This window comes from Amia ocellicauda, chromosome 15 (genome assembly GCF_036373705.1).
Source record: "Amia ocellicauda isolate fAmiCal2 chromosome 15, fAmiCal2.hap1, whole genome shotgun sequence".
Taxonomy (NCBI): Eukaryota; Metazoa; Chordata; class Actinopteri; order Amiiformes; family Amiidae; genus Amia; species Amia ocellicauda.
Window position 1 is genome coordinate 3074246 of NC_089864.1, and position 60948 is coordinate 3135193.

Sequence of the window (60948 nt, forward strand, 5' to 3'; positions counted from 1 at the left end):
ACAAAAGTCTGTTTTTAAACAATTAATTTGGCTCTGAATGTGTGAAAATATTCAAATACATGCTTATTGTAGGGATTTAAAACCATGTACTTGTGTTACAAAAGGTTAATAAAAGAAAAAGTGTTACTGTTTGACAGAAAGTGAAATATTTCCAATTGGGGAAATCATTCAAAGTCAAAAGTGCAGGAGACCCGCTTTCACTCTGTGTCAATCATTAGAGATGGATCTGAAAAAAACAAAAGGTATTGTGCAAAATTAGAGAGACCAAAAAAGGGCTGTTGAGGAGGATGCTCATAAATTTGGGCTACCAAATTAACTGACTTATTTTCAAAAAGTTCTGCTTCTACAGTTGAGGACAAGGTAGGGAGGGAGACAAATGGCGCACACACTGGCACTAATCTAACATTAAGGTCACAGCGGACACAACACAGGCAGGCAGTGGGTGGGTTTAAATGAAAGCTGTATGACTTTCGAGTGCAAAGCAATAAACATGAAATTACATCAGGAAGGGAGGAGAGTGTAGGATAGATTATTTAAATAGATGTATTTATTACACAAAATAAATGTATAGCCCTACATAAATATTTATAAACCCCTCCTCCAATACTACTATCATAATCCCCTATACAATATTCTCAAATTACTCAATGTATCCCCACTATTGTGTGTTTATTTATTATAATGTTATGTTCATATGTTTTAAATATATATACAGTTAGGTCCATAAATATTTGGACAGTGACACAATTGTCATCGTTTTGTCTCTGTATGCCACCACAATGGATTTGAAAGGAAACAATCAGAATGTGCTTTAAGTGTCGACTTTCATCTTTAATGTGATAGTAGATACATCCAAATTGGGTGAACTGTGTAGGAATTACACCCATTTTTATATGTGGTCCCCCAATTTTAAGGGCTCATAAGTAATTGGACAAACTAACATAATCATGAATTAAATTGTGAGTTTCAATTCCTGGTTGCAAATTCTTTGCAGTCAATGAAAGTCTGGAACCCACAGACATCAGCAGATGCTGGGTTTCTTCCCTGGTGATGCTCTGCCAGGCCTGCACTGCAGTGTCTTTAGTTCCTGCTTGTTCTTGGGGTGTTTTGCCTTCAGTTTTGCCTTCAGCAAGTGAAATGCTGCTCAATTGGATTCAGGTCAGGAGATTGACTTGGCCATTGCAGAACATTCCACTTCTTTGCGTCATTGTCCATCTGCACTGTGAAGCACCGTCCAATGAGTTTTGAAGCATTTGGCTGAATCTGAGCAGATAATATAGCCCTAAAGTCTTCAGAATTCATCCTGCTGCTTTTGTCAGCAGTCACATCATCAATAAATACAAGGGAACCAGTTCCCTTCACAGCCATACATGCCCATGCCATAACATGCTTCACAGATGAGGTGGTATGCTTCGGATCATGAGCAGTTCCTTCTCTTCTCCATACTCTTCTCTTCCCATCATTCTGGTACAAGTTGATCTTTGTCTCATCTGTCCATAGGATGTTGTTCCAGAACTGTACAGGGTTCTTTAGATGTTTTTTTGGCAAACTCTAATCTGGTCTTCCTGTTTCCTGTTCACATCTTGTGGTAAACCCTCTGTATTTATTCTGGTGACGTCTGCTCTTGATTGTTGACTTTGACACAGATACGCCTACCTCCTGGAGGGTGTTCTTGATCTGGCCAACTGTTGTGAAGGAGTTTTTCTTCACCAGGGAAATAATTCTTCTGTCATCCACCACAGTTGTTTCCCATGGTCTTCTGGGCCTTTTGGTGTTCCTGAGCTCACCAGTGCATTCTTTCTTTTTAAGAATGTACCAAATAGTTGATTTGGCCACACCTAATATATTTGTGCTCTCTCTCGGATTGGTTTGTTTTGATTTCTAAGGCAAAACTGAAGGCAAAACACCCCAATAACAAGCAGGAACTAGCATCACAAGTGAAGAACAATTTATGGAGATTAGAGGAGTGGTGATCGCGATTGGGAATTAGAGAGAGAGTAAACAATGAGCAACAGTTTGCAAAATTTGTTCCTGTCTTTTCAGCTTCTTCAACATGAAAATGAGCTAAATGGAGGAAAACAACTGCATACTGGCCCACTGCAACACCTCCTGAGATAAATTCTTAAAATTACAGAAAAAAAGTTAAAGCAGAAAGGCTCTGTATTTAAACCCCCCAGTTAGTTATATTTAATGCTAAGTCTTGTCATTTTACCTGTAGTTCTAAGTGTTCCTCTTGTGTACAGATCACATGTGTGCCTGACTTTTGTTTACTCCCTGTGTTTTGACTCCTGGATTGCCCTCTGACTGAATGCCTGATTGTTTAATCTACCGCCTGTGATCCCAACTACTCCCTTTGCCTTGCCTCCATTGCTTTGTTTGCTGGCTCTTTGACCTGAGGGTTGTACTACAAAGGGAGTTTAACCCACTCAGATTTAACTTGGGGTTATCAGGGAAAGTCAGGGTTGACACACTCTGATTGTTAAACTGTGTTAATCGCACTGCGACGGTGGTTAAGATGGCGGTTAGTTGACTTGGTGTGACTGAACTGGAGTTTGTGCGCGTTGGCGTGAAAGGGGCGCGTCTGGCAGCGCATGCGCAGTGTCTGTGCGCCGGACTGTGCCGGAATAATGCAGCTGATAATGTCAGATATGGGGTTTAAAGAAAGTCTAGCGGATAAATGTAACACCGTGGCGCCAACAAAGAAAGGGAGGCCTGTTGGCAGCGCATTGCGGATTAGTTAGTTGGTGAGTTGATTGCTCGCAGAGTCCCTGTTCTATGGCAAGCTGTTGTGACATCCATAATTGCTGATATCAAGAATACAATTGTTCAATTTCTGATATAAAGAATACAACTTCTGATATCAAGAATAATCTGGTATTTTTTATATCAGAAATTGTATTTTGGATATCAGAAATTGAGTTCTTGATAACATGCATACTAATTAGCTTCCGGTTCTCATTTTTATATCAAAAATGCATACTAATTAACATCCGTTGACGTGTAACAACCCTTTACACTCCGCCCCATTATTTTCAGATTATAAATGCATGTATCAAAATATAAATAATAAAATACAGAAACTAGAGACCAGGAACTTTCAAACGATGTCTGACTCGCCTATGTAGGGTCTTCCTAGCTTGAGCTACAGGCTGGCGAAGTCGGCCATTTCTCATAGTGTACAGGACTAATGTGCATCTGCGCGAGTTTTTGTTTGTACTGTCTGCCGATTAGCCCTTAAGGCCACGAATTGTTTCATTTGATATACGATAAATGCATATGGTACAAACTATCAAGGAAAATAATTAACCCGAAAACGTACTTATAACTCCAAAAAATCATAAATATTTATTTAGCCCAAGCATTTTCTAAATAAATACTTTTTATGATTTTTTTTTAGATATAAGTAAGTGTGCGGGTATTTTCTTTTTATTTGATATGATCTTTTTCGATACCCAGCACCTTCTAAGGTATTCATATGTGCGTGTGTAATCTTTTTTTTCTACAAACTATCAAGGAGAAACACACAAATAGACCGGACAATGCCAGTAGAGAATGACAAAACCGCTGAGGGTGTTCAGCAGTGTCAGACATTAACAATGAGAGGATGCCAGTCTGAGAGCTGCGTTCACCTCTACTGGGGGCCCTTCCGGAGAAGGGAGTGACTATAACACTGAAAGCAGCCGAAACAGGATGCTAATTAGTATGCATTTTTAATATCAAAAATAGAGCCAGATGTTAGTATGCATTTTTGATATCAATAATTCAGTTTCTGATTTCCAAAATACAATTTCTGATATAAAAAATGCAATTGTTGATATCAACAATTGGCAGTTAATTCTTGAGATCAGCAATTCTATTTTTGATATCAAGAATTGTATTCTTTATCAAAAATGCATACTAATTAACATCCGGTTAAGGATTAAATGTCACAACGGCTTGCCATGAATTGCTGATATCAGCAAATGTATTCTTGATATCAGCAATTATGGATTAAATGTCACAACGGCCTGCCATACTGTTCGGGCGTCTCTGCACACACTCTGGACTGGGGCAAGAACCTCAGTTTGTACTTTGTACACAAAACAAAAACGAGTATTGGGTTTTCCTGATTTCTATAAATAAGCAGCTAAAATGTGCATCGTTTGTCGTGCGGACAGATGTCAACCTCGCCTCTAAAATATAAAAGTGCGCACACACGACGGGAGGGTCACGGTGCCACAGCTACGTCAGTGGTGGAGAAATGATTTCCAATGGAGACGCGTTTCTAGCAGCGACACACAGAGAGCTGCTCCTCACCCGTTTCAATCAGACCCACTGACACAGATCTGTGATTGACCAGCACCAGAACCGCGTCCAGTTTGCATATATAATGTTGGTTGATTTGGGATTTTTCGCTGGTGATGTTTCGTTGTGAAGCAAAGATATGTTTGATTCCAAAACTGCCTGATTTCATGGAGACTTTGAGCTGTTTCTTGACTTCGAAATGACATCCGAAACGCGCATTTCAGGTCTCCAGTTGTCAGACTCTTCTGGGGGACCCCCAGACCCCCCATCCTGAATTACTCAATCGTCTTTGCCATAATTTTTCAACACTAATTTTGTGCAGTGCACAGTGGGACAAAGGGAAATGCTAAAGACTTGAATCTAATAAGACTTGATGCTTGAAAGTTTCTATTATGTTCATCTATATGACTACAATAATCTTTAACACATTAAAATGTAAGTGGTCTGAAACCGTTTTAATACAAATATATACATTTATATTTAAACATTTTATTTTTGTACTTTGACAAATTAATGTACTATATATAAACAATGGGGTATATTACTAATTCACAGAATTGTGTGTGTGTGTGTGTGTGTGTGGAAAGGGTCATTTGAAGGTGCCACAAAATGCTTTAATCCAGTTCAATTAAAGTGAAAGTGTTGAAAATAGGGTTTAGCAAGATTCCAGTTTGATATTCACACTAATATTATCACAATGAATGGGTAGATTGCACCACTAACCTTATATTTTGACACAAACACACACAGATAGACAGATACCCCTGCAGTACCTGATGCTTATTGTTCCTGCTGAGATTCCTGTAACTAAATTTAATCTATACCTCAATTCTCTATCCTAGTATTAACAATGGACTTGTTTAAAAAGGCCCAATTAATCAATTACAGTTAGTTTTCAGATACATCATTTAGAGGTCAGCTGGAGCACAGGGGATACTGCAGGACTTGGTTAGAGAAGCCCTGTTCCTTCAGTATCAGCAGTGATGCCTGGCTGCTCCTTCACACCCATTCAGAGCAACACAGCCCCTTGACAGTGCAGCCCTGTCCACATGGGACTGAGACCAGCAGGGCCTCGCGTGGCTGCAAACTGTCTCAGCTAGAGATTAAGCATTTCAGCTCCTGCAGGGCATTATTACCTGTCTACGTATTGGACTGGAGGACAGAGAGAGTCCAGTAATCCTCCCTAGTGTTACACCTCTACTCCCTTGAGCACAATAGCAACAGTGGAAGAGCAAGAGAGAAACAATTAAAAATAATGTGAATGACTTTGCAAGGTACTGAGTTATATACACAATATACACTCAGGATTATTAGGAACACCATACTAATACTGTGTTTGACCCCCTTTCGCCTTCAGAACTGCCTTAATTCTACGTGGCATTGATTCAACAAGGTGCTGAAAGCATTCTTTAGAAATGTTGGCCCATATTGATAGGATAGCATCTTGCAGTTGATGGAGATTTGTGGGATGCACATCCAGGGCACGAAGCTCCCGTTCCACCACATCCCAAAGATGCTCTATTGGGTTGAGATCTGGTGACTGTGGGGGCCAGTTTAGTACAGTGAACTCATTGTCATGTTCAAGAAACCAATTTGAAATGATTCGACCTTTGTGACATGGTGCATTATCCTGCTGGAAGTAGCCATCAGAGGATGGGTACATGGTGGTCATAAAGGGATGGACATGGTCAGAAACAATGCTCAGGTAGGCCGTGGCATTTAAACGATGCCCAATTGGCACTAAGGGGCCTAAAGTGTGCCAAGAAAACATCCCCCACACCATTACACCACCACCAGCAGCCTGCACAGTGGTAACAAGGCATGATGGATCCATGTTCTCATTCTGTTTACGCCAAATTCTGACTCTACCATCTGAATGTCTCAACAGAAATCGAGACTCATCAGACCAGGCAACATTTTTCCAGTCTTCAACTGTCCAATTTTGGTGAGCTTGTGCAAATTGTAGCCTCTTTTTCCTATTTGTAGTGGAGATGAGTGGTACCCGGTGGGGTCTTCTGCTGTTGTAGCCCACCGCCTCAAGGTTGTACGTGTTGTGGCTTCACAAATGCTTTGCTGCATACCTCGGTTGTAACGAGTGCTTATTTCAGTCAAAGTTGCTCTTCTATCAGCTTGAATCAGTCGGCCCATTCTCCTCTGACCTCTAGCATCAACAAGGCATTTTCGCCCACAGGACTGCTGCATACTGGATGTTTTTCCCTTTTTTTACACCATTCTTTGTAAACCCTAGAAATGGTTGTGCGTGAAAATCCCAGTAACTGAGCAGATTGTGAAATACTCAGACCGGCCCGTCTGGCACCAACAACCATGCCACGCTCAAAATTGCTTAAATCACCTTTCTTTCCCATTCAGACATTCAGTTTGGAGTTCAGGAGATTGTCTTGACCAGGACCACACCCCTAAATGCATTGAAGCAACTGCCATGTGATTGGTTGGTTAGATAATTGCATTAATGAGAAATTGAACAGGTGTTCCTAATAATCCTTTAGGTGAGTGTATATACAAATGTAGAACCCAAATTCTCTAACTCCTCCGATAAACACTGTATAAATAGGAATATTCCACTCTAACAAGTAAAACTGAACTAAAGTAAAATGCAATTTATAACAAATGCACTATAAATGACAAGTGCTTTTATTTAAATTGCACACTGCTCAATATCATATTTATTTACCTTCCTCTATTATCATTCCTCTTAGCAAAGATTACAGAAAAGGAAAAACTGTACAATATTGACACTGATCAATACAATACAAATAGATACAACAGGCAAGGAAAAGTGAGGGTTGTGGGCTGAGTGTGAAAGATGGAGGGCAGCTGGGCACACTTCTCTAATGAGTCACGGCTCTGTCACTTTGTTTTCAAAGTTTGAAAGTCCAGTTTGAAAAGAAGCGTCTCTGAAGGCTTGACTCCAGTGAGTGCTCCAGCCCTATTGTATCAGGAAAGACAGTTCATCTTGGGTTGCTATGGTTTACACACATCAGTCTATCAGTTTTCCACTCCACACAGGCTCCGAAGTAAAATAAACCAAATAAAAACTTTTATACCACATGTTCCACAGGTGAGTGTTCACAGCAATTGTACAGGTGTTTGATATTAATAACAAGAAAGTTACATAAAAGGTTGATTTCCAAAATTAATGAAGGCATTTCAACCAGGTCAGAAAACTGAGGCCCCATAGCTAAACTGATGACTAAATTAGAAGCAACATATATTCAAACTTTATATAAAGAAGCGCACAAGTGATAGAATAAACATAAAGCTCACTTTCTTAATTACTGTAAATGTGTAATAGCCAGATACAAAGTATAAAATATATCTAAATAATAACCAATAAACTAATTGGGTCCTACAAGCTCCTCTCTGATGTATTCAACAATATTTAATAGTGTAGATTTCTTAAATACTTTAATATATCAGGTATTGATGTTGATTTTATGATTTTATGAGATTTCTCTTTCAGGCACTGCATGATCCCTAAACACTTAAACACACAGGAACAGACATGAAGACAAACACACACTGACACTCACACACACACACACACAGCTCTATCCATGTTGCAGTCCTCTGTCAGTGTGAAGTGGTTGATTCAGACACAGAGCTGATTGAAGACCTGCTGCTCTTTCCGTCTGATCCTGTAAGACAGACACTCAGTAGTCAGTGGCCCCTGCACAGGTGACTGACACTGGTACTCACTGTGGCCCTGGAGCCAGTCATAGACACTGTGTATAGTACACTGGTACTCACTGTGGGCAGCGCTGTACTTCACAGCAGCACCAGTCCTGCAGTCCAGTCCGGCCCCTGCAGGAGAGAGGGACACAGTGGGGTCACAGTGGGGTCAGTGTGGCTGTGCAGCAGCAGTAGACAGTGTCAGTGTTGCTCGTCAATTACACTCCGCTGTGTGTCTCCTGCTGGGGTCTCTATGACTGGGGTCTGCAGCCCTGCTTCTGGAAACACTCAGGATCCTCAAACTGTTATTGTACTTGAGCTCTGAATTATTTAATTGGACAATCGTACAGCTTAATTAGTCCAATTAGAGCTGTAACTCTCCAGTTCCAGGGCTGGAGACCCCTGCTCTTAACAGTTTTCAGTGATTCAGTGTCTCCTTCTCCCTCACCTGCTGGTTTCCTCTTCCTCCTCCAGATGAAGATGCCGATGATGATGATGATGATGATCAGTAAGGCCAGCAGAGCCCCTATCACTGCACCAGCGAGGAGCCCAGCGTCCGGCTCAGGCTGCAACTCTGAGGGCAAACAGGAGAGTGAGGGGCTGCTCACACACACACACACACAGACACATAGACACACACACATATACACACACACAGCTACAGTCACAGTCTTCCCCCTCTCCCCTGTCTCACCCCAGTCCATGTGCAGCTTGTTGTCCATGCTGCTGTGAGTGACCGTGCAGGAGTACTGGTGCTCTCTCTGCTCCTGTTTGCTGACAGTCAGGCTCCTCCTCAGCTGGTAGGTCCCATCTCCGTTGGGCAGCACCTCCCCCCCGCTCAGCTGCTGCTCTGGGACGGGCTGGCCGTCTCTCAGCAGGGTCACCTCCACAGCCCGGGGGTAGAAGCCGGTCGCCAGGCAGACCACCTCCGCCCCCCTGGAGAACACCCTGACTCTGGGCTTCTCTGTAGAGGAGAAGCAAAGAGTCTTTCAGTTATGGATCGCCAAATGTAAAGCAGCACACACTTATTTCTAGTGTCTTTGTCACAGATTTAACTTAAATCTTGTGCTTTTTTCCAGATTTAGTAAATACTTAAGCCATTTTTCCAACATTTATAAATATTTAATATTTTTAAATTAATACTTAAATGAATGATAATTCTTATCGTTTGATTACATATATAGCTAAATCCTAAATATGGGCTTTGCAAACTAAACATTTAACTTTGAAATAAATATTTAACTTAAATCTGAGTCACAATATAAATATATAGCTTTTAAATAAATGTTTAGTTTAAATCTACATCTTAAGTTTAAATTTAAAATCAAAATAGACATTCAATGTAAATGTTAAATGCGAAGTTTGCTAAATAAATATATAGCTAACATGCAAATACAGTCCCTGCCCCTCTGGTCAGGTCAGCCTCTTACAGCAGTGGACGGGGTATGATCTCTGTAAATGATGGTGGCCGAAGTATATCAAATCGTTTTTTAACTGTTATTAAATTAACTTTCATAAATTAATATCTTAGATCATTCAGTTTAAATCAGAATGATTCATACCGTAATTGTGAGTGTTTCATACTCACTCCATTCTGCAAGTTTCCCACAATGCATCTGGTTATAGGTATGAACCATGCCACACACCCAGTGTAGTACAGTCATGACCAGTACTATATGTTGTTTTATTAAAAAAAACATAAAGCAAGTGGGGTTGTGGGCCAGTGTACCAAAGGAGAAAATGGTTTTCTGTGAGTTTAATACTTCATACCCAGTGCTTACTGGTCTGCTAGCTGTTCACTGCATATAAAGCCCTGATCAATCCACAACTTGGTGAGGTTTTAAGCTTGTTTTTACTGGGATGCTTTTGCTTTTTGCTTAGGAGCCAGTCTGCACTAGGTCCACTGACCACATCAAGAAAACACAATCTGATGCCCCAACGATGCACAAAAACACAGCTCAGATTACGCAGTTTACTCCAATACCACACCCCCACTGGTGTGAGAGGCTGACATGTCCAGAGGGTCTGGACTTTATTTGAATGTTAGTTATATATTTATTTTGCAAACTCCAGATTTAACATTTAGATTTAAACTAAAAAATTAGATATAACTTTAGATTTAGAATTAACATTTACATTTAGCATTTACCATTTACCATTTAGCTTTAGATTTAATTTAGATTTTACATTTACATTTAAGATTTTACATTTATGTTTAAGATTTTACATTTATGTTTAATATTTAGGTTTAAGATTTAGATTTAAACTAAACATTTAATTAAAAGCTTATATATTTATTCTGTGACTCAGATATTTACGATTTCATTTAAATATTTATTTCAAAGCTAAACGATCATTTTGCAAAGCCCATGTTTAAGATTTAGCTAAATATCTCAAAGGATAAATACATATTTTTCAGAATGGAGATTTAGCATTTAATTATTTATTTAAAAACATGAAATATTTATACATGTGGGACAAATTGCTTAAGTATTTACTAAATCTGGAAAAAATCACAAGATTTAAGTTAAATCTGTGAAAAAAGACAGTAGGAAAAAAGTCTGTTTTAAATTTGGTGTCCCATACACAGTAGTACTGGAGACACATTTTAGCTGGATTTTACTGTACAGCACAAAGATCTATGGAGTTCAGCTCTGCCCCATACCTTTCCTGTTGACTATATGTGTATCCTGCTGAAGGTGGCTCTTCAGTATTCTCACACACATGGGCTGATAGACATTTTGATCTATTACTCTATTAACTTTGAGCATCAATGGGTCAATCAGTCTGTCGGGCAGAAGGGCGTTCCAGCTGTAGGCCTGTGGGTTGTAGCTCAGCACCTCCTGCCCATCGTAGGCGTCCACTGCCTTAAAGCGCACTGTGCCATCATCGTCCAGCTCACAGCCAGCTATTCTCTGGTAGGTGTGAAGACCTGAAATATGCAAACCCACACACATGAATAATAATAATATTCCTACTGTGATTGGAAAGTTGGATGAAAATGTTCCTTGTTTGTTTTATATGGTCTCACACACTTTAATAGTTTAAATGTTGTGTCTCTCTACTCACCCTCACTGTGGTTGAAGCACACTGTGAGCCGCTGCAGTTTGTCTTTCATGCTGTAGTAAGTACCCATGCATCTGTCCAGTTTAATTTCGGCAAACTCCACAATATCGGGGTTGGGGGCCCAGTGCCGGCGAGAAAGCACCTTTTTCACTGTGCTGTCATAGTACTCCATCTGCACATCATCCACCATCCCCACAATGACCAGCTCTGGGAAATCAGTCTGTCCTGTAGTCAGAGTGAGGAAGTACCAGAGCGAGTGTGAGCCTGGACAGAAACAAACACAAAGACCCTTAATTGTAATTAAAACGTTTCTCTGATATCATCCTTGTATCTTTCAGTTGATTACATCTAACTAAACAGGCTGTGTGACCCATCATGGGGTACAGAAATACTCTCTGTGTAACACCTCCTGCTCAACTAGCACTGCCAGGAGCGGTTAATATGGAGGGCCTGGGTGGGTGCCGTCCAACGACCTCAGACTCCAAGTCCTTTGCAGACTGCTCCACAGCCTTGCTTGGAGGCATCTGTCGTCATGAACACTCGGTGATAGATCAAATCCAAGGGGCACACAGAGAGCAAGATATTGAGGGAACTGGAATGCTCCACCAAGCAGGCTCGGTCGCGGTGTGGGTGCATTTTCAGTGAACAAAACAGTTGCAGAGGCATCATCCTGAGAAGGCCGAGTGGGAGGGTTTGTGACGCACTAGGAGGCCCAGAAGTCTCTGACAAAGGGACAATCAGAAGCAACATCTCAACTGGAAGAGGGAGAGAAATGCGCTTGTGGAAGCTTTGTAGGGTTAGAGACAGGCCAAAGAGGAGTAACTTCCTGTTCATTGGCATGATGGGGATGTGAAAGTAGGCATCTTTCAGATGTTCCAGAAGTTCCTATGTGCACATCACCATATATACAAACAGGAAACAAGAAGGGACTGTTTGAGTGAACAATGCAGTTGCCTTTGGCAGCTCTGATAGAAAAAGTGTTTAGATTAAATTAAATAATTTACATATTTTATGTAACATGGTTTACTCATGCAATTAGTTACAAACTTTCCAAACCATCTGTCACAATTTATTACAACATTACATTTTAAACAAACACCACATGCAGAGTATACACACACATATATACATATATACACACATATATATATATATATATATATACACACACCGCAACAAACTGCGATGCACTGTGTGTTCTGACACCTTTCTATCAGAACTTTTTCAGCAATTTGAGCTACAGTAGCTCGTCTGTTGGATCGGACCACACGGGCCAGCCTTCGCTCCCCACGTGCATCAGTGAGTCTTGGCCGCCCATAACCCTGTCGCCGGTTCACCACTTTTCCTTCCTTGGACCACTTTTGATAGGTACTGACCACTGCAGACTGGGAACACCCCACAAGAGCTGCAGTTTTGGAGATGCTCTGACCCAGTCGTCTAGCCATCACAATGTGGCCCTTGTCAAAGTCGCTCAGATCCTTACACTTGCCCATTTTTCCTGCTTGTAACACATCAATAATATATCCCACCCACTGACAGGTGCCATGATAACGAGATGATCAGTGTTATTCACTTCACCTGTCAGTGCTCATAATGTTATGGCTGATCGGTGTGTATATATATATATATATATATATATATATAATTTATTTATTTATTACTATTTTATTATTATTATTATTATTATTATTATTATTATTATTATTATTATTTCTTGGCAGACGCCCTTATCCAGGGCGACTTACAACATAAGTGCAATACAAAGTGCATACATACAAAAATATTTAAACAAATAAATGATCTCTGTAATGACTGTAAAAACTGTATGACAAAGAGGCATCATCGATAGTTTCCCATGATCACTCGTCCTTCAGGTTTAAGAATGTCTTTATTTTGCCCCCTTTTCAAAGAAATTCATTAAACATCTACTTTTATTAGACTGCAGTACTGTACTGTAACCCCTGACAAATTAAGTTTCACTTTCCATTTACTGTGCCTTCCGGACTAAATTTTTTTTTACTGTCTCCCTAATACTGCGAATTTATATAAAATAAAACTTGCAACTGATCAGGGAAAAGCACTTACAGCAGCTGCTAATCAAAATCACAGTGAAATCAACTGAAAAGTAACATAGAGCAGCGATCTTACTCACAGACATGGCGTCAAAAAGGCAGAGAGTCACTAACACTGCAGCAAGACCCTTCATATCCAGAAAAAACCAGTCGGGACAGACTGAGCAGCACTGTCTGGTCTAGAAGACTGTACTGGAGTTACAGCAATTTAAAACGCGTTAACTCTCTAAGCATTTTTGACAGTCTCTCTGTGTGGCTGTGGTTTTACCACTAAATGCTGCGTCAACACAAAACATAAATCCAGGAAAATAAATATCACATGATTTCAACACTTAAATCCAAGTCTTGAAAATAACAATTTGTAATTAAGAATGTCTCAGGTTAATATGTAACAGAAACTCTGCCATGAGTCTGTCCTTAGAAAATGGCAGAAGAGATAAATGGGGAAGCAATGGTCTGTAAACCCAGAAACAGCTTCCTTATTAACTTTATTAATAATCACTGGTGCCTGGAGAACCAATCTCCTTCTGGATCTGCAGCAGCCTTCTATCAACAGCTTAAGATAATTTGCAGCTTAATTAAATATGCCAAATATTAATTATCATTATTATTTTATTGTTATCATTATTTCATTTCTTAACAGTCCAGGGTGACTTACAATTGTTGCATTGTTTTTTACATACAATTACTCATTTATACTGCTAGGTTTTTAATGGACCAGTCTAGGTAAAGTACAGTTTGTCAATCACCTGAGGAGGCCTCAGCCAAGCACATGCTGTCAATTAAACAGACGCATACATCATTGGTCAGCACAGCACCAAGCACAGACAGAAAGACTGTTTGAAAGAATGTTTCTGATTTTATTATCATTGGAAAATTAAAAATATACAGTATATGTGTAAAGTGTTCATTACTGGCTTGCAAAACATGCATGCAAGATTTAATTTTAGGCATATTGGCTTGCAAAATTTGCTCATAACAGCTTGAATGTAGTTACCTTCAAACAGGTAACATAACATTTATAAATAACTTAGCTTTTAGTTACCTAACTGGCTAGTTAAGCATGATATTGTGCATTAGCCTAACAATGGTCTGATTTGTGGTAGAATGAGATTATATTCCTTCTCTGTTAATCTCTGACATAAGTGTAGATGTAATGGATAAACTTTTTGATTATGTGTGATAGAACTGTACCACAATGTTTTAGGCAGGACTACAGAGAGCAGCTGGGTCCACAATTAGTCAAACCGAGGCACAGTATGTAGTGAGAAACCGCAACACTAAGGTCAAATAACCAAATAAGTAACTGTACTGTGGTCTCAGGCACGATCCCACAAACCCCTCCTTCTTTCCACATCTGTGTTTCCCCTGTTGGACCCAAGCCCTAGAACTGTGGCCGATGACTCATGGCCTGATGACTTCTTGTTGTGCTGCTGATCCCTGGTCCTCTGACTTCACTATTCTAGTGGCCTCCCCTTGAAATGAGTGATCTGTCACAATACACTTGGTTTGAATCAAGGAGATGAAAGGGAGAGAAATATCGATGCAATATATTAATTTATTAAATATATTAATTGTATAAAATGATAAATATCTAAAGAATTTAACATATGTAATGTGTTAACTAAAAACTAGTTTATTTAGAATGTTTCCTTAAGTTATCTGTTTGAAGAATCCAAGCTGTGTTGAGCAAGTTTTGCAAGCCAGTGATGAACACATATTCTGTATGTTTTTACTTTTCAAATAATAACAAAAGCTAAAACATTTCGTAAATAACTTGGTACTTAACTAAAATTTTCTCGTCTTCTTGTGCATGCACTCAGTGCTGTGTTGACAAGTTTCAGCTGAATCTCTCCGAATCCAATCAAATACAATTGAAAGATCAATTGGGAAACAGCTAAATAAATTACCGAATCGACAAATTAATTCAATGCATAATTTATTAATTGATTAATTAAATTATACATTGTGACTTGACAAATTAATTAAAAAATCTAAATTTAATTTTAAATGCTTCATAGTAAACCTCTAAAATAACATGGTCCTCGGGAGCTGAAACATCTACGTGTTATACTGGAATTGCTTTGGCCTCAATCATTTCCGGTAATGTTATTCAGGAAATAACATTAAATAACAACAAATCTTTTTGTTACAGTTAACAAGGTGTATGCAGGAAATAAATATGTTCTGCAATGGTTAAATTGTGTATTTTTTATTTAATTACAACACTTATTTTATAATCTTACTTAAAACAGAAGAGCACATGTAAAATATACAGTAGTATGAGGAATAAATCTTTCAGGTACATACACGTATGAAACATTCACACAAGTATTGAATTCAATATATATATAAAAACAACACACAACCTGCTTTACATGTAAAACCTGTTTTAAGTAGCCTGTTGCCGCAGCCAACTGTCCTGATTACATGAACATAACTTAATTATTAAAGTTAGTCTCAAATAAATGTATAAATTAAGAAATGAAATAATTTGGTCAAAAATAAGATAATGCACACCTGGTAACAAATGCTAATGAGGATACTGTAGAATGGGGGCGAATTATCATAGGTGCAAATTGTCGGGAACCAATTGTCTGTGGGGCGAATTGACAGGGACAAATTGTCATGGACCTGTGAAGTGCCTTCCTGTACTGAAATTACCTCCTGATAAGAGCTGATGCCAAAACCATGATACACACTGATTTTCTGACTAGTACGTAGTCCAGTCTGCAGTATGAAAATAAATTATTCAGAGTGCTATATATGTCATGTGACCTCATGGTACATCTGCCGAACATGAAGCATGATAGGATGCAGTTGTAGCTGTCTGAGGTCAGAGCTCCCCGTCCGGGATCCGGACCCCCCCACACCGCAGCCACTCCAGCGCAGTACAGTGTTAAGCCCTTTACACCAAAAGGCCGGGTCTCCTACCATGGGAGCCTCAACACTGCACTACATTTACTGAGGGGTTACATCACCTTGTAATATGCTCATTATAAACCGAATGAGCCCCGTTACACTGTAATGTTCACTGTTCATTGTAATGAGCTCTGGCTGTATACTGCATATTTTGGCGAATGTGGCAATCCATATGGGTACTTTTACCATACTACAAATTATATGGCAAGCCAAATTGTCATTTAGAGATATCTCAAAATACAATTCAAAATATCTTAAATTGAATTGCAAATATCTCAAATGAACTCTATTTGAAGATATCTCAAATTGAATGAGATGCTGAATGCTGTATGTTTTGTATCTGCACCTTTCTGTCTATTTTAAGATATCTGAAATAGGACAGGAAGTCAATTTGAAATATTTAATTTAAAGCTCCAATTTGAGATATCCTGAAATGTAGTTAGTTTGAGATATCTGCAATTCAATTTGAGATATCTTGAATTGTATTTTGAGATATCTCTAAATCACAATTTGGGTTGCCATACAAATGAATATACTACATCCGATATGCATACTGCACACTACTGAAATGTTGGTATGTAGAAAGTGTATTATGGTAGTGTGCAGTTTTGAATACAGCCATATTGAAATGACTTCCGGATATACTGAAATTGTCCCACGCAATTGAAATCTCTTGCACAAACATATGAAAAACATCTCACTTATTTGTATGAGAATTTCTTGCATGCACTTAAAAAGTTCCCAAGGAAACATTTCATAAGTATGTACACCGATGACTGCACTGTTGTACACTGATCGGCCTTAACATTATGACCACTGACAGGTGAAGTGAATAACACTGATAATCTCATTATCATGGCACCTGTCAGTGGATGGGATATATTAGGCAGCAAGTGAACATTTTGTCCTCAAAGTTGATATGTTACAAGCAGGAAAAATGGGCAAGCATTAGGATCTGAGCGACTTTGACAAGGGCCAAATTGTGATGGCTAGACGACTGGGTGAGAGCATCTCCAAAACTGCAGCTCTTGTGGGGTGTTCCCAGTCTGCAGTGGTCAGTACCTATCAAAAGTGGTCCAAGGAAGGAAAAGCGGTGAACCGGCGACAGAGTCATGGGCGCAAGTGGGAGCGAAGGCTGGCCCGTGTGGTCCGATCCAACAGACGAGCTACTGTAGCTCAAATTGTTGAAAAAGTGAATGCTGGTTCTGATAGAAAGGTGTCAGAACACACAGTGCATCGCAGTTTGTTGCGTATGGGGCTGCGTAGCCGCAGACCAGTCAGGGTGCCCATGCTGACCCCTGTCCACTGCCGAAAGCGCCTACAATGGGCACGTGAGCATCAGAACTGGACCACAGAGCAATGGAAGAAGGTGGCCTGGTCTGATGAATCACAAATTCAAGGTGTTGACCTGGCCTCCAAATTCCCCAGATCTCAATCCAATCAAGCATCTGTGGGATGTGCTGGACAAACAAGTCCGATCCATGGAGGCCCCACCTCGCAACTTACAGGACTTAAAGGATCTGCTGCTAACGTCCTGGTGCCAGATACCACAGCACACCTTCAGGGGTCTAGTGGAGTCCATGCCTCGACGGGTCAGGGCTGCTTTGGCAGCAAAAGGGGGACCTACACAATATTAGGCAGGTGGTCATAATGTTATGGTTGATCTGTGTATGTATGTATGTGTGTGAGCATTTCATATGCGTGTGTGTGTTTCACATGTGTATCTGTGAGTATTTAATATGTGTGTGCACAAAAGGTTTGAAATATTAAAATATAAATATATGTTTGAAGCAAAAGGTATGAGCTAAAGGAAGAAGACAAAGGGGAAGTCACAGATAAACAACAATACAATGTATGATTAAGCAGCATGATGAATCATAGTTATACAAATCTCAAAATCAGGCATGCTGAACACCTCAGGGAAAAAAATGTGATTTTGGCTTTTTGTCGGTTTTTGTACTTTGTTAATTGTTAATTTTGAATTTTGTTACATAAGATTGTTTTAAATCTAAATTATTTAACAACCAATAAACAAATTATAACATTTTCTTTTATAAATCGCATGAAATTGTGATTTCCCTCAATACACGCCCATAATCTACCATTGACAGTACATTTTAATATAACTATTGTATCAAATAAATGTGTAATATATATATATATATATATATATATATATATATATATATATATATATATATATATATATATATATATATCTCAGAACATATGGCTGTATTTTGCATCTACAAAATATGTATTATTATTATTATTATTATTATTATTATTATTATTACGTATTATTGCCAATCCTGAATTATTTATTTGGGAGTGATATTACCTCGGATCGTGTGATCTGAGTTTAGTTTATAGAGTCTGTCTACACCAGATAGGGGGTGAAGGAGGTATAAGTGGTAACACTGGAAATATATATATTATTAAAATACACAAAGGAAGTGATTAAAACAAGCAAACAAATAAACTACTTACCTCCATGAGCTGCCCCGTTCAGGGAGATAAATGTCAATATTGCAGCGACCAGCACCATCACACTGAGATAAACTAGAACGGCGTGTCTCTGAAATAAGCAACTACTGGAACATTAGAAAGAAAACCCGTTTCCAATATCGCTGCTGTCGTTAGTGCGTCGCAGTGTTTTTATGAGGAACTAAATGGAAAGTTTCACTTTCACTTTGTTACGCAGCTGGTCTGCTGTCGAGCAGGTCCAGACAGGTAGACAAATGATGTAACTGGTGTTGAAGAAAATCTACAATAATGCCTTCCCTGCTAACACAATGTGAGTTGTGTGTTACCTGTCTTACACCCTTAACCCTGATATAACACTGCTCGCTATTTAACAATATTTAATATTCAATCACTTTTTGGTTGTTTTGTTTTTTTGCTATAACGATATTAAAACTATATCACACTTTACAGGATAATGTATTTCTTTGTCTATAATAAGTGCTAGATTAGTAGCACAAATCCAGACACGTCAGTCTTTTATTTGTAATTAGTATTAATTAGGCTATTATTAATATTAATTCATATAAAATTATATTATTATCATCATCATCATCATCATCATCATATTTGAAGTACTAGTAGTAGTAGTGTAGGACAATAACAAAGAAAAAAATGTTAAAAAATCAATCGATAGATTCATATTTTGAGAGAACCTTAGCGTTAAATTGTCCCCACCAATAATTTATGGGCGGCCCAAAAAAAAAAGTCGCATGTATGTAACAAGTCCCAGTCACAACTGTGATTAGATTTTTGGTTGTTTTTTCTTTTTTCTTTCGTCCTTAAGTTGTAGTTCATGTTTAATTATGTTTTTCCTAGTTTTACCAAAGTGGTCATGTAGGCGAACGTGTCAATCAAAATTAGAATAGAGTCTTAATTTGGCTCCTGATGGCAGGAGATCAAATATTAAGTATAAATGTTGTTTTATTTAATTTTATTATTAGCACCTGGCAGATGAAAAAAGGAGGGGGGGGGGAATTAGATAGAGGGGCAAATGTTGCCGTCTGCCACTATAATTACTTAGGGAAAACTTATGCTGCGTATCAATATGTTATTAATTATTTATAAATGTTTCATATGTGAGTAATATATACTTTATAAAGCATTAATAATACATTATAAATTAGTTATAACTCGGTTATAACAACACATTGAATGGACATTGTCGAACAGGAGGCTAAAAAGTAAAACAATTATGATCCAAAACTGAAAAAAATATTTAGTAGGAATGTGTCAAAGCATTAGTGAAAAGGGACACTTTTTAGCTACCTGTTAAACATTGTGACTATTCCATGTGTGTTATAACTGTAGTATAACTCGTTTATTCATACTTTATACATTATATATTAATCATTTAATAATACTTTATAAATCGTGAATAACACATTAATAAGCAGCACCTTAATCTACCGGTAATCAACCGGGTTAATTGTAGCAAAGGTGTAGGGATAACTAACACGTTTATTTATTTCAATTTAGCAGCTAATTTTAAATCCTTTAAGTGTACGTTTTTTAAGGCTTGGTTACATAGCTGGATGCAACCATATGATACACACTCATTTACCAGGGTATCTCTCCCCTGTGTGTGTTATTATTATTATTGGAGACTGGTTTTCGTTAGCGCTAATGCAGTAAAACAGCCTGATAAGAAAATAAGAAAAAGACACCAAAAAACTAAACACATTAAACATTTAAAGCATGGTAATTCCACTGTACAAGTTTATATATATATATATATATACACTCACCTAAAGGATTATTAGGAACACCATACTAATACTGTGTTTGACCCCCTTTCGCCTTCAGAACTGCCTTAATTCTACGTGGCATTGATTCAACAAGGTGCTGAAAGCATTCTTTAGAAATGTTGGCCCATATTGATAGGATAGCATCTTGCAGTTGATGGAGATTTGTGGGATGCACATCCAGGGCACGAAGCTCCCGTTCCACCACATCCCAAAGATGCTCTATTGGGTTGAGATCTGGTGACTGTGGGGGCCAGTTTAGTACAGTGAACTCATTGTCATGTTCAAGAAACCAATTTGAAATGATTCGACCTTTGTGATATGGTGCATTATCCTGCTGGAAGTAGCCATCAGAGGATGGGTACATGGTGGTCATAAAGGGATGGACATGGTCAGAAACAATGCTCAGGTAGGCCGTGGCATTTAAACGATGCCCAATTGGCACTAAGGGGCCTAAAGTGTGCCAAGAAAACATCCCCCACACCATTACACCACCACCACCAGCCTGCACAGTGGTAACAAGGCATGATGGATCCATGTTCTCATTCTGTTTACGCCAAATTCTGACTCTACCATCTGAATGTCTCAACAGAAATCGAGACTCATCAGACCAGGCAACATTTTTCCAGTCTTCAACTGTCCAATTTTGGTGAGCTTGTGCAAATTGTAGCCTCTTTTTCCTATTTGTAGTGGAGATGAGTGGTACCCGGTGGGGTCTTCTGCTGTTGTAGCCCATCCGCCTCAAGGTTGTACGTGTTGTGGCTTCACAAATGCTTTGCTGCATACCTCGGTTGTAACGAGTGGTTATTTCAGTCAAAGTTGCTCTTCTATCAGCTTGAATCAGTCGGCCCATTCTCCTCTGACCTCTAGCATCAACAAGGCATTTTCGCCCACAGGACTGCTGCATACTGGATGTTTTTCCCTTTTCACACCATTCTTTGTAAACCCTAGAAATGGTTGTGTGCGTGAAAATCCCAGTAACAGAGCAGATTGTGAAATACTCAGACCGGCCCGTCTGGCACCAACAACCATACCACGCTCAAAATTGCTTAAATCACCTTTCTTTCCCATTCAGACATTCAGTTTGGAGTTCAGGAGATTGTCTTGACCAGGACCACACCCCTAAATGCATTGAAGCAACTGCCATGTGATTGGTTGGTTAGATAATTGCATTAATGAGAAATTGAACAGGTGTTCCTAATAATCCTTTAGGTGAGTGTATATATATATATATATATATATTTTTTAATTTTTAAAAAAAAATGAAAGAGGGGTAACGAGAGAGAGAGAGAGGGGGCCCGTGGGGTGGCCAAGCTTCATGGCGGGGTGCCGTGACCCCCCTACCCCCCTAGAATCGGCCCGGGTGCGTGTGTCCCTGCTGATCTGGAAAAGCTCCTCTGGTTTGATGTAGTCGATGCCTTTCATGATTTTGAAGACTTGGATCAAGTCCCCACGTAGTCTCCTCTGTTCCAGGGTGAAAAGGTTCAGGTCCTCAGTCTCTCAGTAGGACTTTCCCTTCAGACCTGGAATAAGTCTGGTTGCTCTCCTCTGAACTGCCTCTAGAGCAGCGATATCTTTCTTGAAGTGTGGAGCCCAGAACTGTCCACAGTATCCAGATGAGCTCTAACTAGCGCATTGTACAGTCTGAACATCACTGCCCTTGTTCTCAATTCTACACTTTTGACAATATACCCTAACATCCTGTTTGTCTTTTTTATTGCTTCCCCACATTGTGTGGATGGAGAAAGTGAGGAGTCCACGTAGACTCCTAGCTCTTTCTCATGCGTTACTTAATCTAGTTCTATTCGTCCCATAGTGTAGTTATAGTGGACATTTTTGTTACCTGTATGTATTACCTTGCACTTGTCACCATTGAATTTCATTAGCCGCAGGAGCTTGGGAAACAAAGCAACAAAAACGAAAACAAAGCTCTGCAATCTTACCCTCATACACGGAATTGCTCATGGAGAAAGACACTATTAATGCAGTGAGGTGCTTCATATCCTCTATGAGCAAAAGAGGGAATAACCTGGTACCGGATTAGGGTGGATCCTCTGTCATGCACTTCCGCAGAGCTCTTTAATCCAGGTAATCCAGAGAATGTGAAGGGGCAAAAATAGTTTTAGCAAGATTCTCGTTTGATATTTGAGATTCAATAGCATCATAATGAATGGGTAGAGTGCACCACTAACCTTATATTTTGACAGAAACATACACAGATAGACAGATACCCCTGCAGTACCTGATGCTTATTATTCCTGTGGACATTCCTGTTACTAAATGTAATCTATACCTCAATTCTCTCTCATAGTATTAACAATGGACTGGTTTAAAATGGCCCAATTAATCAATTACAGATTATTTCCAGCTACGTAATTTAGAGCTCAGCTGGAGCCTAGGGGATACTGCAAGACTGGGTTTGAGAAGCCCTGTTCCTTCTGTACCAGCAGTGATGCCTGGCTGCTCCTTCACACCCATTCAGAGAAGCACAATGTAGTAAAGTAAATGTAAATAATCAAGCGCACTACAGTACATCACACAACTGCCCGAGAACCTACAGGACACACTAGTCATGGCAACACAGGTGCTGATGGTGTGGCGAGCGGGGGCGACTACTGCTAGCAGTACTATAATAATAATACACTTCACTAAAGCTTATTATTATTCCATGAATGTGGTGTGGTATAGCGCTTACAACACAGTCAAATGTAAAATATAACAAATCATACTACAGCACATCACTTTTATACTTTCTTGTCCTGTAGAGCAGTCATTTAATAAACACAAATGCAACACAACATTTTTGGGGGGGGTCGACCATAGACCATTTGTCACTATAGACAGTCTTGACACAAGCAGTCGAGTGAACAGCAAGGCGACTGTTCAAAGAGGAGGCTGTCAGGAGGGTAACTGAAGACTCCTCTCCTCCATCTCCATTAGTATCTGCTATGCTTACATCTAGAGACACATAGCAAAGCTTAACACAAGCATCAGGATGGACTCACTCTACTGCAGGGTCTCCAGCCCTGGTCCTTAGGAGATGCAGTACAGTAGGGATCGCCAGCCATGGTCGTGCACAAGATCTTATTTTTTTTAATCAAAATTAACATTTGTTTTCCTTAGCCAATTGCATAAAATAAACCATAAGTATTCAGTATAGCTTTCCCTCTCACTGCCCTGCCTGCCCTCAGTGCATTATGGGTAGTATTGTGCATCACCCTTAACCTCAAGACCCTTTGAGGTGGGGATCCAAGTGGAAGCTGAATTGCTCGTTTGCCCCTGAGCACAGGACTGTGCTCATGCCTGGAGGTGTGGCGGCTGCCTACAAGACCTGCATGTCTCTCTACAGGAACAAGGGTGAGCAGCACTACTGCAGTGCCTCCGCAATCCTGCCCCACCGACCCCCCATTATCACCAACACACACACCAGTGAAGTGCCAATGAACAGAGCCAGAGCAACCAACTTGTGTATTATTACTTATCTTTTTTTTTTTGCATAGATCTTATATATATATATATATATATGGATGTATATTTTTAAGTGTTGATTTCTTCCTGGTGTAAAACAAGCATTTAGATGTCAACATTACAAACTGATTTACTTAATCCGTACATATTCACTCATCTACAATGAATAGCCCCATTGACCCAGAGACAACACCAAGCACAAAAGGGACCCCCCAACACCTCAGTGATTTGTAATTTAGTGCTGAGCTACACCTCCCTCCCTCAATCAGTAGTTTATATTACCATCAGAGGTGGTTTGCTCTGTAGGAATACATACACCTACCTTAGTGAATTGGCCCCACTCTTGCAGTCCTGTAGTGGGAGATGTTGGGACCACAGGATGACAGTGAAGGGGTGTTATGTTATAGTGAGGGGCCCCTCACACATTTACCAACACAACACAGCCACCCACAGATAGACAACACTGAGTGCACTGATTGAGCCCACAGAGACAGAAGCAGTCAGACATGATAATCACAGGGGCAAACAATGGCTCAGGTAAGGCTCTCCCCTCCTCCTCCCTGTCCCTCTCCTCACTGTACAGAACGCTGCAGCTCCAGAGAGCAGGCTGCAAGAATACCGAAGTGTCCAGAGGAAATAAACACACACAAAACAACCATGATAATAATAATATAGGCATGTATTTAAGGTTATATTAATCTGGAAACAGGGTGAGAAAAGGTATGAGATGTGAACTGTGATGGAGGGAGGGGAAGGCACAGAGAGAGAGAGAGCACATTGTAAAGAAGTAGGAGGGAAGATGGAAAAGTGGGCAGAGAGAGAGACAGGAGACCTGGAAAGGGAGAGAAAATAAGAGGGCAACAAAGAGCGGGGGAGTTTGGGAGACAGATGGAAAGGTAGAGGGTGGTGTGTGTCTGTGTAATGTAGTGTGTACAAAGACAGTGTTATCAAACTCAAAAATCCCACTGAGTACCGTTCAAACAAGGGAAACAAAAATTAAAACACAAATAAATCTCCTTAAAAAAAAACAAGATATTGATAGTGATTGGCCCAGTACAAGTCCATAAACAATACAATCCACACAGTCTCTCCACTCCAGAGAGAGAGAGAGGGACGTGAAGTCTCTGCAGTGTCCCAGTCCAGGTCATTATAGTCAGTTTCCCTCTTAGAAGCAGCTGGACTGTGACATCTATCCACTGTGGAGTAAAGATATTTGGCACGCACACACACACACACACATACATACACGCAACCAGGACTGTGAGGAACACGATCCCCTCACACATCATATGGACTCTCAATACGGATGCTGTGTCCCATGATCTTCCACACGTCCCATGTTCTTCAGCACACCGTTTTCACCACCCAGCAGGCCTGGAGCCGGGGCAGCTGGCGTTGTTTCCCAGTGCACCCAGCAGCAGCGTAGGAGGAACTGGGAGGGGAATCGGTAGTGCCAGCATACAGAGAAACAGCTTCCACTTGAACATGTGCATCCTGGTTAAAACCCCACACTGAGACTCTGCAGTTGTCATTGTCACCAGAGAGCCGGCAGGGACAGCCTGCACACACCGGGGTTCTCCGCAGAGAGTGCGCCCGACTCTCAGCCTGCATCCATATGAACAGTGCGTCCTGGCAGGGGACTCCACACCCCTACCACTCTTTGTGGAAAGGGCGTATCAGTTCTATTCCTCATATTTTTTGAGCATCAGAAGACAAAATCTTTCACCTGGATTAACATGGAAGGTACGTTTGGCACTTAAAGAAAAAAAAAGAACAAACCAAAACAAATATATATAAATATATATGAATCCAGGCATCAGCCATCAATGCGCTCGAATCGGCAGATTACTCTCTGAAGACTAAGCATTGTCTGTGCAAAATGAGGAACAGTATTATTATTATTAGTCAATGTAGTAACAGTTGATATTAGTGACGATAGTGGTGGAAAATATGGTAGCATTTCTCATTCAATGTCTCACAATTTCAGAGGTACAGTGTCAAGATCCAGGAACAGGAGTCACAAACGTTCTTGGAGACAGACAATCGCAGATCCACGGGGCTGAAGGCTCCGGCTCCGGGGGAGTGGGGGGTCACAGGCTCTGGTCAGGAGTTGGGGTGGGGGGCTTCTCTTCAAGTGGTTTCTTTCTGCACCTGTGAGGGAGAGGACAGAGAGACTCTAACACAGCCGATAGACCGATTGTGTGACAAGTGAGGGACGTGAGACACCGATGCACTGGCTGACACTAACTGACACAGAGGCCTAGACTGAATTAAAACGTTTGCCCTACCCATTTACCTTGCCTGTCCCCTTTTGTGTTGAAAGTGTGTTGTCTGTAGAGAGGACAGTTTCTGCTTGTAAACAAACTCTCTCTCAGGTCTGTGCTAGATCTTTAGGCAAAACAGCCCTGGCTAGCATGCAAATACTCCCCCCTGCCTCACTCCTCTCACACACCAGGCAACTAGACTGGAGTCACAAGACTGTCCTTCACACTGCGCTCTTCTCCCTTCTACCTTGTTCTCTCTCCTCCCTCCCTCTCTCTCAGGCCAGGTGCAGTGTTAGCATTCTGTCACGCCCTGCCAGTCTGTGTGAACGCCTCTCTCTCTTTCTAGTGTCACCAAGTCTCCAGTCATTCAGTATTTGCATCAGTACTAACCCTCCCTCTCCCTCCCTTTCAGTGTAGTGTAACACCCCACCAGTGCAGTGCCAATCCACTGTAACATCCTGTCCGTCAGTCAGTCAGTCAGTGTGTACCAACTCCTCAGCGCACTGTTAACTTACACAGAAGCGTCCGATCCATCCCCCTTTCCTGCAGACTGCAGTGTTTTTTAAACCCAGCCATGTCCAACTGTCCGGTGCACAGAGAAACCTCAACTGACTCCCACACACACTTCCTCTTACTTCAGTCTGGACGGGCGTCTCACTACGCTGCTTTACAGAGACACTTTAAAAAAAAACAGCCTTTTCTTCTCGGCTGTTTCATGGTGCTCCCAGGATTATACAGCGTGTTTGCTTTGGTTTTTCCACTTAGTCACCCTGGCAGACCTCATTGCTGGCTGCTGAGCTCAATGCTACTGGAATCAGGTATTAGAAATAAATTCCTGATCCAGACTGAGCTTCTCTACTGGGCAATACTGCATTCCAGAGCTCTGATTAGGCCGGGAGTGTTGGGGAGTGGTTATTAATTAATTTCACTATGGCTGTCCAGCCCTGGTCCTGCAGAGAAGTATTTATAAAAGTATATACACAGAAATGTTTCCCCTCAAGAGTTCCCGTCACTGAATAAGTGTAGTGGCCTGTATTGGACTGGAATGATTAATCATAAACAAAAAATAGTGTTCCCAGTGTTTAGAGTAGCTGCCCAGTTTAGGATCAGGACCAGTGTTGGAGGCTCCTAAACTGGACCGAGTTTCTCTACATCTCCACTCACCCCTGAGGTCAGTTCAGCGGGGCAGAATATAGTTTAAAACAATTAAACCAACCACTGGGTCTGGATTAACAACAAACCAGCAGTTGCAGTCCCATCTGTCCCATCCATCAGTACAAGGGCCCAGTGCCTCCTGAAATAGATCCGACAGCCGCGCATTCTCTTGCACACTCCCCCACGGCTGAGCAACATAAAAACGTGACTCACCTAAACACCCTTTCAGGACGACAGCTCTCCTTTGGTCTGTTACTTCCTCTTCGTCATCTCTCTCTCCCCGCTCTCCCGTTCCTCTCCCTCCTCAGCCACCAGCTCCCCTTCTCCTTCTCCCAGCGGCGCCTCTCTCTGCTCCCGCTCCCCCTCCTCTGCGTCGGCCTCCCCCAGCAGTACGCTCTGCCTGAGGCTCACAGAGATCACCAGGCCCTGCAGGATGCCATAGACCAGGGCGAACTGGGGCAGGTAGGCCTGGATGAGCCACAGGAAGCCAGCCATTCCCGCGGAGGACACGAAGAACAGCGCCATCCCATGGAGCCACAGCTTCACCGCGCCCTGCACGCCCAGCACGTCCAGCACCACACGGACGGGGGTGGAGGTGGCCCACAGGAAGCCCACCACGAAGAGATCGAAGAGGTGGCGCAAGAAGTTGAAGCAGATGTCGTAGTGATGGGGCAGGACCGCACAGCCCTCCCAGGTCTGGTACAGGCTCTGGAGCAGCGCCCAGGACGAGGAGGAGGTGGAGGTGGAGGTGGTGGGTGAAGGAGGCATGGTCGTGAAGGCCAGAGTGGGCCCCAATGAAGCCTCCACGTTTCCTGCAGCGCTCCCCGATTTGGTCACCTCCTGCTTGGGCCAGAGTCGCAGCCAGCCTGGGGGAGAGGGGACAACTTTCCACCACCACCTCCTCTCCAGGGCGCTCTTGGTCACTTCTTCCGCCTCAACTTGTTCTACTGTCCTCCACTCCATGGCGTCCTCCCCCTCCTCCTTTAACTCTCTCTCCCTCTCAGTGTCCATCTCCCATCCTGGGACCTCTTTCTTTCTCCTCCACCACCAGCCCCCCAATCCCCAACCCCATCCCCAGTTCCAACCACCCTGCTTCAGCTCCATCCTGCTCCTCTCCTCCTCCTCTTTTTTCTTCATCTCCCATTCCTCCACCTCCTCTCCATCGCTGTCCTTCGCACTCTGCTTCTCCCTCCAAGGGCGGTAGGAGAAAGCGGGTGCCAGCCACCCCCACACTCGGCCCACTCCTGGCATCCCTCTGACCTTCTCCCTGAAGCTTTTGGGTCACAAAGTTTTTGGATTTCTGGTCCAAAACACCTGCTTGTCTTTGCCTTTTGAGTTCAGACTAGATTCTTGCTACAGTACGTTAGTGTTTTGGACAAATGTTCACTTACAGTAACACAGCAACACTAAATCTGACTTTACTTTGGCTCTAATGTAAATTTGACAAGAAGGACTTGTCTTACAGGCTTTTCTATACAAGTACCAGTGTTACTAGGTATACAGATCAGTGACACTGACTGACAGCGAGTGGTTTGTTTTCAATGTCAAGCCTTTAAAGAGATACAGGGCTCTTAAATCAAGTTCAATTCACTGTGCTTACAAAAACACATTACCAGTCATTTTCCCTGCTATATTTTCACAGCAGTTGTGTACCAGTCCTGATGTTTCTGCAACAGCAGTATTCAAATATCATACCTTTGGCTCAGAAACGTTTCTTTTGTTTTCCTGGTATTGTGCTTTAAAAAGGGAGACGGTGCAGGCTAACAAATGGCGGCTTCTTGTTCACATGTACTTATCAAAGCAACTCTCACGCCCAAGAGCCGGTAGTGTTATTTTCTTTGTTACGTAGTTAAAAAACAAACTAAGATAACAAAAAAAGTACCGTCACTTCAGAGGGTTTCACATGTTGTGTGTGTGTTTCAGTAGGTGTAAACAAGAACAGCTAATCTATGAGTCAAGATTTTACGTTAATAAACTGTATCAGAGATTATATGATAGATTATATAAAACACTCAATAGCTGTGTCCTCCTAAATATATTTTTTCAAATAGTTTCAGCTTTTGTGCAGGCGTATAATCAAACACTGATTAGAGACGACCTTCTCTTTCTCTTAATTAAACCGGTGGCTGCTGGTGACGTCACTGTTTTCGCTCCGGGTGGACTGACGGTGGGAACCGAACAGAAGTCACTCCTGACCCGGAGTGGGTTTCTTTTCAATTATTTTGGAGCCTCTTCGGATTTCCCTCACTTTAAGTGTAAGACCGCCCACCCCGTAAACACAGGGACGTGTCATTAATTTGGGTTCAATATGAGCTCAAAAGCTGGATAATCCTGTAATACTTGTGTGTCTCAGTGTAGTGGGAGAGAGATCAGGTTGGTTTTAAGTGAAAACGCCCCACCTGGGGGTGCTCTCTCGCCTGAGGTGGTGTTGACCGACCCCTCTCTCCTGTCAGACACAAGACAAGACTTTCTTAATCCGCCTCGTCTTCCTCTGTGCGTCTCAGTCAAGCAGCCGTGTTGTTTACGTGGAAAACGCCACTGAACAAAGTGCAATTACAACAAATACATCAATGCCGAGAAAACGTCGCTTTTCGTTTAGGTGTCCTTTGTCTCCAGGGGGGAAAAAAAGTTTTCACAAGTCAAACAACCCCCGCGTGTAATGCGTGAGAGCCGTGCGGGGGATGCGCTCCGTCGGTCGGTCGGTCCCTGGCGGTTCACAGGCGCTCTCTCCCGGTCTCTCAGCGCCGTCCCCTCGCATCCGCCATCGGAAGAGAAATAATGAAAAGATACGGTAAACGAAGTTGCACAGCGAGACGGACGGTGTCTAAGCCCCGCTCCGCCGCTCGCCTCCCCCGGGATCAGTCCACCTCGGCGGCCGCGCTGCGCAGCTGCACGGTTTAATAAAGTCAGGCTCCTGTAACCTCTGTACTTTTCCACGGCAGCGGGCCGGCTCTTCTGCTGGCTCTCCTCCCCTCCCCTCCTCTCCTCTCGCTCGTCGTTCTCACTCCTCTTGTCTTCCTCTCTCTCCTCGGGAGCGAGCGCTGCACCGGAAACAGCTGTTGGAAATTCAGCGCTTCCACAACTACGGGAAGCCGGAAGGACCGACCGAGCTTTTGTTTCGCATGTGTCGGCCATGGAGTTTGGCACTGTCCTTCAGCGATCATGGATTTATATATAGGCATACAACTAGTTAGATTCACTCGTAAACAATATCTATTGACGATTTCAGGGAGTTAATGGCGTAGCATTTCACTCTACAGCATAAGCTTCCTTGCCGAATTCATTACACGGAGAGGATGACCGATGCTTTGAGTGGATCACATATGCAAAGTGTGTAATCAGTAATTTTGAGCCTATTTGGATGGTGCATTTTAAACCCCAATCTCTGCCACGTCTCCAGGACCAGAGCTGTAGACCCTTAGCCCAGGCGGTGTGCAAGAATCACTAGGGTACCCTGCACAGACAACTTGCAAGTGGAAGAGAGCAGACTTGGAAGGGAAGGGTTGGCAGACCATGTTCCTGCAGAGGTACAAGCCTGCAAGTTGTGCAGGTCTTTTACAGTGGGTCACTTTACCCTAAACCACATCTCAATGGAACAATTCCAGGACTTGGCTTTGCTGGCCACACCTGTGTTGTGGCTCAGCCCCACCCCAAGCACGAATGCAAAGTGTGCCAAACCACAGCAGTGACTCATGACAGGTTTTAAAGAGGGGGGAGGAAGCAATTTGTGGACCTAGGCAGTCAAAGATTTGGGATTGAACAGGCTCTGCGTTCAGTCAGGAATTGTACACCAGGGGAGGACAGCAGCACATTGAAGACCAGCTGTAGCAAGATCAGGCACTCCCTACTCCAGAACCATTTTGGTTTGATTTTTAAAACAAGCACATGCTTGCAAAATCACATTGAACAGTCCAGATGTAGCTGGCATTTCCTACTTCACAAGCACAACTAAATATAACCATCTTTAAAAAGTGCAGATGCAGCACATCAAGTAGTACTTCAAAACCCAGGGCAGGATGCCAAGAGTAAGTTTTTAAACAAGTTAAACACCTAGTGGTAACCATGATGAACTGCCGTCAGTCTGCAAACTTCAGAGCCCAGGAAGCCATGACCAGATTTTGGGCTTGAGTTCAATCCTTAAAAACAGTCAGGCCTAGATGGAGCTCACCATTTGAGAGGCTCCATTGACACTGCAAAAGTTACAAATTGACATACAAGACATGTTCAATTAAGTTTTTATTAAAAATACATCAGTTTCCAGTTAGTCTTCCCACTTCCAAAGCACTTCTCACTCAGTAAGGCCAGGTCAGTCCCTGTAGACGAGAGGGGGGGAAAAAAAAAAAAAAAAAAAACTGCATTAGTGAAAGCAGCTGCCAACCCTTCTACCTGCAGGAAAAGGTAGAATTCCACAGATGGCAGTCGGACTGGGAAAGATGGCAAATCCATAGAAAATTTAAGTCCATCCGTCCCCCCTACACAGCAGGTGAAGCCCAGATCTGGCAGGAGGGGCGACGACCTGCGAGTTTGACAGGAGGGTCTCAGTGCGCTGCGAGAGTAACTTCACAGTAAACTCAGTGAACCATAACAAGCAATCATCATTGACGCCTCCCAACTGAACCCACTGCACCACTAAGGCAGAAGTGTCAATCCAGTTTCTCAACTATCCAGTCAAGCAGGTTTTCACAGGCAATTTACCAACTGAATAAATTCATGGATTAACAGATCAAACCCTGCAGTCAGGAGCGGCCCTGGAGAAATGCTGCATAGTTTTGAAGACCACTGAACCAGAATAAAAATTACCTGGACAGTCACTCCAGAACAGGAGCTGGGACACAGAGTCAGTCGGAGTTCTTGGCTACTGAAGCCATGCAGGGATCATTCTGCCAGGTTCCTCATCTGCACAGACCTGTTCCCAAACGCTAGAGGAGAGAAAGAGGGGGCATTAGAGCATGTATACCTGCCCTGATGTTTAGTGGCAGTGCCCTGTTGTGGCTACTTCAGGAGTGTGGTCAGTGCACTGTGAAAGAGCTTCATGTTGTATCAGAGACTCTAGTCTGTAGACTCATCACACACACCCGGGCAGAAGTAGCACAGACTTGGCAAGTTTTAAAACCAGCATTTCATCTTGGTCAAATTAAATGCATTTGAAGTTGACATTACATTAGTGAGCCATCTGTACGTAGGAGATTAAGGTCTCCTAACTCGTGTAATTAAAGTTCTCCCAGACATTTAAATCCACCTCTCAGGACAGATTGTTTTACAGCATGCATCAATCCAGCATATGGCTCTAGAGCAGGGGTCCTCAGCCCTGAGAATTGGTCAAACCAAGCTCTCCATGACAAGATAAACCCCCCCCATTTGCCAAATCTGGGGGTTTCAAATCAGTCTAGACCTTTGGGGACTAAGATTTAAAATAAGACCCCAAACTTAAACATTTTCAAGATGAGCAATTTAATGCAGAATTAACTTGATCAATGAAATGACAATCTGAGCAAAACTGATGAAGTGCTCACGTGACCAGGGGTGAGAACCACTGATCCAGAAACAAGTATAAAAACCTCACCTTTAGCAGCTCCGCTCCTCTCCTGCCATTGTGGTCACCACAGCTACAGCCAATCAGAGCTCAGCAGCGGACCCTGAGAAGAGGGGGTGGGCACACTTTACAATCAGCAAGTCACAAAGCCACCGAGCCGAGGCCAGGCTGCAGGGCAGGAGTGTGGTCAGTGCACTGTGAAAGAGCTTCATGATGTATCAGAGACTCTAGTCTGTAGACTCATCACACACACACTCCACAGCCCTGGAGTCCAACGTGGCTTAGTGTGCTATACATGCCACTACCAGTTCAGTCAAAAGCCACAATATAGGAAGGATGTTTATTAACCTATAGAACTATCATGACAAACCCTGCATAGAAATCACTCCACATGGGTTAGTGTACTTCATGTAAGCTTACAAAGGCACCTAGAAGTACTACATTCAAAAGAGCAAGCCTTTAATAAAATTACAGCCATACAAGAATTGCATGTCACCGACTCAACTGACTTAATGTTCCAAATACAACCAATTGGACACAAACTTTAGGACAAGACACCTAGTCCCATATACAAGAGACTGAAGGTTACATTTTGAAAGCTTAAGTCCTATTAACATTAAGCACAATTTCTTAAGGCTTAACATACTTTTTAGACTTTTTGCTTTAGATGTGAAGTTAAGCATCCAATCTTTTGTATATAGCACCTGCAGGCGTCCATCTTGTCAAACTTAAGTGTTTGATGTGCTTAGAGGACTAGATGCGTCTATAGCAGTTTAAAATTGCTAAATTCAGCACTTAATGCGCATTAAAAGCAGAGGTAAAACTGAAAGGATCTGCTGGTCTCCTTTAGACTCCGCTATATTTGAATGGAAGAGGATTCAGTTCAGATCACATTTAAATAGACAAAAGGGTAACCACAGTGTAGGTCAGAAATCCAGTGCATTCAAATTCAGGTTTGAAATCTAGGTGGTTTCCAGGACTCACCTCAAATCGGCCATCGAGTCCTTGTCCTGGTGCTCAAGACATCAGCCTCCCAGTGCAACAGGGTCTGCAGACGGGAGAGACGGGTGAGTGATGAAGGTAGTGCAAGACCTGCGCATGCGCTGTGCCACGGACGGGAGCGCTCAGTGCACTGTGAAAGAGCTTCATGTTGCATCAGAGACTCTAGTCTATAGACTCATCACACACTCCCAATAGCGCCACTACTCACTACAGCAGCCCTGAAAACGTGATCACAGGGCTCAATCCCATACATTAAACTAGCACGCTGTGGTGAAAGCAGTGATCCGTGACCCTCATCTCACCTGAAGCTCTGCGGCCGGAGTCGGCGGCTGCTGCGGGGATTAACGCCATCCCTGCTGGAGCTGAAACAAGGGAGGGGAGGTCAGGTCAAGATATAAAGTTTAGATTCAAAATGTGCTATACTCTATACTGACTTAAGCCACATTTTAAGCGAATGTATTAATGTGCAAATGAGTTTCTCAACACTACATTAAACACGTAAAGCAAAAATAACGTCGCTTAAATGAAAATGCATGACAAGCTTTCGGCGTGATCAGAGAAAAAGCAGCCATCTTGCGTCTGCCCCTTTAAATATTGTACATAATCTAATATAGCCTATACTTTTAAGCTTTAAACCCGACTGCGCTCAGAGAGCATGTCTTCAACAGGCTTTCCTCCCCGGCGTGCTCGCTCTACTACAGCTCTACTACAGCACTACTACTAGGCCGCGACACGAGGCTGCGACTGCTCCAGCTCTACTACAGACGCCGCACAGGCCACCCTGCAGCTCTGCGGCGCACACTGGCAAACATTAAAGCCGCAAACCCTTCAACGCACTAGAACAAATACAATTGCAAATTACAGTAAACTTTTCAAATTCAACTAATGGAACTTTATAAGAGCTAAACGTTACATAATGTTTAAAAGCAGCAAAGGCATCTTTAGACTCTCTCCCTACTCCTTCACTATAGAAAATAAAAATCACGGCCCACGCAAAACCCTCACCTCTCTCATGAAGAACAAACTGCAAGAGACTGAGCTGCCCGCCGTCTCTGTATTTATACAAGGACCTTGCGCCTCTCTGGTGGCTACACAACTGCCTGACTGAAATTGAAGCAAATAAAACAACAATAAATCTAGGACAATAGCGCCCCCTGGTTTGTTTTTTATTAACAAAAATGTCAGTCTGTTGCATGCCAATCAAAGCCCTCATTTAATGGTGTTGGTGTTTTGATCTGTCGTTTACTTGGAATGTGTTACAAAATGGCAACAACGTCACAAACGTCAGAGCGACAGCCACAATGACAGACCACTGTGCCTTAAAATCCAGCATGTGATATTGAAAAATAAAAACAATTGGTTGAAGTTGATTTAATTTAAATCAATGCCGAGTTTACAAATTTGGCAAACATTTTGGGTATGCTTACTTTTGTCCAATGAAATCCCCTTGAGACAGTTATACATATTAACTTGTGAAAGAGATGGCACATAAATAAGTGGCCGGTGTGATCAATGCTGTTTTGGCAAATGCTGGCATTTTGTCACTGAAGTCTTTGCTGGTTGCGAATAAGAAACTGCGAAGAGGAAGACAATGTCAGTCCGGTCACTTGCGTAGCATAATCGTTTAATATCACTCACAGCAAAAGCAATCCAAACAACTTGACATCTAACAGTAACAGCAAACCTACACAGAGATACATGAAGAACGAGACGTCTTGTAATCCCTTGGTTTACACAATTGTGTGTAGATTTCCTCCTGTGAAATCTGTCTTTCTACGTTGAAGTTCATCTACAAGTTGACTACCCTTATTAAACAAGTAAAAGTGCATTATAGGCTCTACACAGTTGAACGGTTGGCATACTTCCGTAGTTAATTTCAAAAGGGAAAGTTTGTGCGCCAGCCATTACCGATTGTAACAAACACCGTGTTGATTTTAGTGTCACGGCTGGGTTTAGTTTTAAATAACAGGTGTATGTCGATATACACACATATTTCAGTGTCTAACCGTCTCAGCCAACTGCACGGTTTCCCATTTTGTTTGCTTTAATCATATGTACGTTTTTCACATTTTTTTTCACATCTTATTTTGTGTCCCCCTCCAGTCCCAGTGTAGTGCACGAATGTCTCGACTCTTACAGACCTGGAAAGACAAAGGGAGAAAAGTCGATGCACGAACTTTGGATCAAGGCCACAAAAAACGTTATGTGTATTTTTTTTTTTTTTTTTGCCACAATCTGCACGGTTAAATGCTGGATTTTTTAAAATAATTGTCTGGCTCACCATGCTGATCCCCTCCCTGTCTCTGACACGATCTAGTGTTCTGACAAACTGGGCTCGGCTACTGCTTGAATCGGACCCAATGGACCTGTCAGAATGGGCTACCCTGTTTGTCAACACTATTACTGTATTATAATCCTTAAAAACCTAGGTAGCTCATCCTGTCATCTATGTGTAAATAGAACATCGGTCACTATGAAATAACACGGGCAGTTAAACTAGGACAGAAAAACAGTCCTTTGCACCTGAAATGTTCGATTAATCGATCCCCTCCCTCTACTTGCCTAGGCAATTATATGCTAATTAGGAAACTTTTTATTACATCTAGAGTTCAATGAAATAAATATATGTCGCTATTTGACATGCCATGACCTCACTCAGTTGTCGGAGGCGAAGTCCACATTTGATGAATCACAAACAGTTCTTAAACAGTTCTTATGCTCTCCATAATAAGCATTTTTGAAATCGATACTTTGATAAATAGGTGCCAAAAAATCCTTAAACAGTTCTAAATAATGACACTTTGGTAGGGCTCTGTATACTTTAGTTAGAGTTTCTATTATGAGGACTGAAGTTTTTATGTATTTTATTTTCTTTCTTTTAAAATATGTATATTTTGCGACAACTAGGTCACACTGGGTAAGGGTGTAAGAAAATTAGTAATGGGGGAGAAAAAAAACATGATAAGTCTACGATGTAGGTGTATTTTTCACAGACACACACATATTAAGACACTTGTGTAAATTAATAAAGATATTTTATAATTCAGCTACAGTACAATCTCTGTTTATTTACTTATTTTGTAAGTAATTTAATTACTGTCAGATTTGTACTGTCATACACACATACAGGTGAACCAATAACATAAACGTTGAACTCTAAAGCAGATTTTAAAGTCTTGACAAAAATGTAGCTGTTAATTAAAGATATGTTAATTTATTTAATGTAACCTACTATAACAGTTTCTTAACTGTAGGTGGGTTTTAAGTACTAAAACACACTAGTTTTTAATACACCAATCATGGTCAAGCTATCACACACAAAAACTCATTTGAAATTTCTGTGGAAAATAAGACTGAAGACTTACAGCAGTCAACCTTCAGAGCCTATATTGTTAATTTTAATACAAAGTTACGGTAGCAATATGCGGCTATGTTGCATCAATGTTGCATGTGCTTTTTTTGTTTTATATTTTTAATACATTTGCAAAGATTTCAAACAAACTTCTTTCACGTTGTCATTATGGGGTATTGTTTATAGAATTGTGAGGAAAATAATGATTTTAATCCATTTTGGAACACAAAATGTGGAAAAAGTGAAGCGCTGTGAATACTTTCCGGATGCACTGTATGGCACACTCCTCAATCCATATTTCCCCATTGTCTCTGACAAATTACACTCTATTCAAATAGTAGGTTCACTGTCTACCATTACTTTGAATTTCAGAGAGTTTTACTGTGGAATTTTACTAGTTGGAATTTAATCATATGCATTTGTTTTTGCATGTTTTATTGAATATCGGTGTTTGTTGGATGTGTTGGGGTTTTGTTGTTACCATTTTGTAGTTCCTGTGTGAAGTGTTGGTGTAGCCATGTACCAGCTGGTATGGTTTTGCTTTTGGTGTAAAAACCTCAGAGGAGTACTGGGTAAAATTTGGACCAAGAAAAATAATTATAATGGGAACTTGCACATTTTGTAATGAAAAGAAATGCCATCCTGATCAATGCAAAACTGCTTTTTAAACTTAACATTGAATTCAGTGCTTTGTTACAATGTATTAAACTCTCAGCCAGTGTATTGTTTCAGGACCTTTCAATTGCTGAAAAAAACGGTATTGTTTCAAGCTTAATTGAAATACAGATACATTGCAAGCTCAGAAATCAGAGTGGTGGGAAAGTCCTATTTGCCACTTTGAAATCCGATACACCAAAATATTTCAACTTTGTCATCCCCCCACCCAAGGTTTTGCTGAATCACAAGTTCCCTTCAAGTAAATAAAGATAAACAAGGTTCGTTTTCTTGTATGCCCAAAGAGCTGTTTCCACAGATTAAGCATCAGCCCAAAGTCTCACTGGACACTGTATAAAAAAACACAAAATATAGGTCTGTCTATAGCCAAACGACTAACAGCAGCTTTTACTGCAAACCTGAAATTAATTATCTTTATGTTGTGTCATTTGTTTATCAGGCAATCACTCGCTGTCTATCTTGTACACACTTATGATGGGACACACACACTTCCCCGAATACGTGGTAGTGATGAAGGTGGATGACGTTGTGATGGAGTACTACGACAGCACGCTGAACAAGATGGTCTCTCACTGGCACAGAGGTGCAGCCCCCGACACCCTTGAGTTCATTGAAGACAAGATCACCCTCATTCTAAACTTTTAGTATGGAATGAAATCACGTATACAACAGCACATGTTGCACTTTAATAACAGTGGAGGTGAGTGAACACACAAAACACTAGAATAGTTGTTATAGGAAGACTAATTAATACTGTGAATACAACAGTACAGTACTGTGTTCAGGGGTGTAATTTTAGTTTCAGAATTAGGGGACACACTTCTCCTACAACCTATGGAGCTGGGCATACATTTATGGGGGGGAAATCTAACATTTTCTCAACTATAGGCGTAGGTTTAGGGCCAAAGTTGAGGAAAGTTAAATTGTTAATATATGTCCGGCTCCATTGGTTTAGGGGACACTCCCCCCCCCAATTCTGAAACAAAACCTACACCCCTGCTCTCAACATTATGCCTGTGACTGTGTTTTGCTACATTTCTTTGCTGTGCAAAACTGCATCTTTTCACTTCAAAACAGTAAATACACCAGACTAGATACAAGAAACAAATAAAAGTACTGATTTCTTAGAGATACTGAATCCATAGCCTGCCTGTTTAGGTTCCCTTCCTTGTGATCCTGGGAATATTGATGTTTATGGTGTGTAGTGACTTGGTGTGTGTGTGTTTCAGGGCTTCACACCTACCAGAGACTGGCTGGTTGTGAACTGGATGATGATGGAAAAGAGCAGTTCTGGGATGCAACTGCCTACAATGGGATGGAGGTGCTGCGCCTTGATCAGAAGACTTTAATATGCAATGCAGTTAATCCTAATGGATGGACTAACATGAAGTCAGTGGAGTTCAATAAAGTGCTATATAGTGAAATATACAAGCCCACATGTATGAAAGTATTGAAGACATTCCTTCAGCAAGATGAAAATGTTAAGATTTGGAGAGGTACAGTGCATAAATCCTTTAGAGTCACCATTGCATATAGTACAATACTTTAGAGTTACCACGAAAACCAGTATAATCCTATACATGTATCAAGGTATACCGTACAATTTTAAGGAATGCCATGGCATGTACAGTGGCTCTCAAAAGTATTCACCCCTTTGGACTTTTCCACATGTCATTGTGTTATAACATGAAATCAGAATGGATGTAATCAGGAGTTTTTGCCACTGATCAACACAGAAAATGTCCATATTGTCAAAGTGAAAAATATAATCTGCAAAGCACCCAGGCTATTGTTGCAGTCTGCACAGTGTCTCCCAGCTCAGCCGTGGAAGACTAACTCCTTTAGAATTGGCATAGGCCTCTTGGTGGCCTCCCTGACTAGTGCCCTTCTCACCCGGACACTCAGTTTTTGAGGACGGCCAGATCTAGGCAGATTCACAGTTGTGCCATATTCTCTCCATTTCTTAATAATTTACTGTGCTCTGGGGGATATTCAATTCCTTGGAAATGTTCTTATATCCTACCCCTGATTGGTGCTTTTGAAGAACCTTATTCCAGATTTCCAATTAATGTTATTTCGACATGATGTAGTTTTTCTGGAGGTGGACTGCATACAACTAATTACGTTACTTCTAAAGATAATTGGTTTCACCAGCTCAATCAGTTGTGTCAGAGCAAAGAGGTGATTACTTATGCAAGTATTTTCTGTTTTGTATTTGTAATGAATTTAGAACAATTTGCAGATTATATTTTTCACTTTAACATTATGGACATTTTCTGTGTTGATCAGTGGGGAAAACTCCTGATTAAATCCATTCTGATTTCATGTTGTAACACAATAACACATGGAAACGTCCAAAGTGGGTGAATACTTTTGAAAGCCACTGTATATATATATTAATTTAACAGTCATTAGGGAGACACATTAAAATGGGGGGTATCTGTGGGAAAATATTAGGGGGACTTTTTCATGTCTTCCAAATGTTTATGGTTAAGTTTAGGGTTAGAGAATAGGTCAGGGACATTTTGAACACCCGCATACACTTACTTTAGCTGAAAAACACAGCAGGTTCTGAGCCCCGTCTTTGACCGCAGTCTCTGCTGTTTCTCCAGACAGAGAAGCCCAGAGTCAGGGTGTTCTCCAGGGGTGGCAGGGGTGGCAGGGGCTCCAGGGGGGCGGAGGTGGTCTGTCTGGCAACTGGCTTCTACCCCCGGGCTGTTGAGGTGACCCTGCTGAGAGACGGCCAGCCCATCCCAGAGCAGCAGCTGAGCGGGGGAACGGTGCTGCCCAACGGAGACGGGACCTACCAGCTGAGGAGGAGCCTGACTGTCAGCATACAGGAGCAGAGAGAGCACCAGTACTCCTGCACGGTCTCTCACAGCAGCATGGACAACAAGCTGCACATGGACTGGGGTGAGACAGGGGAGAGGGGGAAGACTGTGACTGTAGCTGTGTGTGTGTATATGTGTGTGTGTCTGTGTGTCTGTGTGTGTGTGTGTGTGTGTGTGTGAGCAGCCCCTCACTCTCCTGTTTGCCCTCAGAGTTGCAGCCTGAGCTGGACGCTGGGCTCCTCGCTGGCACTGTGATGGGGGCTCTGCTGGCCTTACTGATCATCATCATCGTCATCTTCATCTGGAGAAGGAAGAGGAAAATGGCAGGTGAGTGGGTGGGAGACACTGAGACACTTCAAACTGGAAAAAAACAGCCCTGGCCCTGCGGAGCTACACTAGTACAGTGCAGCACTGTAGAACCCAGGTAAACAATTGAAGTCTTCAAGCACAGAGGATAATGTATTTATGTTACATTTCAGACCTAGGAGGCTCTAACATGGAAGCTCTCCACCTGAGCGAAATCTCCCTGAACAGCAAGATATTTACAGCTTTTATACAATGCATGACATGTGGTTCTGTGGTTAGGGTCAGTCACATGCTTTCCAAGAAGTGTTCCCAAGGTCAGGTCTCTGGCCCTTGTAATGTTCTTGGTTCTTTTCCTGGGGGATGGTGTGGGATGCAGAAACCAGACGGCTTCCTTTGATATACTGGGAGAGGTCCGGTCCCATGGTCATCATTAGCAACTGTTAATCAATAACCATAATGCGACCTCTCCAGCCTTAAGATAAGCCACATAAACCCATGAAGCAAATGCTGGGAGTGACTTCTGCAGTGTCAGCACTTGTAAAAACAGCCTTGCTAACATTTGCTTGCTTTACAATTAATACAATTGGCTCTGCTGACATATTTTAGTATTTAAAACATTAATATAAAACAATATACAGTTTATATAAAACATTAATATTGGTTCTTCAAGCACCGTAGGGGTCTCCCGCAGAGTGTAACTGAGGAACTGGAGCAACACTGACACTGTCTACTTCTGCTACACAGTCACACTGACCCCACTGTGTCCCTCTCTCCTGCAGGGCCCGGACTGGACTGCGGGACTGGTGCTGCTGTGAAGTACAGTCCTGCCCACAGTGAGTACCAGTGTACTGTACACAGTGTCTGTGACTGGCCCCAGGGCCACAGTGACTACCAGTGTCAGTCACCTTTCCAGGAGCCACCACTTCAAAGCTGCCCCTCTGACCTCTGTGTCTCTGTCTTACAGGAGGAGCAGAGAGGGAGGGAGAGGGACAAAGCAACACATCTTCAGACAGCTCCTCAACACCATCTTAAACAGGAACTCAAAAGTATGATTATGAACAATTCCAAGCTGAACATCAAAGTGGAGGAGTGGGAAGATAGAGAAGCACTATGTCATGTATATATCTGTATATGTGTGTGTATATATATGATATGAGCATGTGTGATGTGCATGTATGTGTGTGTATTATTGAATGTAATTTGCAGTTCAGCTAATTGAATGCATTTATAAATATATTTATAAATTGCCAACAGAGAAAACTATTGACAATTCACAGTGAGGATTAATGAGAATAATTAATCTATTAATGAACCTGTGGAGACATGGCTGCCTCAATGGGACTTTATATGTTGATGAGCACTTGTTTGTAATTAGGATTGTGTGAATCAGTAGGTCCAGCATTGTGTGTGTGTACAGTGTGTATATTGTATAGGTGAATACACCATATATATAGTTATGCGTGTACTACACTGTCTATTGTACAGGTGTAAGAGAAAATGAAATTGAATGAAATGGACTTGAGTGATGTGAAGAGTAGTGTAACCAACCATATATACATTTAATTTGACTAATAACGCTATGTTAATGACATTTGTATTGCATCAGAATATCCATTGTAGTACTGAGCAGCGCATGGGACTTGGGAGTTCAGGGATCAAGATTAAAAGTAGCAGATACATCCAGAAATCTCTGCAACAGCGGATACAGAATACAGAAGGATACAGAAGCAGAGCCATTACAAAGGCTGTAAAAAGAAACGCCTAGTCCAAGCTGGACAAGACCTGAAACTTGGGGAGTCCCATTGTAGCCTTGGACCATTACAGGTGGGGTTTAAAAATTAATTTTTAGTTTTCTTAACTATAGAACAGCAGTTCGCAAACTGTGGTGCAGAAGCAATAAAATGTAATGACGGATGCAAGCGATCAGTCCTTTTGACAACTATACTGACAGCCCAACACAGTCTCGCAAGTTTTTCCTGTCTGCACTCCACCCCCTACGCTCAACATGTTTTATGCTGTGAGCCTCCCCCGTTCTCACACAATTTTGCTGTGAGCAACCCCCACTCTCATGCTATTTTCCGGTGGGGGTACTCAGACAAACTCTGTGCAGCAAAGGGGTACTTGGGTCGAAAGGTTTGGGAACCCCTGCTATAGAATACTAATAAAGTGTTCATTTTGGTACATTTATACTAGGATCATAAGTCGCCTCTTGCATGTTAAGCAGTGCTAGGTGCTATTCTGGGCTGGGGAACTGTTATTCACTACTGTGCACTGTGAAGGAGCTGGAATTAAACGACAGAACAGTGATCTGTTCCCCTTTTGTGTGATTTTCCCCATTTGTGCTTTTAGTAGGTTTACATTTTCTTTAAAAAGAAAATTCCCCACTATTAACTGTACCGATTCTCTGACAGGGGTGGTTGGCAGTGGTGTGAGATCAGACATGGGGTGGAGAGAGGAACATTCTCACTTTGGTTCTCCAATGTGGGGGGCTGACCGGGCATAGAACCAACTACTGCATTACATTACATGGGGCTAGTGCTGGGTGGTAAATTTATATCACGGTATTTTTCGAAATTATACTGGTTTCACTGTACATGATGGTATTTTTTTTTCATGCATGACTGGGGTGTTAACCACATTTTCTAATTGAGAGAGGAAATACTGCAGTAGATTGACTTAGACTGCCCTATTTTACGGTCATGATGAGTGAATATTGTATAAAAATTCCACACCTTTATTAATACAGGTTTGCAAGGCCCCACAAAATTATGTTGTTTACAAAGAGCTGGCACTCATGATTCTAATGAAGTGAAGGAATCAGAATGCCTGACAGTTGCAGTCAAAATATAGAACCTTTTTATTGTGTAAATTTCGCAAACAAACAAAAAAAAAACATTTTGTAAACCAACTGGCAACTACACAATGTAAACAATCCCCTTCCCCTATAAATGCAACGTTTTGACTTCTTTAACAACTGAACAGCATGCAAAGACAACTTGCATAAATATTTAAACAAATAAATAAGTATTAAGCAGGACCATGTCTTTGGCTAGGTGGATTGTGATAGTGTTTGTAATCTCGATCCACCGTTTGCTTTTCTTGTCGTAGGCAGTCCCTATAGCAAACGCGTCTTCAAGTGACATCTGACTCAACTTTCTATTTTTTTGCTTTTCCAGTGTTACCTGCTGATGTGGAGGATGCTGATCTTAGTTTCATGCATTCATTATATTCCAAAACATGTTTGTGGCTAAGGTGGTGGAGAACATTGCTAAAGCCTCCGGCGACAACTTTTGCAGAAAATAGTTGTTTGGTTTTAAAAAATCCGGCGACGACCAAAGAACCTCCAAACAACAGACATGTCTCCTGGAGAAAAAAAAAAACTGCATTAGTGAAAGCTGCTCCCAACCCTTCTACCTACATAGGAAGATTTGCTTGGAATTCAGGATCAGGTTTGAGAAGAGTTCCACATCAGGGAGAGATTTCAGCAGGAGTTACAAAACTGCACTGCCTGGAACAGGTACAATTCCACAAACACTGAAGTCTAACTGGGAAAGATGGCAAATTCATAGAAGTGTCCCCCCCCCTTACACAGCAGGTGAAGCCCAGGTCTGGCTGGAGGGGCAACCTGTGAGTTTGACAGGAGGGTCTCTGTGAGAGTAACTTCACAGTAAACTCAGTGAACCATAACAAGCAATCATCATCGACGCCTCCCAACTGAACCCACTGCACCACTAAGGCGGAATGTCAATCCCGTTTCTCAACTATCCAGTCAAGCAGGTTTTCACAGGTAATCTGAACAAATTCAGCTGCATAACAGATAACACCCTGCAGTCAGGAGCAGCCCTGGAGAAATGCTGCATAGTTTTGAAGACCACTGAACCAGAATAAAGATTACCTGGACACTCACTCCTGAACAGGAGCTGGGACACAGAGTCAGTTGGAGTTCTTGGCTACTGAAGCCATGCAGGGATCATTCTTCCAGGTTCCTCATCTGCACAAACCTGTTCCCTAACACAAGAGGAGAGAAAGAGGGGGCATTAGAACATGTATACCTGCCCTGATGTTCAATGGCAGTGCCCTGTTGTGGCTACTTCAAGAGTGTGGTCAGTGCACTGTGAAAGAGCTTCACGTTGTATCAGAGACTCGTCTGTAGTCTGGTTGTTAAACTGTGTTAATCGCACTGCGACGCTGGTTAAGATGGCGCTCAGTTGACTCGGTGTGACTGAACTGGAAAGCGGCGTGTTGGGCAGCGCATGCGCAGTGTGTGCGCGGTGTCTCTGTGCCGGACTGTCCCGGAATAATGCGGCTGATAATGTCAGATATGAGGGTTAAAGAAAGGCTAGCGGATAAATGTAATACCGTGGCGACAACAAAGCCAGTCAATTCGTATCATATGTTCTCTATTTTGTCTTACGGATTCTTCTTTTATTTGTAATATGATTGAGATGTAAGGACACGTAAAATAGTCTATCTAAATATGTGAAAACAATTAGGACACTTCAATTATAGCCTACACATGGGCTACATGTCTGAAATTGACCCGTTACTCACTGTTAATGAATTAAGATCTTTTTAAAGCGCCCAGGCTGTAGGGCTGCCTGTATGAATGTTCAGAAAAACTTCATTCTAACACTCATTTCAGCTGCAGCCCCAGTGGAAACGCACCTGCAACAAGTCCGGATGAAATATACAAATATTCTCTCAGGTGGTGTGTATTAATAATACTCATCATTAATACACAGTACAGATGTGGTGTGTAGCCTACACTTATAATAGACTATTCATGTGTTCACAGCAAACAGAGAAAAGGCAGAGATAGTGAAAAGGAGGGCATGATTCACACATATTTCGGGAATCCACTCTTGGTGTGTCTTTAATTGTCTTGAATATAAGTAGACGTTTTAAGGACAAAATAATGTAGACTAGCCTACGTGTCAGATCAAATACCTGAACACCGATGCTGTGAAATGACTTCCTATTCACATACTCCCCCTCATGTTCTCCCAGGGGTGCTCTAATGGGGATGTGCGTACAGTCAATCACACCAATCACCCTCGGGATTCCTATGGAAAAAGGTGTTGTGTATATAGGCCCAGCCTGCATATTAAAACTAGACAGTTGTGTTTGTCGCTTGCTGTGCGGCTGTCCTCGGAAAACCGCTTAGCACTGAAAATATCGTTATTGGACTTGTTTTCACACGCATTGATACAATATTATCAATATTAATATTGTAAATGCAATAATAACCGCACATCTGCTGAGAGGCGCCGGCGAGAGACTGAAGCAGGACGAACAGGTCAAAACCAGAAACCACCGGCATGACGGCAAGTTTATGAGCGATTTTGTAAAGTTTCCTTGTTTTGAACAAGAATTGAAAACGTTTGTTTGACTGGTCTGTATTAATGTAACGTGCTGGTAGTGTTTTGTGTAGACGCAGTGTGGGAAGCATACAATTGTAACATTGAAGCGAGAGGCGAGACGTTTGTATTGGTTTCACGGTCCGGGGGCTGCGGGGTTGGAGATTTGAGAAATGCTTTGCCTTGTTGTGAATGAATCACAGTGGGTGTCGTTGTGTGTACTAGAGACCCGGGTTTGAACCAGACACGTAGAAAAAGCCGGTTTCATTTTCTCTCACAGCTGTGCCGTAGATCAGCTCCGCTCTTTAAGTTCATCTTTGACCGCGTCGTGTTCTCCATCATTTATGACATCATGCCAACTTCAATCTGATTTATTTTCTTTGTTTGATTTGTTGTTGTTTTTTGACAAGGTGCTGTATCTGGAACATTAATAACAAAAATATACTTTTAATTTTCACATTCGCATTTTTTAAACAGATGCAGTTTCCTACTGTAGTTTCCTGTAAACTTTGACAGAATATTATACAATAAACTGTAGTAACTGGCGTACTGGTCCGGGCCAGGCCGCAGTGCAGTGCAGTAGTGTGGTCCGGACCTCGGACCACACAATGCTACAACCCCTACTGGAGTTTTTAATGCACTCGGATATTAACTGTATCAGTCATTGTCTCTGTACGTGGATTTCACTCCATGCTCCTAATAGACCTGTAATGTCTTCGTGATCGCACAGGCACTTGAGATTATATCTCCGACACAATGTGTCTGATGTCCTGTGTCTCAGTCCAGCGCTGCTCTTTTCTGACAGTGACTCGTGTCCTCAGTGGACGGATGTTACGGCGCGTCCAGCAGCAGATATTTAACCTCCACTAAACACGGCGCGTCCGGACGCTCAGCCAGAGGAAACGGGGCATATGTTGTTTTGTGGTTTACTTAACTATTTAATTAACCTCTTGTGTGGAGAAGCATTCCTTTCTAATGCTGCTTTTACTTTGTGGTAGCACATACATTTTCATAATCATCATCACCTATAGGCGAGTTTATCATGATACAAGTACTAATTTTGACATAACCTTGGCATATTTTGATCTATGGTACGTTGTGTAGCATGATATTTTTTAGAGTAACACGGTACATTATATAAAACCATAGACAAACAGTATAGTAATTAATTAATTACATGTATCATTCTATACTGTACGTCTTAAGATGTCAGATTTTGCCATGTCATTTGCCTTTGGACTGTGGAGGATTGAGGGTCCAATCCCAGGTGGGGACACTACTGTTGTACCCTTGAGCAAGGTACTTTACCTAGATTGCTCCAGTAAATGTCCAGCTGTATAAATGGATAAAATGTTATATACAAAAAGGTGATATACTGTAACAATTGTAAGTCACCCTGCTAAGAAATTGAGTAATAATAACAATATTGTACCAATGTACATGGTTATACAATGGTATACTATAATATGATACATTCTTAGATTGTCCCATGGAACAATATGGTACCAAATGATGTGCCATAGTACATACATTAGTATACCATGGCAATGCTCAATCCTGAGCACATTTTGGATGAGAGGTATGGCTGTACACTGACACATACTTGTCGAGGGATGAGAACTTGGTTCCCATTGTCAAACAAAATAAATACTTGTTCTGCGATGGCAGGGCAGATGTTGCAGATATGGTACAAGGGTTATTTGAGGAATTAAAGTACTAAACCTTGACAGTATGGGTTCCCAACATTGATGTAGCACATTTAATATGCAGGGCGTTATTGAATGTACGTTTCGTTGAAATGTATTTTTATTATTATTAAATTGATTGCCATGTTACAATGCAGAATTTATCCCCTGTTCTTTTGCAGGGCTTGCTGTGCTCCCCAGGCATGGCAAGAAATGGGCCTCTAATTCTTATGCTACTAGCTCTCCCAATAGGTGGGTGTGCTTCCATCTTCTAAATTAAGGTGGTGTAGCACAAGACATTGCACCCCCAGCCCTATTATTATACTGCTTTTTGTACATCTTCTGGTTTAAGAACATGCACATTGTAACTGTTTGCTGGCTTTAGATGAAGTCACATTCAACCCACTAGCCTCTGAGTGAGCATCTTGTCTCTGAAAGCATTGTCATAAACAAAATGGGTAGCTATCCATTTTAATGTAGCTAATAAAGCTGTACATGCTGTGCATTTTATATACAACAATACAACTGTCAATTCCCTTTTATTTTTTATCAATATCTGATCATAGCTGTGTTAGTACACTGCTTCTGCTGAGGGCTTTATCCCCCCTCTCTCTCCTCAGCATTCTCTCCACCTCTGAAAAGAAAGCAAGGGGAGGTATCAGCAAAGATCGGGGACTCGGTCACACTGCCCTGCAATGGGACGTCCCACACAGGGGTCCGCGAGAAGGAGCCTTACATCTTTTGGCAGACTCCCGAAAAGAAGGTCTGTGAGTTCAAGAATGGGTCATTCGCTGTCGCCACTGCGTTCAAGGGCAGAGTTGAGATCTTGGGAGAGAAGGTCAGACAGGGGGACTTCTCTCTGACCCTCCACAACGTCACCTTCTCTGACCAGTGCCAGTATGAGTGCTACAACAGAGGACAACACATCATCACCTCCTGGCTACAGATAACAGGTTATAGACTTCTTTATGTTTGTTTGCTTTTATTTTTTACTTACCTAAGTGTGTGTGTGTGTGTGTGTGTGTGTGTGTGTTTTTCATTCCTCTCCATCAGTGGTTTTCAAACTGGTACGCGTACCACTGAGACAGGTTTTCATCTTTTCTATTTTAATAAAATTACATTTCTATTAGCTATGTCATTAGTGCGTGCACAATTTATTAGCTCAGTGGGCCGGTTGCCCCATGTAGACACCGAACATCGCCAACACCCCCGACCCCGGACTGCACTCTGCCGGTACCCAGAACCACACATCGCCACACTCTCCCCCCAACCCAAACACTTTTGTTGTCACCTAGAACCACACTTTGGGCAAACCCCCACTCCCCTCTCTCAGACTTCTCTTCATCGGCACCCAGAACCACACTTTGGCACCCATTCCCCCCCGGACCACACTTCGTCGTCACACAGAACATCACATCGCCAACACCCCCCCTCCCGGACCACAGACTGCACTTTATTGGGACACAGACTTCTCCAGTCAGAGCAGCACTGTGTGGACTATATGACACAGACTGGAGCAGCACTGTGTGGACTATAGGGCCCAGACTGGAGCGGTGCTGTGTGGACTATAGGATAGGGCCCAGACTGGAGAAGTGCTATATGGACTATAGGATAGGGCCCAGACTGGAGCAGCGCTGTGTGGACTATAGGACAGGACCCAGACTGGAGCAGTGCTGTGTGGACTGTAGGGCTCACCTCTTGATACAGTGTGTCCTCATGCTGTCCTGTATCTTTATTTCCTCTCAGCTCATACAGCATACTTCTCCCTGCGGTCTGGAACTGCCCTCTCCCTCCCCCTGTTCACTGCAGAGCCAGTGGAGGTGCTGTTTGCTGCTGCAGAAAAGGGGGCCTCTGTCTCAGTGTGCGCAGTGGAGAGGGGCATAGTGAGCCGCCCTGGCCCCGGGTACAAGCACAGAGTGTCAGTGCAGAGTGGCTTTCTGACACTGAGCTCACTCACAGCAGCTGACCAGGGAAACTACATAGTGAGGGACTGCAGCACCGGCCGCAACGCCAGCACTGTCTCTGTGTATGTGGCAGGTGAGTAAGCGCAGAGACGGGAGAGGCAGCTGTCAGGAGCCCATGCTCTGAGGCTCGGGGCAGGAGAGCTGGTCTTGTAGTGAAGCTGTGTGTGAACGGGGGATCAGGGTATAACAGCATTGCACTCAACAGAGCACATTATCATTTAATGTATTGCTAAATATTAGTGTTAAAGTTATCATTTCTTGAGAACAGATTCCATAAATTGTGCGTGTGTTTATATAGGAATTCTTCCATATTATTCCTATATAATTTACACGGGTATGATTGATTCACCTCTGTTTATAAAGCTCTCAGGGGCTTCTTTTCCATGTACATTTATACTCATGTTACTCACCAATGATAATAACTATGTTGGATATACATGCCATAACATTATGACCACTGACAGGTGAAGTGAATAACACTGATAATCTCGTTATCATGGCACCTGTCAGTGGGTGGGATATATTAGGCAGCAAGTGAACATTTTGTCCTCAAATTTGATGTGTTAGAAGCAAGAAAAATGGACAAGTGTAAGGATCTGAGCGACTTTGACAAGGGCCAAATTATGATGGCTAGACGACTGGGTCAGAGCATCTCCAAAACTGCAGCTCTTGTGGGCTGTTCCCGGTCTGCAGTGGTCAGTACCTATCAAAAGTGGTCCAAGGAAGGAAAAGCGGTGAACCGGCGACAGGGTCATGGGCGGCCAAGGCTCATTGATGCATGTGGGGAGCGAAGGCTGGCCCGTGTGGTCCGATCCAACAGACGAGCTACTGTAGCTCAAATTGCTGAAAAAGTGAATGCTGGTTCTGATAGAAAGGTGTCAGAACACACAGTGCATCGCAGTTTGTTGCGTATGGGGCTGCGTAGCCGCAGACCAGTCAGGGTGCCCATGCTGACCCCTGTCCACTGCCGAAAGCGCCTACAATGGGCATGTGAGCATCAGAACTGGACCACAGAGCAATGGAAGAAGGTGGCCTGGTCTGATGAATCACAAATTCAAGGTGTTGACTTGGCCTCCAAATTCCCCAGATCTCAATCCAATTGAGCATCTGTGGGATGTGCTGGACAAACAAGTCCGATCCATGGAGGCCCCACCTCCCATCTTACAGGACTTAAAGGATCTGCTCCTAACGTCTTGGTGCCAGATACCACAGCACACCTTCAGGGGTCTAGTGGAGTCCATGCCTCGACGGGTCAGGGCTGTTTTGGCGGCAAAAGGGGGACTTACACAATATTAGGCAGGTGGTCATAATGTTATGGCTGATTGGTGTATTTTTATTACATATGAATGAAGTCGAGACCTAAAAAGTTTATAAAGCCATACAGTAAATATGAATTTATTCCTTACATTACATTTAATTTTAATCCACACAGTATGTGATTAGTTTGTGTTTTTGCATCTAACTGAAACTAACTGGCAAGAGTCCCTTTGTTGTTCTCCTGTCTGTGTTTACATTGACTGCCAGGAAGCAAAGTGCATTTTGTCTGTCGGGTCTGAGATTGAGGAGTGTGTGTTTCTTCTGTAATTCATCTGTAGTAAAACACAATCCTACCCTCTCACTCATTCCCCCTCTCCATCCTCTCTCACCCTCTATCCCTCTCTCACTCTTCCCCCTGTATGTCAGACCTGGCTTCTCCTGGGGATTCCTCAATCTCCAATTCCATTGCCTTCTCAGTGCTGGGCTTTGTGGCAGGGGCGGTGGGTGGTGTTGGTACTGTGTGCTGTATGTGCAACAGATGGAAAAAGAGCACCTTGGCCAGACGGAGAGAGTAGGTGTTTGCAGAGGAAAAGACTGGACATCTGAACAAACTGCAGGGAGGAGTGATTGCTGAAGAGAAGATGGAGGTCATTGCTTAGCAACTATAATCACATTATTATTATTATTGTTATTATTATTATTATAAATCATGTGGATATAAAAGGTAGTGGGGTGGAGGGATTGCACCCCTTCACCAGGGCCTTCATCTCCTTCTCGTGGCTGGTTTATGTCTTTATCTAGAATGCAACTGATAGGGAGAAATTTACTCCCTCAACAGATAGGCGGACAAGAAATACTCGGGGCCCGATTTAACTGAAATAATACCAAATAGTTTATTCAGTTACAACGAAGTGCTCCAGAGATGACCAGTCGGGAAGACACATCTAAAGTTTTTCTACAGAACATGCCATCATATACAAGAGGACTGCCTTTGGTTGCTGGGTTACCTTATGATGTTACCCCAAACTTTACCACACACGTCGTCCGTTCTCTCTATGGCCACGGATGAAAATGTTTTCTAAAAATCTGCTACACTGCAGCTGGCCTCTCCAGAGCAATACACAAATTTATACATAGGTTACACAGTCTTGCTGCAACAATGGTGCGAATATAATAGATTTGGCATTCAGACAGAGCACTGTCCCGCATCACAACACAATATAACCAGTATTGAAATGGACATGTCTCGATTGTCAACAAGTTCTTCTCCCCTTTGTGTTTGTTGTAATCTGTAATGATAATAGTCAACAGAACAGGTAAAGTTGGCAAAATCTTATGCGGACAGGTGAGCAGGAAAAACAAACAGATGTTTTGTGTGAGGTGTGAAGTTTGTCACTCGATGTGGCAGCAGGAATGGCTGTGGCTCATGAACACCACAGCCTGGTGTCCACTGTGGGGCAGTGTGGGGTTGTGCTGTGAGGGATGAGGGATGGGTCTTAAATCTGTAAATAATGTTTTATAACTCAATAGTTTAAAGGTAATATGTATTTTTATAAGTATTTTTCTATGTATATAGATTTGTCTTTTTCATAATTATTGCAATGTATGTGTGTGTTTGTGTGTATATATAAATATGCATTTATTAATTAATTGTTCTGTTTGTTTTAAGAAACTTAAAGGAAAAAGAAAGAAAGGAAGCCAAAGTAAAACTACTTATATATATACACACACATATACACATACATTGCATGTATTTATGTGTATATCAAGTGCAGATAGGGCTCAAAGAAGAGCTAGGTCTTAGAGCTGCCTTTCCTTGAGCTCGGTGTCCTGTGCTCACAACCCCTGCCTACATCTCGCTTGTACAACCCCCCCACTGTGTCACAGTATTTCTTTAAAAAACAGGATTTGTGTCTGGGATTTATTCTGGGCTGGGGAACTAGGGACTGGAATTATATGTTTTAATAAAGTTTAATTTATTTTAAAAGGAAAACTAAGATAACTTTTATTTTGTGCTACTCTGTCCTCTGCTTCCCAAATTAGTGTCCCAGACATTGGGTTGTTTTTTCTCCAGGGTGGGGGGAGTAAGTGAAACTCCCACTATTAACCATGCTGATTCTCTGACAGGGGCAGTGATAAGGATACAATAATGACCTTTATTAATACTGATAGCTGTGAATGCTCCTATCGGTCCAACTACAGTGACCTAAACACAACCATCAATAAACGGCCCAAATTGTACTAATAACAAGAGTTTATTAGAGTTGAAGCATTAGGGTGTGTGGGTAAAAGTGAGGATGAAATGACATAACTTGGACACCAACACAGCTGAAACGCAAGGGTCACTGATGGCAGCAGTCTCAGTATGTTATGCATGTGTGTGTGTGTGAGAGTCTCAATGCGTGATGTGTGGGTGTGTGGTGGAAACTTCTCAGAGCCACATCGGCACACCGTGCAAACAAACCAGGAGAGCGGAGGAGGCATGGTCGAACATTTCTTTATTCACACACACAAAGCTAAACCCAGCGAGTGTTAAATTAAGAGCAACCCACAGAAGCCGAGAAGCTGCCGAGCAGCGCGGTGCGGTGGTCCAGTCAAGCGTGCCGTATTTACAGTGCGGTGAGCGTGCAAAGGCCCAGAGACTCTGGCCCCCGGTGACCCGGCAGTGGAACGCACCCCACCTTCAGACCCTTGATCGGGGCCATTGCTTTATGGAGTGCACTAGTTTTGGATTCAGGCTGTACAACGTCACTCCACGTCTCTCAGCTCTGACCAACAGATCCTCCCTCCCCTTCTCTTTCAACTCTAACCACTACTAGCCACTCCTAATCCCTCTCCACTTCACCCACCCTCCCACATCTCAGCTCTTCAATCAACCCATCAGAATTGAATTTAAAAGATGAAAAACAGAACAAACCAAACTGGACTTTGAATATACAGGGGGAAGATATATTAATATCAATATCGCACTTTGTTTCACATGTTGCAGTTAGTCTGCTTTTTAACAGTTCTTATGACCAGCAGCACCATCTTACAGACAGACAGACAGACATGAACACAGAAGGACAGGAGGGATATCATAAAGATAACAGTCTCTCTGGGATCCTTACATACTTCTTCCATCTTATATGCTGGACTGGTTAGCTGTTGGTAGGGAGACATTTTGGGGTTAAGAGTCTGTCCAAGTGTGTGTGTCTGTATGTGCCCCTATATGAGAGAGAGAGAGAGAGAGAGAGAGAGACACCAGCTATACGTTACAGCTGATGCACTTATAGTGACAGAGTGAGCGAGGGAGAAATAGTAAGGGGAAAGAGTATTTAGAGAGGGAGGGAGTCAGAGAAAGAGAGAGGGAGGGAGGGAGGGAGGGAGAGAGACAGGAGTGAGTCAGAGTCTCCCAGTTGATCCACTCCCAGTCTTGCAGTCTCCCGTAAGAGTGTCTGTGCAGCTCTGAGGTGCAGCTCCAGGGTCAGAGGTCACCCTGGTCAGCCCTGCTCTGCTCGGGAGTGTGCAGCACCACGGTGTTGACCTCTCCCCCTCGTCTCTCTCGCTCTCTCTCAGCAGTGCCCCCTTCCCAGCCGCAGGACCAGCTGGCTGAGCAGCAGGGGCAGCAGGTTGAGGGCGGGGGGACGCTGTTCCTGCAGGCCCAGAGCCACCAGAGCCCCCGCCAGCACGGCCTTCAGCCTGGGGAGGGGCGGCTGGGCTGGCATCACCTGGAGAGAGAGAGAGAAGGGAGGGTGGGTCATCCACACTGACTGGCAGACTAGACAGCAACACGGCACCAGCAGAGGGAGAGGAAGAGTGTGTGTGAGTGAGTGTCAGAAAGTGTGTGTATTAAGGTGTACGTGTGTGTATATTTTATGGGTCACCTTGTCCACTCGGTGACAATGTATGAGTCCATCTGCTCCCAGGTAGAAGGTTGAGAATGCATCGTATGTCCTGAGAGAGAGGGAGAGAGAGACACAGTGAGAGACAGAGACAGAGACACGCACACAGGGACAAAAGGACACTGATCATTGACACTACACTGCAGTGTATCCCTGTCAAATATATTACTGCATACGACAGTAGAGTCAGTGCACACCTGTACAGTGCGGTGAATGCACCCCTGTACAGTGTATGACAGTAGAGGCAGTGTGTACCTGTACAGCATATGACAGTAGAGGCAGTGCGTATCTGTACAGCATATGACAGTAGAGGCAGTGCGTACCTGTACAGCGTATGACAGTAGAGGCAGTGCGTACCTGTACAGCGTATGACAGTAGAGGCAGTGCGTACCTGTACAGCGTATGACAGTAGAGGCAGTGCGTACCTGTACAGCACAGTGTATGACAGTAGAGGCAGTGTGTACCTGTACAGCACAGTGTACGACAGTAGAGGCAGTGTGTACCTGTACAGCACAGTGTACAACAGTAGAGGCAGTGTGTACCTGTACAGCTCCCTCTTGTCCCTCCTGTAGAAGCGTAGCAGCAGCAAGTGCAGTGGCAGCCCCCTTATCCTCCACCGCGCCCGGACGCTCAGGTCCTCGCTGTGCTGCGTCAGCTTCAGCACCTCCATGCGCACCTCCGTGAAGTACAGCACACACACCATCCTGCACAGCGCCAGGGACAGCTGGTACAGCACGCGGCCCCTGGGACGGAGGGGACGGGGGTCAGAGTCAGGACAGGCAGTACAGTAGAGAGGGACAGCAGATGACAGACAGGCAGCTCACCTGGTCTTGGTGTGGAAGAAGCTGTTGATGAACTCCATGTCCTGAGAGTAGATGCTGTAGTCATGGGTCTTCAGGAAGAAGTTGGGCAGCTGGGACAGACAGACAGACAGACAGACAGACAGACAGACAAGAGCTTTTAGCACCATCAGCAGGCAGTACTGGTGGAGGGGGGGCACAAGTCTGGGGCCAGTGCATGGGGTTTGTTTGTTCCTTATTATTGGTATGTCTTTTGCAGGCGGACTACAGTCAGACACAGTGAAATGTGGGAGTGACAGAGCAGAGCAGAGAGAGACAAGGATAAATCAGACAGATGGACAAAGACAGAGGAACAGGCAGACAGATTTTGAGACAGACAGTAACAGAGACCGTTAGATATAGACTTGAGGCAGCTGCTTATATCCAAACAGAGCAGCATTAGGTGGGGACTGATGTCTGCCAGCTGATCACTAGAGGGAGCAGTGAACAGAAGGGCACAGTGTGGGGGTCAGCAGCTCCTCCCTACCCCAGTTCTGTTGCCCCAATAACCACAGTCTAAAGGCTGGAGAAGCAAGTGTCCGATTGTTCAATTAATTTCCACCTCAGTCAAACCCAATCCACTCCAGTTCAGCCAGATCTAGTCAAACGCTGACCAGCCTAGCTCAGCCCAGTCCAGTCTAGCCCAGTCTAACCCAACCCAATCAGGCCATGTTCAGTGAGGGAACTCTGAACCTGATGAGACAGAAGAGTTTTGAAGGTGTTGGTTCCCAGTGATGTCTAAAGCATTGCGATCAATGAAAGTAATGGAGAGATGTACCCCCCTCCACCCCTCCACTGCCAGTCAAAGCTGCCTGGAGTTTCCATGCTTGTAAGAGGTCGTGACAGTATGCGCTGTGTCAGGACTTCTTTTAAGGAGGCACAGCTGCACTGCAGTGTGACCTCCTGCTTTGGGCCCCTGCTTCATTTTTAAAGTGGTGCTGTTTTGTGTTCAATTTGTAAGTTGTGACCGCCTTAAATAAGTCATGAAAGGAGCTCCACTGTCATGACTTGTGCAGCAGATGTAAACACAATCCACAGCCATTGTTTTCAATGAACAGAGGAGAGTGTTCCCACTTATACTCCTACCCGTCTCCTCACATCGTCCTTGGGATGTTTGAACTGGACCGGTTACCTGCACCCTGTCCCCCCCATTCCCGCTCCCCTCTCTCCCTCACCTCTCCGCGCAGCCGATCGTACATCAGGGCCAACTTCTCCTCCATCTCCCTGTCCCTGCGGCCCCCCGGGGAGGTGGGGGCCGAGGCCTGCAGTCTCAGTTCATTCCCCCGCCCAGAGCTGTCCCTGAAGCCCAGGAGAAAGGGCTGCACCTCGGGAGAGTGGAAGCAGTAGAACCGGGACCCCCCCATGAAGGGGGCTGGGCAGCTCTCCTGCCAGAACAGGCTCCTGAACGAATCCCCCACCTTCCCCTCCACCGGCACGGCCGTCACGGTGATGTCGTCCTCCCGCGCTCCGTCGACGGTGGTGACCGTGCCCACCAGCTGCCGCAGCGACAGCTCCTCCGGCCTGACCGCTCCCGAAGCCAGGAGCTCACCCAGCCCCGCCAGCCCACACAGGGGCACCTCCACCAGGGTGCGCTGCCCCTCACACTCCCTGCCCCCCAGGAGCAGGCAGAGGCTGACAGTCTCGTTGGGGTCCAGTCGGGCAAGGGCTTCTCGGCAGGTCTGAGGTCTGATTGGCTCTCCGCCGCGAGGGTAGGGCTCCAGCTTCAGTTGGTTGGCGGTTTGGTAGCGCAGGCAGGTGGGCGTGGACATGGCCCAGGGCAGGCTGCTAATTGGGCGAGCATGACTGCTGTACCACCAATCAGGTCTCTGGAGACGAATAAAGAGGGAGACAGGAGGAAGTGTTTCAGTTGCTAAAAGCTTTTCATATGTAATCACCACATGAGCATTGGCTGGCTGATTGGTTGAAAATATATCACCTTACCTGGGTCAGACTCCACAGCTGGTTTCCCTCCACCCTCGGGCAACACTGACTGCGCCCACAGCGGACAGCCGGGGCACCCCCTGCCCCAGCTACCACCACCCATCCCCGCAGAGCCACGCCCCTCCGGCAAACAGCCATTCGGCCCAGGTAGAGAAGAGGCGGGGGGGCGGGGTTATCCTAGCCACAGGATTCTTCCCAGCAGCTGTCAATCAAGAGCTGGTCATGCCACTCTGTGAACTTCAGAGGAAGGGTCTCCCTCGCTGTGGACTGAACTGCACAGAGGAGAGGGGATGGCACGCTCTATCCCCTCTCCCTCCTCCTCCTCTCCCCCAGGTGTGGTGCTGGTCTCGTGTGGATGTGTGGTGGTCAGGCAGGGAAAGGGGTGGCAGCAATTAAATTAACTCCTTCTTCCTTCTTCTCTCCTTAACTTCCCAGATACCGAAGTGATCTGAAAAAAACAAAGAGAAAGATTAACCCTGCTCTGGTACCATGAAAAAAGTTACATTGACAGTACCATTGGGGTGGGGTCACAGAGACCCCATGGTACCACAGCAGGGATAAATATGATGGCACTCTTAAACAAAGAGCCAATTTGTTTATTTGCCTGTGTTATTATTTAGAATATATTTTATATTCTGTATTTGTCTGTTACGAATTTAAATTAATTGTACTGTATTTTAAGAAAGAAAGCTTTAAGTACTTTCCATGGCTTGTACCTTATACACTCACCTAAAGGATTATTAGGAACACCATACTAATACTGTGTTTGACCCCCTTTCGCCTTCAGAACTGCCTTAATTCTACGTGGCATTGATTCAACAAGGTGCTGAAAGCATTCTTTAGAAATGTTGGCCCATATTGATAGGATAGCATCTTGCAGTTGATGGAGATTTGTGGGATGCACATCCAGGGCACGAAGCTCCCGTTCCACCACATCCCAAAGATGCTCTATTGGGTTGAGATCTGGTGACTGTGGGGGCCAGTTTAGTACAGTGAACTCATTGTCATGTTCAAGAAACCAATTTGAAATGATTCGACCTTTGTGACATGCTGCATTATCCTGCTGGAAGTAGCCATCAGAGGATGGGTACATGGTGGTCATAAAGGGATGGACATGGTCAGAAACAATGCTCAGGTAGGCCGTGGCATTTAAACGATGCCCAATTGGCACTAAGGGTCCTAAAGTGTGCCAAGAAAACATCCCCCACACCATTACACCACCACCACCAGCCTGCACAGTGGTAACAAGGCATGATGGATCCATGTTCTCATTCTGTTTACGCCAAATTCTGACTCTACCATCTGAATGTCTCAACAGAAATCGAGACTCATCAGACCAGGCAACATTTTTCCAGTCTTCAACTGTCCAATTTTGGTGAGCTTGTGCAAATTGTAGCCTCTTTTTCCTATTTGTAGTGGAGATGAGTGGTACCCGGTGGGGTCTTCTGCTGTTGTAGCCCATCCGCCTCAAGGTTGTACGTCTTGTGGCTTCACAAATGCTTTGCTGCATACCTCGGTTGTAACGAGTGGTTATTTCAGTCAAAGTTGCTCTTCTATCAGCTTGAATCAGTCGGCCCATTCTCCTCTGACCTCTAGCATCAACATGGTATTTCCGCCCACAGGACTGCCGCATACTGGATGTTTTTCCCTTTTCACACCATTCTTTGTAAACCCTAGAAATGGTTGTGCGTGAAAATCCCAGTAACTGAGCAGATTGTGAAATACTCAGACCGGCCCGTATGGCACCAACAACCATGCCACGCTCAAAATTGCTTAAATCACCTTTCTTTCCCATTCAGACATTCAGTTTGGAGTTCAGGAGATTGTCTTGACCAAGACCACACCCCTAAATGCATTGAAGCAACTGCCATGTGATTGGTTGGTTAGATAATTGCATTACTGAGAAATTGAACAGGTGTTCCTAATAATCCTTTAGGTGAGTGTATATGTATATATTTAAATTAACTGTCACTTATATTCAGTTAGTTTAGCTATGGAGCCTTGCGGTTCAACTGCTTCCTTAATTTATTAAATCACTTTCTTCTTATTAAGATCAAAAACCTGTAAATACTTATCTGTGGAATAAATGCTGTATTTCTTTGATGGAGTCTGTGTGGATAGCCCAAGCTAAACCTACTTTGCTGCTACAGCCCCCTTGGCATGCAATCAAGCACTATTAATTACGCTTATGCTTACAATTATTATTATTATCCATTTAAAATAATAAAATGCATCATTTTTAAACAGCCCAAGCATTCATTAAAGCCTGTGGTAAAATACAGAACTCTCCCTGTCTCTCGGTGCCTTTGTCCCTCTATCACACACACAGTAATTACCCTAACCAGAAGGATCACCCTTTCAATGACAGTCAACACACGGGCTACACAGTCTGCCTGCCCCCAGACCGCCTGACACAGCCGGTGTGTCAGAGAGGAGTCTGCACACCCGGCGATTATACAACCTGATATACAGCACCCTGCAGCGCAAGTCAACCTCGGACTCTCTCTCTTACACTGACACACACGCCTGCAATGGCCACTGCAATACACTCCTGCATACAGACGTGAGGGAGACACAGTTCAAGCATATAAACAAGTACGTACCCGAGATGTGTACAGCCGCTAATTTCCTTATGTGTCAGACGTGTGTAGTGTTCAGCGGCCTGAACGTATTTGCAAACTTAATGATCAGCGGGCTAATCAATTAGAAGTTGAGGTTTAGGATATGACCGTTGTGTTTCAGGTTAAAATAAATGCACATATAAAACGCTGTAAACCCGCTGTGCCTCGCTATAAAATGTGACACTGCTCACTTCCTTTGCCCTTGTCGGCTCTGCCGCAGTGCGCAGGCGTCTGGATGTTTCCAGAAAGCCACGCCCCCTCCCCGCCCGCACAACAGCTAAGCGCTGATTGGCTGTAATTGGGCGCGCCTATGACGCATGTGGTGTTGCTTCTGGGTGCTGTAGTTTTTATTATTTGCACAGTTGTTTTTGTTTTATGTTTGTTTGTAAGGATTGCCCTGGTGCATAAATAGTGCAAGGCTAAAAAGTGTTAAGTCTCACATCTTAGTGAGCCTCCTCAATAGTAGGGATTACGAAATTTGCCGGTCTGTGGAAATTAAAGTCTACCTAATG

At 43.1% G+C, this 60948-nt stretch overlaps 5 protein-coding genes and 1 long non-coding RNA gene across 9 annotated transcripts; 2 read left to right on the forward strand and 4 right to left on the reverse strand.

Annotated features, from left to right (window-relative positions):
- Positions 1–6915: 6915 nt before the first annotated feature.
- LOC136771321 (major histocompatibility complex class I-related gene protein) lies at positions 6916–18701 on the reverse strand. 4 transcript variants are annotated; one of them, XM_066723538.1, is made up of 8 exons: positions 18525–18701; positions 17541–17657; positions 11044–11304; positions 10640–10906; positions 8669–8938; positions 8423–8548; positions 8053–8106; positions 6916–7940 (listed from the first exon to the last, which is right to left on the reverse strand). In XM_066723538.1, exons 1-8 carry the CDS (start codon positions 18580–18582, stop codon positions 7876–7878), a joined length of 1218 nt encoding a protein of 405 aa, XP_066579635.1. In that variant the 5' UTR covers positions 18583–18701; the 3' UTR covers positions 6916–7875. The 4 variants fall into 4 exon arrangements, with proteins under 4 accessions (XP_066579635.1, XP_066579638.1, XP_066579636.1 ...); XM_066723541.1 differs by lacking the exon at positions 17541–17657 and having other exon boundaries at positions 11044–11265; XM_066723539.1 differs by lacking the exon at positions 17541–17657.
- A 5730-nt stretch (positions 18702–24431) lies between these two features.
- On the reverse strand, positions 24432–30218 carry c15h6orf47 (chromosome 15 C6orf47 homolog). Its single transcript, XM_066723705.1, has 2 exons — positions 27403–30218; positions 24432–25921 (listed from the first exon to the last, which is right to left on the reverse strand). Exon 1 carries the CDS (start codon positions 28438–28440, stop codon positions 27442–27444), a length of 999 nt encoding a protein of 332 aa, XP_066579802.1. The 5' UTR covers positions 28441–30218; the 3' UTR covers positions 24432–25921; positions 27403–27441.
- A 1194-nt stretch (positions 30219–31412) lies between these two features.
- Positions 31413–34806, reverse strand: LOC136771706 (uncharacterized). Its single transcript, XR_010822360.1, has 6 exons — positions 34730–34806; positions 34027–34086; positions 33707–33770; positions 32753–32825; positions 31990–32108; positions 31413–31502 (listed from the first exon to the last, which is right to left on the reverse strand). It is a non-coding gene; the product is annotated as an uncharacterized LOC136771706 (long non-coding RNA).
- Positions 34807–38222: 3416 nt separating this feature from the next.
- On the forward strand, positions 38223–41920 carry LOC136772076 (RLA class I histocompatibility antigen, alpha chain 11/11-like). The gene is made up of 7 exons (XM_066724769.1): positions 38223–38395; positions 38447–38451; positions 38981–39072; positions 40364–40664; positions 40793–40909; positions 41668–41721; positions 41853–41920. Exons 1-7 carry the CDS (start codon positions 38223–38225, stop codon positions 41918–41920), a joined length of 810 nt encoding a protein of 269 aa, XP_066580866.1.
- A 6197-nt stretch (positions 41921–48117) lies between these two features.
- LOC136771402 (uncharacterized) lies at positions 48118–53268 on the forward strand. Its single transcript, XM_066723694.1, has 4 exons — positions 48118–48182; positions 48551–48883; positions 49677–49967; positions 51578–53268. Exons 1-4 carry the CDS (start codon positions 48134–48136, stop codon positions 51724–51726), a joined length of 822 nt encoding a protein of 273 aa, XP_066579791.1. The 5' UTR covers positions 48118–48133; the 3' UTR covers positions 51727–53268.
- Positions 53269–53632: 364 nt separating this feature from the next.
- On the reverse strand, positions 53633–60656 carry c15h6orf136 (chromosome 15 C6orf136 homolog). The gene is made up of 7 exons (XM_066723693.1): positions 60419–60656; positions 57816–58263; positions 57050–57700; positions 55860–55948; positions 55578–55778; positions 55018–55087; positions 53633–54861 (listed from the first exon to the last, which is right to left on the reverse strand). Exons 2-7 carry the CDS (start codon positions 57951–57953, stop codon positions 54706–54708), a joined length of 1305 nt encoding a protein of 434 aa, XP_066579790.1. The 5' UTR covers positions 57954–58263; positions 60419–60656; the 3' UTR covers positions 53633–54705.
- Between the last annotated feature and the right edge of the window lie 292 nt (positions 60657–60948).

Bases quoted from the DNA above. Each gene is read 5' to 3' on its own strand.
- c15h6orf136 (XM_066723693.1), bottom strand. From the start codon at position 57,953: ATGGCTGTTTGCCGGAGGGGCGTGGCTCTGCGGGGATGGGTGGTGGTA. The intron at 57,701-57,815 runs GTAAGGTGATAT...ATTCGTCTCCAG, and splicing joins AGCTGTGGAGTCTGACCCAG to AGACCTGATTGGTGGTACAG. The intron at 55,779-55,859 runs GTGAGCTGCCTG...CCTCCGTCCCAG, and splicing joins TTCTTCCACACCAAGACCAG to GGGCCGCGTGCTGTACCAGC.
- LOC136772076 (XM_066724769.1), top strand. From the start codon at position 38,223: ATGATGGGACACACACACTTCCCCGAATACGTGGTAGTGATGAAGGTG. The intron at 39,073-40,363 runs GTGCTGCGCCTT...CTGTTTCTCCAG, and splicing joins CTGCCTACAATGGGATGGAG to ACAGAGAAGCCCAGAGTCAG. The intron at 40,910-41,667 runs GTGAGTGGGTGG...TCTCTCCTGCAG, and splicing joins AAGGAAGAGGAAAATGGCAG to GGCCCGGACTGGACTGCGGG.
- LOC136771321 (XM_066723538.1), bottom strand. From the start codon at position 18,582: ATGGTGCTGGTCGCTGCAATATTGACATTTATCTCCCTGAACGGGGCA. The intron at 8,939-10,639 runs GTATGGGGCAGA...TCTCCTCTACAG, and splicing joins ACATATAGTCAACAGGAAAG to AGAAGCCCAGAGTCAGGGTG. The intron at 8,107-8,422 runs GTGAGGGAGAAG...TCTCTCCTGCAG, and splicing joins GAGGAAGAGGAAACCAGCAG to GGGCCGGACTGGACTGCAGG.
- LOC136771402 (XM_066723694.1), top strand. From the start codon at position 48,134: ATGGCAAGAAATGGGCCTCTAATTCTTATGCTACTAGCTCTCCCAATA. The intron at 48,183-48,550 runs GTGGGTGTGCTT...CTCTCTCCTCAG, and splicing joins GCTACTAGCTCTCCCAATAG to CATTCTCTCCACCTCTGAAA. The intron at 48,884-49,676 runs GTTATAGACTTC...ATTTCCTCTCAG, and splicing joins CTCCTGGCTACAGATAACAG to CTCATACAGCATACTTCTCC.
- c15h6orf47 (XM_066723705.1), bottom strand. From the start codon at position 28,440: ATGCCAGGAGTGGGCCGAGTGTGGGGGTGGCTGGCACCCGCTTTCTCC.